The following is a 72,089-nucleotide window of genomic DNA, read 5'->3' as shown; positions in this document are numbered from 1 at the left end:
GCACTACAGTAGGCAGGAAGCCCTCATAATTCTAGTGTCCCAGACTACACTACAGTAGAGGGGAAGCCCTCATCATTCTAGTGTCCCAGACTACACTACAGTAGAGGGGAAGCCCTCCTCATCCTTCTAATGTCCCAAACTACACTACAATAGAGGGGAAGCCCTCATCATTCTAGTGTCCCAGACTGCACTACAGTAGGCAGGAAGCCCTCATAATTCTAGTGTCCCAGACTACACTACAGTAGAGGGGAAGCCCTCCTCATCCTTCTAGTGTCCCAGACTACACTACAATAGAGGGGAAGCCCTCATCATTCTAGTGTCCCAGACTACACTACAGTAGAGGGGAAGCCCTCCTCATCCTTCTAGTGTCCCAGACTACACTACAGTAGAGGGGAAGCCCTCATCCTTCTAGTGTCCCAGACTACACTACAGTAGAGGGGAAGCCCTCATCCTTCTAGTGTCCCAGACTACACTACAATAGAGGGGAAGCCCTCCTCATCCTTCTAGTGTCCCAGACTACACTACAGTAGAGGGCACTATCTACTCATCTCATTAAAAATAGTAGGCTATCTTACATAGGTGTGTAAATGTGATGACGCATACAATGCTTTATTATAAAGGTGCGATGTTACAGTGGAAATCAGCTTCCCCAAACTTGAAAGTCACGCGCTGTCTCTGATCCCATACCTTTATCACAGTCAACAACACATATTGTACAGTAAGAATAGGCATATAATGGAATGAAATCAATCAACAATCCCCGGGGGCCTATGATTTGTTCATCCTGCCCTGCAGACGGTGAATTATAAGACACTGGTGTTCATTGTGCTGAGTGTGTTTTAACTGCGTGCCTAGTGTCACGCTGTGTCATTACATGTGGCAATCTCCGTTTTTAAAATCAGCTCTGGCACAAACAGCGGTTCCACCCGCTCGGCTGTGCTCACCAATCCTCCAGGGACAACCAAGATATAGTCTTCTTTTACTCAAGAGGCAAAACGGCACATTGAAGGGAAAACACCAGTTTACTGAGAGATTTGTTGATCAAACAAAACAATACCCCAAATTCCTGAAAACTGTAAGCATAGCATACATTGGAATTTAGGCATGTAGCCTTTCAAATATCAACTAGTTATTACAGTAATGCACTCGCCCACATTGGTAGACTGATCTGTATCACTGCAAAAACAAGCTAGGAGAAACCCTGGAAAAGATAAGACAAGACAACCCTTAGTGAGCTTTCTGGGAGAGAAAAATTCTCAAACAGATTCCATCATCTTGTACCACACGCCAAACACAACCGCGTTGTTGGCAAAGACGTTCCTGAATTGTTAACATGGGTAGAATAGTGCTGATAGTATCTGATAGCCATAGTAGTGCAACACAACAGCGGTGCTTTGTCAAACAAAGATGAGATAGGATGATCCATCTAGAGCCAGCGTGCTTTGCCTCGCCTCGTCTGTGATCTCATGTTATGAGAGGTGAAGGGTAGCTGACAGGCTACAGAATATGTATTCACCATGTCAGTGCTGTCTGGCTGGAGTAGAAAATAAGAGAGAGAATGTCTGTGTGTCTCACTTTCTCGGTCTCATTCCTGCCAGTGTGCCGCGGCCTGTGTGTCAACCCAATATCTTAAAACACCACATGAGAAGCACTGCAACAGCCAATTACTCTGGTTGTTGGCACTCGACAGAAAAACATATTTTGAGGAGAACAATGAGAGAGAGAGAGAGAGAGAGAGAGAGAGACAGAGAGAGACAGAGAGAGACAGAGAGAGACAGAGAGAGACAGAGAGAGACAGAGACAGAGAGAGACAGAGAGAGACAGAGAGAGACAGAGAGAGACAGAGAGAGACAGAGAGAGACAGAGAGAGACAGAGAGAGACAGAGAGAGACAGAGAGAGACAGAGAGAGAGAGAGAAGCCTGCTTGAATTGTTGTGAGAGCATCACATGATGCCTGCCTGTCAGTAAGGGCTGACAGATGGCTCTTTTTAATGAATGTTCAGCACTTGAATGGCCCCATCAAGAGCACTTTGAGGGAACACTGAAAATTCTCTGGACAAAGGAACATTGTCCTACAAGGTAACAATGTAACCAGGCAGATAACAATTAAATAGATATCAAAACACAAGACACAGAGGGAGAAAACCCCCCCCAAAAAATAGATTATTAAGACGGATCAACCAGTCCTTAAAATATCAAGTGCAGTCTTGTGTGTAGAGGTAGTCCCCCTGAAGCACAGATAGTATATGATTGGTGATAGAAGCTGGCCATGGCTCATAAATAAGCCATCTAAGAAACCTAGCACTGAAATTTTATGCAGGCGATCCTCTGCTGCATTAACTAGGGCTGGGAATTACCAGGAACCTCGCGATACAATATTATCACGATACTTAGGTGCCAATACGAAATGTATTGCGATTCTCACGATTCTAAATGTATTGCGATTCGAATACTGTGATTTTATTGCGATTCAATGTTCCAAACATATTGCTCACTATATGTCTGCTGCGGAGGGACAAGAGAGAGAGCCATGAGAACACGTATTTTAATAAGTAATGGAAATAAAAAAGTGGCGAAAAACAAAAATTGGCTGCCTATTTAAAAAGATGGAGAACAAGCTATGAAGGAAAAATACTGGAGTACAGCAAACTAGCGCAAAAATAATATCCCGATAAGTAACTGTATTCGCCCCCCCAAATCACGAGCATTAACCTGTATCATCTTACTTCATACATTACAAGGAGAACGTTTCACTGGAGAAATAGCCCACTAATCAAATGTAACCTATTCATGCAGGCCTTGTTAAACCAGTTGTCACAAAGTGCTTTCACAGTACAGGGATTCTTCAAATCCCAAAGAAGAAAACTAAATAGGAAAAAAAAGGACTCCTTCAATTTCAAAAACATACCACCACAGATATTGGATATTAGGCGTTTGGCGATATACTGTTAATACCGTATACGAGGGTCATTCAAAATACAGACGGGATGATTTTGTTTTTTGGAAGGGTGGGGGGGGGGCATTTGGCTGTGGGGGTGCATGCTACGCCACTGCTTATAAAACTATAAGTATAAACTATAAGAAACCTAAAATGTGTCAAATAAATGGTATGCAGGTCAGGGCTCCAGCTATGAATTTGGTTTGCTAAACTCCTTGGTTGGACACCAGCATCAAGTTTCTTGGTTACAGCATTCAATCCCCTCCCGGATCAATATCCCTGTTGCCAAAAAAAATGTTTGTGTGTTTTTATTTGATAGAATTAGCGCCCCTTGTGTGCACTTTCGGTAATACAGTATACCACGGTATGGTACAGAAACGGTATGAACATCTGGATACATGCCCAACCCTAGAGGATATATGATGATATACCTCTTTCACTGCAACTCTCTGACTCACTGTTGACTTCCATCGAGACTAACATAATGCTGTATTCCCAGATAATAGGTGCTGAGGAGAAGATGTTTCTGAAGAGAGATCTAGGCAAAGAACAACACACACACACACACACACACACACAGCCTGGCTGCATACGAACGCAACATATAAACACTGACTGAATCCCCCCCCCATCCATCCTGCCTAGGCAACCTGGCACTCACAAGGGATCCTCACTTTACTCAGTCAGTCTGACACACACTTCATAGGAAAAGCCTTCCAGATGTACGCTACACATCATTCCCTGCTCTCCCAGCTCATTCCCAGCTTAAATCAAGCCTTAAACATTTCCAAATGACTCTCTTGGGTGAATGTAAAGTGTTCTTCTCTCCAGACATTGACACTCGTCAGATAACTCCTATTCTGTCAGCAGCCATCCAAGCTAAAATGCCTTGTGCAATGGTAGACAGTACATCATATGCCTATTTGATGTTGTGTGTGTGTGTGTGTGTGTGTGTGTGTGTGTGTGTGTGTGTGTGTGTGTGTGTGTGTGTGTGTGTGTGTGTGTGTACGTACTACTGAACAGAATGGTCCCAGACAGTACCCCATTATCATTCAATGCTTATGGTGAAAACTCCATCAGCCTTATATGCTATGGCAACTGAGTAGCAGTGGTTTCACAATCACTGTACTCTGAGAGCACTGGGAGACAGTGCTAAAATAAATTGGCAGGCAAGTCAATACATTGTCCTCCAGACAGTATGAAGATCCAATACTCAGTTTGGAAAAACTCATAGTACAGTAGAGTAACAGACATCCAATAGCAAAAAAAGATAATTTGATCCTTATGTTGAGAACAGTAAGCTACACATATGTAGAACAGCTTTCAAATCAAACCCATAACAATGATACTTAACTTGCCAAATTATAGCAACATTCAGGACAAACATCACAAAGCATTGAAATACAACAGGTTAAGTTTGGATTAGTCTTTGACACAACACTGGAAATCATCAGTTCAGGAAATCATCAGTTATCATTTATTAACTTATTGTTTGCACAAAAAATATGTGTTAGCTAGTTAGATACCAACTCTTATCCTGAAGCATCTATCGTATTTAAATGATGGCCCAATATCTGAATTCACAGATTTCACTAACAGTTTGCTAGTGAAAGAGACTTGTCTAGAAGCTACAACCTAGCCATCTCCTTGACAGTCCTTAACAATATCATTGTTAGCTAGCAAATTAGCCGAGTTATTCAAAGTGCAAACAACTAACGTTAGCTAGCTAACTAACGTTAATTATCCGAAGTTAGCGAGCTTATCTAACAAATTTGGCCAGCTAGTCAAACAAAACCTTTCAAATGTTGCTAGCAAGTTGCTTTGAATGACTATCTTGTTTACTAACATTAACATAATTTTTCTGGGTAGCTAGTTAGCTAGCTATGTTAGTTAGCATAACTAGCTTGCTTGCTAGCTAACAACTGGCAGGTGCAGCATATGGTTAGCTAGCTAGCTACCAGCAGTTGCTAACGTTAGCCTGTCTCTGGTGGAGTTGAATTTGCAACGTTAGCTAACTGAACTGACTAGGTTAGAGATAATATTTGTGAGCGAGGTAACGTTAGTTAATCGTCAGTGTGACAATAGCATAGGATCATCCGATAATCTCAGACAATCATTGCTTTGATTGATGGCTAGCTAACGTTATGCTTACTAGCAAACTGTTAGCTAACGTCAGCTTGATTAAACATTTCGTTGTCATCGCCACCAACGACACTCCAATCAAGCTAATTCGTGATAAAGCTCAAATTAGCTAACTAGCTAAGGTTACTTATTTTATGACATTACGCCCTTTTATTCATGGCCATCAAAGCAAGGGTATAACTTAGATAGACACAGCTATTGCAGCACTTACCTTGAAGAGCTTGTTCTACATCTGTGATTTGTTTGAGATGTGACTGCAACAACAACAAGTAACAATAATTCAGGCAGCTAGCTAGCCAGCCAAGTGCTGCTGCTGCTAATACAGGAGTAGCTAGCCTAGCTAGCCAGCCACGAGCCACTGTGGGATGTTTTTAATTAAAAACGCAACTGACCACGTTTGATATTAATTCTGTCATAAAAATGATGGCGTAGGGAGTAATCGGTGTCGGGTATTTTCTCTTCAGTTGGCTAAAGAGGCACAGTGTGAGAGTACAACTAGCAGAAGGAACCGGTATCTTTGAGAGGTGTTCTAAGCATGACACCTCCTCTTCTTCATTTTCGGATGTGGAGATAGCTATTCCATCTACTGGTAAATTACTGCCACCTACTGTAGAATAAATGAGAAACTCCAATAACGTGACCACAGAGTTTTTCACGGGTCCACCCGAGTTTTTCACGGGACTTGTCATCTGGTCTCCGGTGTCATCTTGTCATCTTGTCATACCCGACCACAGCTCTGCATAATATATTTATTCTATGCTAAATAAGGTAGCTACATGTATTGACTGGCCAACATAAAGGCTATTGACTAGCCTAGCCAACATATACAACCAATTCATTAACCAGAAGAGAAACTTGGCTGATAAACATATTTTTTGGTCACTTTGGTCTAGTCTATTTTATCTTTATTTAACTAGGCAAGTCAGTTAAGAACATATTCTTATTTTCAATGATAGCCTAGGAACAGTGGCTTAATTGCCTTGTTCAGGGGCAGAATAATATATTTATATATATTTTTTACCTTGTCAGCTCAGGGATTTGATCTTGCAACCTTTCAGTAACAAGTCCAACACTCTAACCACTAGGCTACCTGCTGTCTAGACCTAGACCTGTTAGGGTACGGGTCTGGTTCTAGTTCAGGTAGCTTACAAAAAAAACAGAATACCATCTTCGTTAGGGTGAGCGTTGTTGGGGCTGTGTTTCTGGACCTAAGAAAGGCTTTTGATACTGTTAACTATGAGATTCTCATCACAAAAGTGTCCAAGTTCAACTTTTCCCCCGATGCCTTGAGATGGATGAAATCATACCTTGAAGGCAGAACTCAGTGTGTCAGAGTGAGCAATGAGCTGTCGCCCACTCTTAGCTATGATGTGGGCGTACCCCAAGGGTCAATACTGGGGCCCCTCCTGTTCAGCCTGTACACTAATGACCTGCCTTCTGTCTGTACTGGGTCTGAAATTCAAATATATGCAGATAATACAGTGATATATGTGCATGCAAAGAGCAAACAACAAGCTGCACAAGAACTCACTACTGTAATGGTCCAGGTTACAAAGTGGCTCAGTGACTCGTGTTTGCATCTCAATGTGAAAAAAACTGTCTGCATGTTCTTCACAAAGAGGGCAACAGATGCTACTGAGCCAGATGTCTATGTGTCAGGGGAGAAGCTCCAGGTGGTATCTGATTTTAAGTACCTTGGCATCATACTTGATTCCAACCTCTCTTTTAAAAAGCAGGTGAAAAAGGTAATTCAAATAACCAAATTCAACCTAGCTCATTTCCGATTTATACGAAATTGTTTGACTACAGAGGTAGCAAAACTGTACTTCAAATCTATGATACTCCCCCACTTAACATACTGCTTGACTAGTTGGGCCCAAGGTTGCTTTACAACATTAAAACCCATTCAGTCTGTCTACAAACAGGCTCTCAAAGTGCTTGATAGGAAGCCCAATAGCTATCATCACTGTTACTGTGTAGTTCCCTTAAGGAAAAGCACCTTTAGTCAATCCGTTTTCTCTATGACAGCTTCCCATGTCTGGAATACACTGCCATCAGAAATCATGTGAGAAATTGAGAAAATTGAGAAATCATGTGACTAACCTGAGAAAAAAGAAGAAGAAACTACACTATGAAACAAAGATAAATGACATAAAGAATGATAGTAAAAAGCTTTGAAAAGAAAAAAAGCACTTGAATTAAATTTTGGGAAAAAAAGGCAAACTCACCTCCATCATTCATCGAATCAGATTGCTCATTCATCGTAAAACCAACTGATATTGCCAACTACTTTAATGATTTTGTTCATTGGCAAGATTAGCAAATTTAGGCATGACATGCCAGCGATGATCGCTGACACTACATATCCAAGTGTATCTGACCAAATTATGAAAGACAAGCATTGGAATTTTGAATTCTGTAAAGTGAGTGTGGAAGAGGTGAAAAAATGATTGTTGTCTATCAACAATGACAAGCCACCGGGGTCTGACAACTTGGATGGAAAATTACTGAGGATAAAAGCGGACGATATTGCCACTCCTATTTGCCCAATTTTTAAGCCTACTAGAAAGCATGTGCCCCCAGGCTTGGAGGGAAGCAAAAGTAATTCCGCTACCTAAGAATAGTAAAGCCCCCTAGTCGACCAATCAGCATGTTACCAACTTTCAGCATGTTTATAGGGAAGGACATTCAACATGCACAGTACAAATGATTGATGATTGGCTGAGAGAAATTGATGATGAAAAGATTGTGGGGGCTGTTTTGTTAGACTTCAGTGCGGCTTTTGACATTATCGATCATAGTCTGAGGCTGGAAAAACGTACAGTGGGGAGAACAAGTATTTGATACACTGACAATTTTGCAGGTTTTCCTACTTACAAAGCATGTAGAGGTCTGTAATTTTTATCATAGGTACACTTCAACTGTGAGAGAAGGAATCTAAAACAAAAATCCAGAAAATCACATTGTATGATTTTTAAGTAATTAATTTGCATTTTATTGCATGACATAAGTATTTGATACATCAGAAAAGCAGAACTGAATATTTGGTACAGAAACCTTAGTTTGCAATTACAGAGATCATACGTTTCCTGTAGTTCTTGACCAGGTTTGCACACACTGCAGCAGGGATTTTGGCCCACTCCTCCATACAGACCTTCTCCAGATCCTTCAGGTTTCGGGGCTGTCGCTGGGCAATACGGACTTTCGGCTCCCTCCAAAGATTTTCTATTGGGTTCAGGTCTGGAGACTGGCTAGGCCACTCCAGGACCTTGAGATGCTTCTTACGGAGCCACTCCTTAGTTGCCCTGGCTGTGTGTTTCGGGTCGTTGTCATGCTGGAAGACCCAGCCACGACCCATCTTCAATGCTCTTACTGAGGGAAGGAGGTTGTTGGTCAAGATCTCGCGATACATGGCCCCATCCATCCTCCCCTCAATACGGTGCAGTCGTCCTGTCCCCTTTGCAGAAAAGCATCCCCAAAGAATGATGTTTCCACCTCCATGCTTCACGGTTGGGATGGTGGTCTTGGGGTTGTACTCATCCTTCTATTCCTCCAAACACGGCGAGTGGAGTTTAGAGCAAAAAGCTCTATTTTTGTCTCATCAGACCACATGACCTTCTCCCATTCCTCCTCTGGATCATCCAGATGGTCATTGGCAAACTTCAGACGGGCCTGGACATGCGCTGGCTTGAGCAGGGGGACCTTGCGTGCGCTGCAGGATTTTAATCCATGACGGCGTAGTGTGTTACTAATGGTTTTCTTTGAGACTGTGGTCCCAGCTCTCTTCAGGTCATTGACCAGGTCCTGCCGTGTAGTTCTGGGCTGATCCCTCACATTCCTCATGATCATTGATGCCCCACGAGGTGAGATCTTGCATGGAGCCCCAGACCGAGGGTGATTGACCGTCATCTTGAACTTCTTCCATTTTCTAATAATTGTGCCAACAGTTGTTGCCTTCTCACCAAGCTGCTTGGCTATTGTCCTGTAGCCCATCCCAGCCTTGTACAGGTCTACAATTTATCCCTGATGTCCTTACACAGCTCTCTGGTCTTGGCCATTGTGGAGAGGTTGGAGTCTGTTTGATTGAGTGTGTGGACAGGTGTCTTTTATACAGGTAACGAGTTCAAACAGGTGCAGTTAATACAGGTAATGAGTGGAGAACAGGAGGGCTTCTTAAAGAAAAACTAACAGGTCTGTGAGAGCCGGAATTCTTACTGGTTGGTAGGTGATCAAATACTTATGTCATGCAATAAAATGCAAATTAATTACTTAAAAATCATACAATGTGATTTTCTGGATTTTTGTTTTAGATTCCGTCTCTCACAGTTGAAGTGTACCTATGATAAAAATGACAGACCTCTACATGCTTTGTAAGTAGGAAAACCTGCAAAATCGGCAGTGTATCAAATACTTGTTCTCCCCACTGTATATGTTATGGCTTTACATCCCCTGCTATATTGTGGATAAAGAGTTACCGGTCTAACAGAACACAGAGGGTGTTCTTTAATGAAAGCCTCTCCAACATAATCCTGGTAGAATCAGGAATTCCCCAGGGTAGCTGTCTAGGCCCCTTCCTTTTTTTCAATCTTTACTAATGAGAGTATGTCTATGTATGCAGATGACTCAACACTACACATGTAAGCTACCACAGCGACTGAAATGACTGCACCACTTAACAAAGAGCTGCAATTAGTTTAATAGTGGGAGGCAAGGAATAAGTTAGTCCTAAATATTTCTAAAACTAAAAGCATTGTTTTGGGACAAATCATTCACTAAACCCTAAACCTCAACTAAATCTTGTGATAAATAATGTGGAAATTGAGCAAGTTGAGGTGACTAAACTGCTTGGAGTAACCCAGGAATGTAAACTGTCATGGTCAAAACATATTGATACAACAGTAGCTAAGATGGGGAGAAGTCTGTCCATAATAAAGCGCAGCTCTACCTTCTTAACAGCACTATCAACAAGGCAGGTCCTACAGGCCCTAGTTTTGTCACACCTGTACTACTGTTCAGTCGTGTGGTCAGGTGCCACAAAAAGGGACTTAGTTCTGTGCATTGGCTCAGAACAGGGCAGCACGGCTGGCCCATGAATGTTTACAGAGAGCTAATATTAATACTATGCATGTCAATCTCTTCTGGCTCAAAGTGGAGGAGAGATTGACTTCATCACTACTTGTATTTATGAGAGGTATTGACATGTTGAATGCACTGGGCTCTCTGTCTAAACTACTGGCACACAGCTTGGACACCCATGCATACCCCACAAGACATGCCACCAGAGGTCTCTTCACAGTCCCCAAGTCCAGAACAGACTATGGGAGGCACACAGTACTACATAGAGCCATGACTACATGGAACTCTATTCCACATCAAGTAACTGATGCAAGCAGTAAAATTTGATTTAAAAAACAGATAAAAATACACCTTAGGGAACAGCAGGGACTGTGAATTAACACAAACATAGTCACAGACACATGCATACACACACACGATAACATACGCACTATACACACATGTACACATGGACTTTGTACTGTAGATATGTGGTAGTGCTGGAGTAGGGGCCTGAGGGCACACAGTGTGTTCTGCCTTGGCAGCAGCTAATGGGGATCCATGATAAATACAAATACAAATGGTCTGTGGCTGTTTTTCATTGTTCGGGCTAGTACCCTTAGTTCTAGTGAAGGGACATTTTAACGCTACAACATACAATGACATTCTAGACGATTCTGTGCTTCCAATTTCGTGGCAACAGTTTGGGGAAGGCCCTTTTCCTGTTTCAACATGACAATGCCCCCGTGCACAAAGCGAGGTCCATACAGAAAAGGTTTGTCGAGATCGATGTGGAAGAACTTGACTGGCCTGCAAAGATCCCTGACCTCAACTCCATCAAACATGTTTTGTGATGAATGGAAGCAAGTCCACGCAGCAATGTTCCAACATCTAGTGGAAAGCCTTCCCAGAAGAGTGGAGGCTGTTATATGAAGCAAAAGGGGACCAACTTTTGGTCATGTAGTGTATCTACTAAAGTAATGTTCGGTAGGCAAGCTATTTCTCTGCCAGTAATAGGCCTGCCCTGCCTTGACGGTTAGTAAAATATACATCTTCATATACTGCCATTGATAGTATTGATAGTATGCATCACCATACCACTCCTTTACATGGGTGGGAAGACCAGAAAGACATCCACAATAGTGATGTATATGACTCTGCTACTCCTTTAGGTAGATCTCACCTCCTCCACCGGTACTAGACCTATAGTAGGACTATTGTCAAATCAAAATCCATACACACGTTTAGCATATTTGATTTTGTAACGTTTTTCTCTCTTCACCTCCCATCTACTGTCTGTCATCTGGAGCCGTTAGTTGAAAAGATTGAGGCTATTTGAACGACTCCTCTGGGATGTGTGTGTGTGTGTGTGTGTGTGTGTGTGTGTGTGTGTGTGTGTGTGTGTGTGTGTGTGTGTGTGTGTGTGTGTGTGTGTGTGTGTGTGTGTGTGTGTGTGTGTTTGTGTGTACATACTCCATTTTTTTATTTTAATTTAACTAGGCAAGTCAGTTAAGAACAAATTCTTATTGACAATGACAAACCTAGGAACAGTACCTGTCAGCAACGGGTGAGGCTGAAATAGGGCACACCCCATTTGAAGGGGTGTCCACATACCGTTAGTGATGTAGTGTACTTTATAACGGTCAAGTTGTAAACCACAACACATCTAAATGAGGAAAAAGAGAGGCCTCAAAAGCATTACATCTGATGTGGATCAGTAGTATGAACATAGTAGTAACACAGCAGTAACCACCAGGTGGCGTATGATCCAAAGAGAAGAGGTGGAAGTACTCTAACAAGGCAGGGCTTGGCCAGGGCTTGGTCAGGGCTTGGTCAGGGCTTGGCCAGGGCTTGGTCAGGGCTTGGCCAGGGCTTGGCCAGGGCTTGGTCAGGGCTACAACCAAGGTCATTCTGATTTCCCCAAATTCTACCTTTTTCATATCAGTTTGGCAAAAGACATCAGTAAGACCCATTTCCTTACAGAAATGCAGTTGATTGCAATAATTCACTACGAGTCATGTATACTGGAAGTATTTAAAATATATATATATAATATTTAACCTTTATTTAACTAGGCAAGTCAGTTAAAAACAAATTCTTATTTACAATGACTGCCTACCCAGGCCAAACCCGGACGACACTGGACCAATTGTGCGCCGCCCTATTGGACTCCCAATCATGGCCGGTTGTGGCGCAGCGGTCAATGGCACTGCATCTCAGTGCTAGAGGCATCACTACAGACGCCCTGGTTTGAATCCAGGCAGTATCACAACCGGCCGTGATTGGGAGTCCCATATTGCGGCGCACAATTGGCCTAGCGTCTTCCGGGTTTGGCCAGTGTAGGCCGTGATTGTAAATAAGAATTTGTTCTTAACTGACTTGCCAAGTTAAATAAATGTTAAATAAAAAAATACAAGTATGACATACAGTGCATTTGGAAAGTATTCAGAGCCCTTGACTTTTTCCACATTTTGTTATGTTACAGCCTTATTCTAAAATTGATAAAATTGTTTTTCCCCCCTCATACATCTACACAGAATACCCCATAATGACAAAGCAAAAACACGTTTTTAGACATTTTTGAATATGTTAGCAAACTGAAATATCACTTTTACATAAGTATTCAGACCCTTTACTCAGTACTTTGTTGAAACACCAAGCTTGGCACACCTGTATTTGGGGAGTTTCTCCCATTCTTCTCTGCAGATCCTCTCAAGCTCTGTCAGGTTGGATGGGGAGCGTCGCTGCACAGCTATTTTCAGGTCTCTCCAGAGATTCAAGTCCGGGCTCTGGATGGGCCACTCAAAGACATTCAGAGACTTGTCCCGAAGCCACTTGTGTTGTCTTGTCTGTGTGCTTAGGGTCGTGTTGTCTTGGCTGTGTGCTTAGGGTCGTGGTCCTGTTGGAAGGTGAACCTTCGCCCCCAGTCTGAGGTCCTGAGCGCACTGGAGCTGGTTTTCATCAAGGATCTCTCTGTACTTTGCGCCGTTCATTTTTCCCTCGATCCTGACTAGTCTCCCAGTCCCTGTTGCTGAAAAACATCCCCACAGCATGATGCTGCCACCACCATGCTTCACCGTAGGGATGGTGCCAGGTTTCCTCCAGATGCGACGCTTGGCATTCAGGCCGAATAGTTCAATCTTGGTTTCTCATGGAATCTTGTTTCTCATGGTCTGAGAGTTCTTTCGGTGCCTATTGGCAAACTCCACACGGTCTGTCATGTGTCTTTTGCTGAGGAGTGGCTTCTGTCTGGCCACTAACATAAAGGCCTGACTGGTGGAGTGCTACATAGGAGAACCTTCCAGAAGGACAACCATCTATCTCCACAGAGGAACTCTGGAGCTCTGTCAGAGTGACCATCGGGTTCTTGGTCACCTCCCTGACCAAGGCCCTTGTCCCTCAATTGCTCAGTTCTGCCGGGCGGCCAGCTCTAGGAAGAGTCTTGGTGGTTCCAAACTTCTTCCATTAAAGAATGATGGAGGTCACTGTGTTCTTGGGGACCTTCAACGATGCAGACATTTTTTGGTACCCTTCCCCAGATCTGTGCCTCGACACAATCCTGTCTTGGATCTCTACGGACAATTCCTTCGACCTCATGGCTTGGTTTTTGCTCTGACGTGCACCGTCAACTGTGGGATCTTATATAGCCAGGTGTGTGCCTTTCCAAATCATGTCCAATCAATTGAATTTACCACAGATGGATTCCAATCAAGTTGTAGAAACATCTCAAGGATGATCAATGGAAACAGGATGCACCTGAGCTCAATTTTCAGTCCCAGAGCAAACGGTCTGAATAAGAATGTTTTAAAAAAAAACAGTTTTTGCTTTGTCGTCATGGGTTATTGTGTGTAGATTGATGAGGGAGGAAAAATAATAGAATCCATTTTAGAATAAGGCTGTAACGTAACAGAATGTGGAAAAAGTCTGTATACTTCCCGAAGGCACTGTATATATTGGAAGTGTAACACATACTAGTATCTGTATGGTAAACATGTACAGTATACTTTATGCATTTTCACAGTATTTCATTACATGCTTAATAATACAGATAAATAGCATATATTGCTGAATGTCTTCAGTTTCTAAAATAGAGAATTAACGTGTTGACTGTGTGTGCCTTGTGTTATACCCATAACCTAGAAGGATAATTAACTGTAGACAGCTAAACAATGGTGACAGGCAGTTCCATAACGTTCCCCAAAGGAATGAACCGCCAACCTCAATGGCTGATTCAGCTGGGTCAGCAGCCATGTACTGTAAAACTGCTGATTGAACATCTATCTTGGCAAGTAGGTGCAACGCTGATACAGGGAGTCAGGAAGCAGGTAGTTAGATAATAATGAACGAATCAAAAACAAGAGAAACGTCAGACAAGGAAACAGAACCAATACTGCCTGAAGAGTGATGCTAGATAAAGGGGGAGTAATCAGGGTAATGATGGAATCCAGGCGTAATGAGGGTTGCCAGGACCAGTGGTTAGAAAGACCAGCGACATCGAGCGCCGGAGAGGGGGAGTAGACATGACAGTACCCCCCCCCCCCCCGATGAGCGGCTACAGGCACAGCACGACGCTGGCCAGAGGACAGCCCCGAGGGCGAGGAGCGGGCCGGACGGTGAAGGTGGAATTCTCAGGTGAGCTTGGGATCTAGAATGTCGTCCACCAGAACCCAGTACCGCTCCTCTGGACTGTACCCCTCCCAGTCCACCAGTTACTGGAGCCGATCCCAGGAGGGATCTGACAGCATAGGCAGGGCTCCCCTCGATGTCCAAGGGAGGAGGAGGGGTGTCGTGGGGGACAGCATCAGCCAGAGGACAAGGAACCACCGGCCTGAATAGGGAAACATGAAAAGAGGGTGAGATCCGGTAGTTAGTGGGGAGCTATACTCTGCAAGTTACCTCGTTTACCCTCAAGGCCCACAAACCCGGGACTCCGCTTCTTCAATTCAGGCGGAGCGGCAGGTTCCTGGTGGAGAGCCAAACGCAGTCACCAGGATGGAACATGGGAGCTCCACTGCGGTGGCGATCCGCCTGCTCTTTCTGACAGCGGACGGCACGTTAGGTGTCTCACGTGGGCATCGTTCTATACCTCTTCTGCGCTCGCCTGAACCACTCGTTCACCGCAGGAGCTTTGGTCTGGCTTGGGGCCATGGAGCTGGCCAGCTGATAACCCAGAATACACTGGAAGGGAGTCAGCCTGGTGGAGGAGTGACGCAATAAACTCTAGGCTTATTCAGCCCAAGGAAGGAATTGGGCCCACTCCCCCGGTCGGTCCTGGCAGTGACTCCTCAGGAACCTTCCCAGCTCCTGGTTCATCCTCTCCACCTGCCCGTTTGACTGAGGCCAATACCTGGAAGTGAGGCTGACCGTGACCCCCAGCTTATCAAAGAAGGCCTTCCGTACACGTGATGTGAATTGGGGGCCACGATATCCTCCGGAAGGCCATAGTGCCAGAAGACCTGCTGGAATAGTGCCTCAGCGACCTGGAGAACGGTAGGGAGACCAGAGAGAGGGATGAAACGGCATGATTGATAATCTGTCCACAACCACCATGTCACGACTCCTACCGAAGGTGGCTCCCCTTCCTGTTCGGGTGGCGCTCGGCGGTCGTCGTCACCGGCCTACTAGCTGCCACTGACTTTTTCCTCCCCCTCCTTATTTGTTTAGTGGTTACACCTGTTTGTGGTTAGGGTGATTAGTGGGGCTTTATTACCCAGCTGGGTGTGCGGGATTGTTTTGTGTACAGGTTGTACATGCTTGTGTGTCACGGTTAGTGTACGTTGTCTTTTGGATTATTTTGTTCTCATTAATGTGTTGGAGCTATTACTTGGAGTGGCGTCGTGTTCACCTCTGTGTGATTAAATTAGTACGCTACTCTGAACTCTCTGTCTCCTGCGTCTGACTCCTTCCTCCACTACACCCCGGGCATTACACACCAAAATTGTGGTGAATCCATCAGAGGGGAGATCAGTGACGAAATCAATGGACAGATGAGACCAGGGACGCAGAGGCACAGGGAAGGAGTTTACGTGAGTACATACTGAACATGGGTTGATGGTGTGCAACGTGAAATAGAGGGAGCACTGGAGTAGGAAGCCACGGCATTTGGATGGTGACCTGTCCTATTTCTCCGGGAGGGATAAACGGGCATCGCTGACCTGGGCGGACTGTTAGATGGGCTGGGGTGCTGGCTCAACTTGTGGTAGAGAATCCTCCGCATGTTGGAGTTGACGCCCCTCTGGGAATGTCGAGAGGTTGAAGAACACGGAGGACCTCATCCGTAGCCGTCCCCAGTTCTGCCAGCTAGTCGTGGTGTTGGCGACCATCTAGGAGATGTCCTGATTAACTGCTGCTTCCATTTGTTGAGGCAGTATTCTGTAACGTTGATGCAGGGAGTCAGGTAGTTTAATAATAATGAACGTAGACCTATAAAACAACAAGCGAACAGTTAGAGAAGGAAACATAACCAATACTGCCTGAAGAGTGATGCTAGATAAAGGGGGAGTAATCAGGGTAGTGATTGAGTCCAGGTGTGCGTAATGAGGGTTGCCAGGTGTGCGTAATGAGGGTTGCCAGATGTGTGTAATGAGGGTTGCCAGGTGTGGGTAATGACGGTTGCTAGGTGTGTGAAATGAGGGTTGCCAGGTGTATTTAATGAGGGCTGCCAGGTGTACGTAATGAGGGTTGCCAGGTGTACGTAATGAGGGTTGCCAGGTGGTGTAATGAGGGTTGCAAGGTGTGCGAATGAGGGTTGACAGGTATGCGTAATGAGGGTTGCCAGGTGTGCGTAAGGAGGGTTGCCAGGTGTCCGTAAGGAGGGTTGCTAGGTGTGTGAAATGAGGGTTGCCAGGTGTGTTAAACGAGGGCTGCCAGGTGTGCGTAATGAGGGTTGCCAGATGTGCGTAATGAGGGTTGTCATGTGTGCGTAATGAGGGTTGCCAGGTGTGCGTAAGGAGGATTGCTAGGTGTGTGAAATGAGGGTTGCCAGGTGTGTTTAATGAGTGCTACCAGGTGTGCGTAATGAGGGTTGCCAGGTGTGCGTAATGAGGGTTGCCAGGTGTGCATAATGAGGGTTGCCAGGTGCGTGTAATGAGGGTTGCCAGGTGCGTGTAATGAGGGTTGCCAGGTGTGTGTAATGAGGGTTGCCATGTGTGTGTAATGAGGGTTGCCAGGTGCATGTAATGAGGGTTGTCAGGTGGTGTAATGATGGGTTGCCAGGTCCGGTGGTTAATAGTCCGGCGACGTTGAGCGCTGGAGAGGGGGAGCGGGAGTAGACGTGACAGTAGGCCTACAGCATAAAATGTCAGAGCTGGGTTCAAATAGTATTCTAAATCTTTCAAATACATTGAGCGTTTGCTTTAGCCTGTCTGGAGGGCCAGATAGGCGGGGTTGGCAATTTTTGGCACTATTTCATTGGTTCCATTGTACCAGACAAGCTCAATCAAGCACATATATAATATTAGATCTTTCAAATAATAGTTGAACCTAGGTCTGGAACTCACAGGCCCTTCAAGAGAGGCATCTCTGCCCTGCTGGATCCTTTTACGTCCAGAAATGGCGTCCCTGTCCCTCTCGGCGCCGGCTCATGTTACTGCCTCTCACTGGCAGTTCAAATTACATCACAACATAGATACCGCTAGGGCCGTTTATTAGCAGGAGTACAGTTGAAGTCGAAAAATTACATACACCTTAGCCAAATACATTTAAACTCAGTTTTTCACAATGCCTGACATTTAATCCTAGTAAAAATTCCCTGTCTTAGGTCAGTTAGGATCACCACTTTGTTTTAAGAATGTGAAATGTCAGAATAATAGTAGAGAGAATTATTTATTTCAGCTTTTATTTCTTTTATCACATTCCCAGTGGGTCAGAAGTTTACATACACTCAATTAGTATTTGGTACCATTGCCTTTAAATTGTTTAACTTGTGTCAAACGTTTCAGGTAGCCTTCCACAATCTTCCCACAATAAGGGGTGAATTTTGGCCCATTCCTCTTGACAGAGCTGGTGAAACTGAGTCAGGTTTGTAGGCCTCCTTGCTCGCACACGCCTTTTCAGTTCTGCCCACATATTTTCTATAAGATTGAGGTCAGGGCTTTGTGATGGTCACTCCAATACCTTGACTTTGTTGTCCTTAAGCCATTTTGCCACAACTTTGGAAGTATGCTTGGGGTCATTGTCCATTTGGAAGACCCATTTGTGACCAAGCTTTAACTTCCTGACTGATGTCTTGAGATGTTGCTTCAATATATCCACATAATTTTCTTACCTCATGATGCCATCTATTTTGTGAAGTGCACCAGTCCCTCCTGCATCAAAGCACCCCCACAGCATGATGCTGCCACCCCCATGCTTCACGGTTGGGATGGTGTTCTTCGGCTTGCAAGCGTCCCCTTTTTCCCTCCAAACATAACGATGGTCATTATGGCCAAACAGTTCTATATTTGTTTCATCAGATGAGAGGACATTACTCCAAAAAGTAAAATCTTTGTCCCCATGTGCAGTTGCAAACCGTAGTCTGGCTTATTTATGGTGGTTTTGGAGCAGTGACTTCTTCCTTGCTGAGCGGCCTTTCAGGTTATGTCGATATAGAACTCGTTTTACTGTGGATATAAATACTTTAGTACCTGTTTCCTCCAGCATCTTCACAAGGTCTTTTGCTGTTGTTCTGGGATTGATTTGGACTTTTCGCACCAAAGTACGTTCATCTCTCCTTCCTGAGCGGTATGACGGCTGCGTGGTCCCATGTTGTTTATACTTGGCGTACTATTGTTTGTACAGATGAACATGGTACTTGCAGGCGTTTGGAAATCAAGGATGAACCAGACTTGGCTGATTTCTTTGATTTTCTCATGATGTCAAGCAAAGAGGCACTGAATTTGAAGGTAGGCCTTGAAATACATCCACAGGTACACCTCCAATTGATTCAAATGAGGTCAATTAGCCTATCAGAAGCTTCTAAAGCCATGACATCATTTTTCTGGTATTTTCCAAGCTGTTTAAAGGCACAGTCAACTTAGTGTATGTAAACTTCTGACTCACAGTGAATTATAAGTGAAATAATCTGTCTGTAAACAACTGTTGGAAAAATTGCTTGTGTCATGCACAAAGTAGATGTCCCAACTGACTTGCCAAAACTATAGTTTGTTAACAAGAAATGTGTGGAGTGGTTGAAAAACGAGTTTTAATGACTTCAACCTAAGTGTATGTAAACTTCCGACTTCAACTGCAGGTCTCAAGACTTCATCCATGACACGTCACTAAAGTTTGTAAATAATCATTGCAAAAGGATATTAAACATGAACCTTGTACAATCATCCAGAAGTCATGCGATTCTGTTCGTCTACAACGGTAATCCGCCTGGTAATTACGAGGCTAATAAAATGTGGGTTGATGGCAATAGTGCCAGTATAAAACAGTTAGATACATTTTCTTGTGACAAGAAAGCACACAGGGACACCGAATGACATCTCTTTGTCCGTTTCAAAGGAGATTGTTTATTTCTTGTAATTCTGCCAACGTTTACAGTAGCAACACCAGGAACATCTCTTCAGAGGCAACACATTGCACATACAATACTCTGTCCTGCTCAATAACAGCACAGTGCTAAACTTAAAAGTAGCTCTCCACTAGAATAGTAGTAGTCATAGGAGACAACCAAGAATCACTACAACTCACAAGAAGCCAAACAAAAAACCTCTCGTCTTCACACGACAATGTTACACACCGACACAAACAAAGGACCGACACTATTGAGGAGCCAAATCATAGAGGATGGGTTGGTGTACTGCAGTGAGAGTTAGATGAGGGTTTACACAGCTTGGACAGACTTGGACCTTAGGTTTCATTGCAATGCCGTTCCATCTTCCCCTCCTCCGGAAAGGGCAGGGCGAGCGACCTAGCGTGGCTTTTATGTGTGTGTGTGTGTGGGGGGAGGGGGGGGGTTACTGTATGTATGCAGGATGAAATCAAGGCCCAAGGATAGAAGACCTCCTTAGATTGGGTGCCTGAAGTTTTTGCCAGCGAAAACAGCCTTGTCTCCAAGCTCCTCCTCAATCCTATGGAAGGGAAGGAAGTCAGTCAGTTTGAGGTTTCAACACTTGAACCGTTATAACAGCTAAAAGAGGAAGTCATAAAACAGCCTAGTATTATCCTTAATATTTGTACATTTAGATGACTGATATTTGGGCCAAGTCTAGCTCGTTTAAGTCATATGATATATCTAATGAAGGAACATATGACATGGTAGATATCCTAGCGACAGCATTTTATACTGCTGAGTTAAGAGTTTTTAAAAAACGGAGCTCACCTGAGCAGCTGGTTGTACTTAGCCAGACGCTCAGACCTGCACGGAGCACCAGTCTTGATCTGGAGAAGGAAACACAGCATATCAATTACTGAAGTTCACTGGAACACAGCATACCAAGTTATCAGTACACTCACTGTAGCTCAGGGCAAACTGAACAACTTTGGTGAGGGAGCGTGCAGTTGCATTGAATGTAATAACATGTAGAATATCACTAAAGGACAGAACAAATGTCTGTCTGTAGAGGTTTGAGCCAACAACGCTGTGGTTTCCAGGCCACACCAGTAGTAATGTCTACGTATTGATCTGAAAAAGAGGTGTAGCCTACCTGTCCGGTGCAGAGACCGACAACCAGGTCAGCAATGAAGGTGTCCTCTGTCTCTCCAGAGCGATGGCTGACCATCACTCCCCAGCCGTTTGTCTGGGCCATCTTGCAGCTACACAGGAAACAGGTACAGGATCAATGTCTGTCTTTGTATAAAATGCTTGTGATGAATCAAATTCCCTTCTTGGGATTAATAAACAACAACTACTGCTGCTACCACCACCACTACCACCACCACTGCTACCACTACCACCACTGCTGTTGTTTCCCTGAGCAAGTCAAAATGGATGCCAGTGGTACAGAGCCAGTTGGTGTCGCTCACTAAATATGAATTGGTTGCCTGTGTGTGGACCAGTACTCACGCCTGCAGGGACTCTGTGACGGAGCCGATCTGGTTGACCTTGAGCAGCAGGCAGTTGCAGGCCTTGTCGGCCACACCCTTGGCGATGCGCTTGGGGTTGGTGACGGTCAGATCGTCACCCACCACCTGGATGCTGGTCTCCGCCGTGAACTTGGACCACGCCGCCCAGTCATCCTGGTCGAAGGGATCCTCAATGGACACCACTGTAGAAGACAGAGGAGGATGGTTGTGAATGGGTTAAGTTGTTAGAGCACGTCGTTGAGGACACTACTGGGGAGAGAAGTGGTAAGCAACTTTAAAGCCTAATTGACTGCAATTAGACATTTGTTGTTCAACGGATTTACCTTCGGTTCGCATACATCAGGGATAACTCTAGCTAGAGAAGTATTACAGTACGTTAAAGTATTACAGTATTAACGTATTACAGTATTAAAGTATTACAGTATTAAAGTTAAAGTATTACAGTACGTTAAAGATAGAGGCTCTGGCCTCTTACAGGGGGCGAAAGTCAGTCACTCAGCCTAACAGAAATGGCACCCTATTCCCTACATAGTGCACTACTATTAACCAGAGCCCTATGGGTAGTAGTGTGCCCTATAGGGAATAGTCTGCCATTTGGGACTGTAACCGGAGTCTTAACAGTACAATGAGGATGAGTGTTTCTCTCAGTAGCAGACCTGGGTAATCCTTCATCTAGTGGTCGTGGTACTGCCGACCCCCAGGCAACCTATCCCCCTTGGTGATGGGGGCCATGGTCAAAAGTAGTGCACTATATTGGGAATAGGGTCCTGGTCTAAAGTAGTGCACTATATAGGGAATAGGGCTCTGGTTTAAAGTAGTGCACTATATAGGGAATAGGGCTCTGGTCTATAGTAGTGCACTATATAGGGAATAGGGCTCTGGTCTATAGTAGTAGTGCACTATATAGGGAATAGGGCTCTGGTCTAAAGTAGTGCACTATATAGGGAATAGGGCTCTGGTTTAAAGTAGTGCACTATATAGGGAATAGGGCTCTGGTCTAAAGTAGTGCACTATATAGGGAATAGGGCTCTGGTCTAAATTAGTGCACTATATAGGGAGTAGGGCTCTGGTCTAAAGTAGTGCACTATATAGGGAATAGGGCTCTGGTCTAAAGTAGTGCACTATATAGGGAATAGGGCTCTGGTCTAAAGTAGTGCACTATATAGGGAATAGGGCTCTGGTCTAAAGTAGTGCACTATATAGGGAGTAGGGCTCTTGTCTAAAGTAGTGCACTATATAGGGAATAGGGCTCTGGTCTAAAGTAGTGCACTATATAGGGAATAGTGTGGCATTTGGGACACATGAACACCAACCTGGGTAATCCTTGACGAAGCTCTTGTAGAGGTCTCCCAGCTGGTCTGGGGTGATGTAACGGCTGGAGTCGTCGGGTGACTTGAAGTCCAGGTCGTATTTCCCGTCCTTGTAGAACTCGGAGGCAGCCACGTCCATGCCGATCACAATCTTGTCGGTGTAGCCGGCTTTGCTAATGGCTTCCTTCAGCAGCTCCAGAGCTGAGAGGAACATAGATAAATTACAGTTAAGATTCCCTCACCATAAATAATGAGATTTGTTGGGCTTTATATATTTATTCATTCATTCTTAGGCTCCCTGTCTAACTCCTGACCTATGTAGAGAGTGTTCATATGCTGTTTAATATGACATGTAGCCTATTTGAAATGATGTCCGCTTCTTAAATTCACCTTTTCATATTTATTCAAAAACTTTTCATTCAAATCCATATGGTTTGGTTTCAATACTTTGAAAACCAATTGGTAGGTCCATTGAGTCACTAAAATAGATAGGTGTTGGTTAAACTGTGATTTTAATGAATGGAGCAAATTTGGAGCGGGAGTAAAAAAAAAAATCTGTGAGTGTGGAAACGTTTTTTTTAGCAAAGCGTTAGGAAAGACATGGAGCGGAGCTGAGCGTATGGACCGGAGCGGAGCACCGGAGCGGAGCGTATGCATCGCTCCATGAGCGACGAGCGGGATTTCCAACCGCTCCACTCACATGTCAACTCCACTCACATGTGTTGATTGAAATACACTGAGCTACACTGAGTCAAACAGAGCTACTACAGTGGCTGCCCAGTCTGTACATTATTCAGTATTGGATTGAGGCCTTCATTTAGAAAATCATCTGTCGCCTCCGGAGTAGCATTCCTAGGCAATGAATAGAAAGCGCCACACCCACATAGGGTCACGGTGGTGTGAACTCTACGGGAGGGGAAGATGGGGGAGAGGAGGCGAAGGAGTCTTAGGTGAAGTACTAGAGGGTTCTAGGAATGTTAAACTCAGTGGACATTCCCTCTCAGCTAAGGCGCAGAAGTGTAAGGAAGTAGTATCACACAGCTGATTATCCAACTGAAGTTGACGCCGCAGTGGTGCCATACTGCTGGTCATGTGACAACTGTTGCTGTAGAAAAGGACTATACATCTGACTGATTAATGGATTGATTGATTAAGTGACTGACGCTCATCCTCTCTCTCACCTTCTTTGTTCTCCAGGATGTTAGGGGCGAAGCCTCCCTCGTCTCCCACGTTAGTGGCGTCCTGGCCGTACTTCTTCTTGATGACGTTCTTCAGGTTGTGATAGACCTCGGCTCCGATCCTCATGGCCTCCTTGAAGGTGCTGGCTCCTACAGGGAGGATCATGAACTCCTGCATGGCCAGCTTGTTGCCTGCGTGAGAACCTCCGTTGATCACGTTGAAGGCCTTGGACAGAGACAACAGAGGTTTGAACTGAAGTTTCAAATCAAACTGAAGTTTCAAATCAAACAAAATGAAAAAGTGTTCAAAGACGACTGAAGAAAGAGTACAACGTACAGTTGAAGTCGGAAGTTTACATACACCTTCGCCAAATACATTTAAACTCAGTTTTCACAATTCCTGACATTTAATCCAAGTAAATATTCCCTGTCTTAGGTCAGTTAGGATCACCACTTTGTTTTAAGAATGTGAAATGTCAGAATAATAGAAGAGAGAATGATTCATTTCAGATTTAATTTCTTTCCTCACATTCCCAGTGGGTCAGAAGTTTACATACACTCAATTAGTATTTGCTACCATTGCCTTTAAATTGTTTAACTTGGGTCAAACATTTCGTGTAGCCTTCCCCAAGCTTCCCACAATAAGTTGGGTGAAATTTGTCCCATTCCTCTTGACAGAGCTGGTGAAACTGAGTCAGGTTTGTAGGCCTCCTTGCTCGCACATGCTTTTTCAGTTCTGCCTACAAATTTTCTATAAGATTGAGGTTAGGGCTTTGTGATGGTCACTCCAATACCTTGACTTTGTTGTCCTTAAGCCATTTTGCCACAACGTTGTAAGTATGCTTGGGGTCATTGTCCATTTGGAAGACCCATTTGCGACCAAGCTGTAACTTCCTGACTGATGTCTTGAGATGTTGCTTCAATATTTCCACATAATTTTCTTACCTCATGATGCCATCTATTTTGTGAAGTGCACCAGTCCCTCCTGCAGCAAAGCACCCACACAACATGATGCTGCCACCCCCGTGCTTCACGGTTGGGATGGTGTTCTTCGGCTTGCAAGGCTCCCCCCTTTTTCCTCCAAACATAACGATGGTCATTATGACCAAACAGTTCTATTTCTGTTTCATCAGACCAGAGGACATTTCTCCAAAAAGTTCGATATTTGTCCCCATGTGCAGTTGCAAACCGTAGTAAAAACAACTGTGGCTTCTTCCTTGCTGGCTTCCTTGCTGGCTTCCTTGCTGGCTTCTTCCTTTCTGAGCGGCCTTTCAGGTTATGTTGATATAGGACTCGTTTTACTGTGGATATAGATACTTTGTACCTGTTTCCTCCAGCATCTTCACAAGGTCCTTTGCTGTTGTTCTGAGATTGATTAGCACTTTCACATCAAAGTACGTTCATCTCTAGGAGACAGAACACGCCTCCTTCCTGAGCGGTATGATGGCTGCGTGGTCCCATGGTGTTTATACTTACGTACTATTGTTTGTACAGATGAACGTGGTATCTTCAGGCGTTTGGAAATTGCTCCCAAGGACGAACCAGACTTGTGGAGGTCCACAATTTTTTCCTGAGGTCTTGGCTGATTTCTTTTGATTTTCTCATTTTTTGATTTTCTCATGATGGGAAAATCAAAATAGGCTTGAAGGTAGGCCTTGAAATACCTCCACAGGTACACCTCCAATTGACTCAAATGATGTCAATTAGCCTATCAGAAGCCATGACATCATTTTCTGGTATTTTCCAAGTTGTTTGAAGGCACAGTCAACTTAGTGTATGTAAACTTCTGACCCACTGGAATTGTGATACAGCAATACACATTTCTAAGTGAAATAATCTGTCTGTAAACAATTGTTGGTTAAATTACTTGTGTCATGCACAAAGTAGATGTCCTAACCGACTTGCCAAAACTATAGTTTGTTAACAAGAAATTTGTGGAGTGGTTGAAAAACTCGTTTTAATGACTCCAACCTAAGTGTATGTAAACTTCCGACTTCAACTGTAAGTCAGCTTTAGCTCAGCAGGATAACACAGTCTTGGTCACATAAAGATGACTCACACATTAGTAAACGCAGACTTAAAATGGGACTGGGAGGATGCCATTAAACTTAATGGGGACTGGGAGGATGCCATTAAACTTAATGGGGACTGGGAGGATGACGATAAACTTAATGGGGACTGGGAGGATGACGATTAATGGGACTGGGAGGATGACGATTAATGGGACTGGGAGGATGACGATTAATGGGACTGGGAGGATGACGATAAACTTAATGGGACTGGGAGGATGACGATAAACTTAATGGGACTGGGAGGATGACGATTAATGGGGACTGGAAGGATGACGATAAACTTAATGGGGACTGGTAGGATGATGATAAACTTACGGGGACGGGGAGGATGACATTGGGATTGCCAGCGAGGTCAGCGATGTGACGGTAAAGGGGGACGCCTTTCTCAGCAGCACCGGCCTTGCACACAGCCAGGGACACGCCCAGGATGGCGTTGGCACCAAACTTAGCTGAGGGGGGGGAACAGAAAACGAAGAGCCCATAAAACAAACAATTTCTGCCTTTTTTCCCTCATTTTCCTAACTTGTTGATTCGTACTGTATTCAAGTTGACTGCTGTTCTTTTTGTTTGCCTAGGGACTACAGAAGGTAACATGACATGTCTGTACCTGCATTGAAGCCTAGTACACTGGAATGCACTGCCTTCACTGTACACTCTCAACTCTATGCTAAAATTCCATTTTCCTAACAAAAGGAAAGTAACCTACACTTGTTCTCTGTGCCGTCCATGTCCAGCATCAGCTGGTCAACCTTCTCCTGCTCCAGGACGTTGACATTCTGAACGACAGGACAGACACAGAACAACACACTGGTCATTAGAGAGATGGGAGGGAACTGACAACAAACAGACAAAAAAGGTTAGTTCAAAGTTCAAACAGGTTAGCTCAAAACACCTGTCTCGAAGGACGTTTAGGTTCACTAGTACACACAGCATCTTGAGGTGCTACTAGCCAGGTTAGGTAAATTACCTGAGACCTCTGTAACTCTGGTCACTGAGGCGAGTACAGTGGTGTATACATACCAATAATAACATCTTACAGATAAGTTCAACAGACCAAGAGGATGTATTGTATCTAGCAAACTCCATGGGGTAAAGAAAAACGCTAAACGGAACTTGAAGTGATGTCTCTTCTCTTACACTCTGACTTCATTGTACTCAGTCAGGATTGTTCATAGCTGCTCTATGCCATACTGTACATTCTATGCAACACTGACTTGACACTAGCACAACATGCAGAATGTTAGTCAAACAGTAAATGTTCCTACCTGCCGTACAAGTGCAGGTGCAATAGTTTTATTGATATGATCAACAGCTTTTGAGACACCTGCAGAGGGACAAGCAGAGCGTCACGACCCAGGGAGAAGTAGACCATGCAAGAGCAGCGGGCATTACTAGACGATCACAGAGCAAGATCTCGCTAATATTATCTGCTGTGGTGGCAGCAACTAGGCTGCTTAAACAAACATCACGTGGAATGATCTACTATCGGGATCATGGGGTAATCACAGAAATAGAATGACAATATGGCCGCCGGCCGGTCCACCCATCCCCGGAACGTTGACTTGGAGGAATGTCCCTTCTAGTCATTATATTTGTATGGCCGTAATAACGATTTAGAAAATCTGTGATCGTCTGTGAATGCCTGCCACAGAGGTTAGTTAGTTGTCAAATCACGGCAAACCCACTCGAAAGTCATGCTTTCATCATCAACCAGTTCATTTCAGTGTTATCTCTGTCTTACTCCTGTTGCTCCTCCACACTGTGTATTTACCTGGTTACACAGAGCCGGGGCCAAGAACTCATTAATATGTTTAACAGCCCTTTTCACCCCTGACAGGAGGAGGAGAGAAGGATGAAGTGTCAGAGAAAGAAATTATGAAGAACGAAGGAAAGAAAGAAAAATGTAATGGAAAAATGGTATAGAGTGAGCTGTCTACTAGCCTGGTCCCAGATCTGTCTGTGCTGTCTTGCCCAACTCCTATGGTTATTACCACGGCAACCACACGAGCTGGCCATACAACACAACGAGATCTAGGACCAGGCTAGAGTACGTGGACATTGGAAATGAAAGCAAACATTGGAAACTAGCTATGATACATTCTAAGATTAGTATGTTGCTAAAGTCCCCTTAAAATACAGTGCCTATAGCCTAGTGAAAAGTCTACACATACCTAGCACAGTCTTCACATTTTATTGCCTTAAAATTCTAATCTAAAAAGGGATTACATTTGAAAGTGAAAGAAAGTTATAGAAACATTTCCAAATTAATAAAAAAATAACATGTCTTGATTTGCGTATGTCATCACACCCCTGTGTTAATACTTGATGGAGGCACCTTTGGCAGCTATTACAGCTGTAAACCATTTTGAATAACATTCTACCAACTTTGCACAACTCTTACAACCCCATAATGACAAAGCGAAAACAGGTTTATAGACTTTCTTTATAAAAAAGAAAAAGCAGAAATACCTTATTTACATAAGTATTCAGACCCTTTGCTATGAGACTCAAAATTAAGCTCATAATTATTCTTGAGATGTTTCTACAACTTGATTGGAGTCCACCTGTGGTAAATTCAATTGATTGGACATGATTTGGAAAGGGACACATGTCTATATAAGGTCCCACAGTTGTCAGAGCAAAAAACAAGCCATGAGGTAAAATTAATTGTCTGTAGGATTGTGTGGAGGCACAGATTTGGGGAAGGGTACCAAAAAATGTCTGCAGCATTGAAGGTCCCCAAGAACACAGTGGCCTCCATCATTCTTAATTGGAAGAAGTTTGGAACCACCAATACTCTTCCTAGAGCTGGCCGCCCGGCCAAACTGAGCAATCGGGGGAGAAGGGCCTGCTCTAAGAGGTGACCAAGAACCCGATGGTCACTCTGACAGAACTCCAGAGTTCCTCTGTGGAGATGGGAAAACCTTCCAGGACAACCATCTCTGCAGCACTCCACCAATCTGGCCTTTAATGGTAAAGTGGCCAGATGGAAGCCATTCCTCAGTAAAAGGCACATGACAGCCCACTTGGAGTTTGCCAAACGGCACCTAAAGGACTCTCAGACCATGAGAAACAAGATTCTCTGGTCTGATTAAACCAAGATTGAACTCTTTGGCATGAATGCCAAACGTCACGTCTGGAGGAAACCTGGCACCATCCCTAGGGTGAATCATGGTGGTGGCAGCATCATGCTGTGGGGATGTTTTTCAGTGGCAGGGACTGGGAGACCAGTTATCTTCGGGGGGAAAGATGAACGGAGCAAAGTACAGAGAGATCCTTGATGAAAACCTGCTCCAGAGAACTCAGGACATCTGACTGGGGTGAAGGTTCACCTTCCAACAGGACCACGACCCTAAGCACACAGCCAAGACAACACAAGAGTGGCTTCAGGACAAGTCTCTGAAGGTCCTTGAGTGGCCCAGCCAGAGCCAAGACTTGAACCCGATCGAACATCTCTGGAGAGACCTGAAAATAGCTGTGCAGCGACGCTCCCCATCCAACATGAGCTTGAGAGGATCTGCAGAGAAACTCCCCAAATACAGGTGTGCCAAGCTTGTAGCGTCATACCCAAGAAGGCTCTAGGCTGTAATCGCTGCCAAAGGTGCTTCAACAAAGTACTGAGTAAAGAGTCTGAATACTTATGTAAATTTGATATTTCCGTTTTTCATTTTTATACATTTGCAAAAATGTCTAAAAACGTGTTTTTGCTTTGGCATTGGGTATTGTGTGTAGATTGATGAGGGAAAAAACGATTTTTAAAAACTATGTAACGTAACAAAATGTGGAAAAAGTCAAGGGGTCTGAATACTTTCCAAATCAATTGTTTTAATTTTAAGGAAGCAAAATGTGAAGACTGTGCAAGGGGTGTGTAGACGTTCACTATGCACTGTAAATGACTGGTAACTAGCTAGTCCAATCAGAAGAGGGAGTTGTGCGTACCTTTGCCCAGGTAGCGTGTCTTATCGTTGTCACGGAGCTCCAGAGCTTCATAGATACCAGTAGAGGCACCGCTGGGGACTGCAGCCCTGAACAGACCTGGAGAACACAGAATAAGAGAGGATGTAATGAGTCTAATCAATTTCATCTGAGGAAGAAAGATGTAAATGATTCTATTTCATCTCTATTTACTGACATACTGCAGGATGAAACCTGAAGAAGACAGAAGTGAACCATGTGGACTATGTAGTTCTGTCCTTGACCTGTTCTTGTCAATTGATGTTTTGTATTATGTAATTCTGTATTAAGTTTCATGTTTTGTGTGGAACCCCAGGAAGAGTAGCTGCTGCTTTTGCAACAGCTGATGGGGATCCTAAATACCAAATACCAAATCAGGGCCGGTATTCACAAACTGATCTGAAACCAGGGCCGGTATCCACAAACTGATCTGAAACCAGGTCCGGTATCCACAAACTCATCTGAAACCAGGGCCGGTATTCACAAACTGATCTGAAACCAGGGCCGGTATTCACAAACTGATCTGAAACCAGGGCCGGTATCCACAAACTGATCTGAAACCAGGGCCGGTATCCACAAACTGATCTGAAACGAGGTCCGGTATTCACAAACTGATCTGAAACCATGTCCGGTATCCACAAACTGATCTGAAACCAGGGTCGGTATCCACAAACTGATCTGAAACCAGGGCCGGTATTCACAAACTGATCTGAAACCAGGTCCGGTATCCACAAACTGATCTGAAACTAGGTCCGGTAATCACAAAGTGTTGCAGAGTAATAGTGCTGACCTAGGATCCGTTTTGTCTTTTAAACCATAATGAATGAGAGGGGGGACCTGATCCTAGATCAGCACTCTAATTCTGAGACACTTTGTAAATATGGGCCTAGACTACATTACCGATCCAGTTCCTAACACATTGACTGACTACATTACCGATCCAGTTCCTAACACATTGACTGATCCAGACTACATTACCGATCCAGTTCCTAACACATTGACTGATCCAGACTACATTACCGATCCAGTTCCTAACACATTGACTGATCCAGACTACATTACCGATCCAGTTCCTAACACATTGACTGATACAGACTACATTACCGATCCAGTTCCTAACACATTGACTGATACAGACGATGTCTCCAGGATGCGACTGCGGTCTCAGCCTCAGGCAAACACCAAGGGCAGACATTTTGGATTCAGCCATGTGAAGAAAGATAATGGATATGCACATTTGATTCTAACTGCTCATAGGAGACACACAGAGAGATTCAGGCCATAAATTCAGGATTACCAAATCATCTGGAAATCAGATATGGGATGCTTGATATAGCCTAGCACTAAATCCCAATAAACCTACTCAGATTGATTGAGTCTTAGTGACTTGTTTTCAAGTCAACTTCAATCAAAACAGAAATACAAAGCATGCAACATATTGCATTTGTCACATGCAATCTCCACAGACAAACATTGGCAGTAGAATGGCCTTACTGAAGAGCTCAATGACTTTCAACGTGGCACCGTCATAGGATGCCACCCTTCCAACAAGTCAGTTTGCTAAATTTATGCCCTGCTAGAGCTGCCCTGGTCAACAGTAAGTGCTGTTGTGAAGTGTGAATGTCTAAGAGCAACAACGGCTCAGTCGCAAAGTGGTAGGGCACACAAGCTCACAGGACAGGACCATTGGGTGCTGAAGCGCGATACGCGTAAAGAATATCTGTCCTCGGTTGCAACACTCACTACCGAGTTCCAAACTGCCTCTGGAAGAAACGTCAGCACAAGAACTGTTCGTTGGGAGCTTCATGAAATGGGTTTCCATGGCCGAGCAGCCGCACACAAGCCTAACATCACCATGCGCACTGCCAAGCGTCAGCTGGAGTGGTGTAAAGCTTCCAACATTTACTCTGGAGCAGTGGAAACGTGTTCTCTGGAGTGATGAATCACACTTCACTATCTGGCAGATGGACTTGACGAACGAATCTGGGTTTAGCGGATGCCAGGAGAACGCTACCTGCCCCAATGCATAGTGCCAACTGTAAAGTTTGGTGGAGGAGGAATAATGGTCTGGGGTTGTTTTTCATGGTTCGGGCCCCTTTGTTCCAGTGAAGGGAAATCTTAACGCTGCAGCATACAATGACATTCTAGAACATTCTGTGCTTTCAACTTTGTGGCAACAGTTTGGGGAAGGCCCTTTCCTGTTCCAGCATAACAATACCCCCGTGCACAAAGCATACAGAAACGGTTTGTTGAGATCGGTGTGGAAGAACTTGAATGGCCTACACAGAACCCTGACCCCAACCCCATCGAACACATTTTGGGATGAATTGGGGAATGCCGAATTCACCCTTTAACCGAGAATAATACGTAACAGTAAGTTCATCTTTTGAACTTGTAGGTATCTTTTTATATCATAGGCCTACATTCTGTTAGATACCTTTGTCTACCTACTAATAGCCTAATATGGCTTTTTTGTTGTTGTTGTTGTTAGAAAACCCATCAATCAGAGGATGTGAAAGTCACTTTCACCCCAGAGGATTCCTACTGGATCTGAAAATAGAAACGGAAACAAAAGACGATATAGAGAATGTAATTCAAGCCCCTTTATGTTATATATCAGAGACACGTTACATCTGGCTGCCCTTCTGCTCCAACAATACCCTTTTTATACAGCAGCAGACAACACAAATTGTGCATCCCAGGTTCCCTATTCCCTAGATCAGTGTTTCCCAACTCTGATCTAGGCACTCGAGTACCACCAATAGTACATCTTTATTTTTGTGGCCATGGACAAGTACACCTGATTCTACTTGTCAACGAAATCATCAAGTCCTTGACAAGTAGAATCAGGTGTTTTTGTCTGGGGGCTACAACAAAAATGTGTACAGTTAGGGGTACTGGAGGACTGGAGTTGGACTGTTAGGGGTACTGGAGTTGGACTGTTAGGGGTACTGGAGGACTGGAGTTGGACTGTTAGGGGTACTGGAGGACTGGAGTTGGACTGTTAGGGGTACTGGAGGACTGGAGTTGGACTGTTAGGGGTACTGGAGGACTGGAGTTGGACTGTTAGGGGTACTGGAGTTGGACTGTTAGGGGTACTGGAGGACTGGAGTTGGACTGTTAGGGGTACTGGAGGACTGGAGTTGGACTGTTAGGGGTACTGGAGTTGGACTGTTAGGGGTACTGGAGTTGGACTGTTAGGGGTACTGGAGTTGGACTGTTAGGGGTACTGGAGTAGGACTGTTAGGGGTACTGGAGTTGGACTGTTAGGGGTACTGGAGTTGGACTGTTAGGGGTACTGGAGTTGGACTGTTAGGGGTACTGGAGTTGGACTGTTAGGGGTACTGGAGTTGGACTGTTAGTGGTACTGGAGTTGGACTGTTAGGGGTACTGGAGGACTGGAGTTGGACTGTTAGGGGTACTGGAGTTGGACTGTTAGGGGTACTGGAGGACTGGAGTTGGACTGTTAGGGGTACTGGAGGACTGGAGTTGGACTGTTAGGGGTACTGGAGTTGGACTGTTAGGGGTACTGGAGTTGGACTGTTAGGGGTACTGGAGTTGGACTGTTAGGGGTACTGGAGTAGGACTGTTAGGGGTACTGGAGTTGGACTGTTAGGGGTACTGGAGTTGGACTGTTAGGGGTACTGGAGTTGGACTGTTAGGGGTACTGGAGTTGGACTGTTAGGGGTACTGGAGTTGGACTGTTAGTGGTACTGGAGTTGGACTGTTAGGGGTACTGGAGGACTGGAGTTGGACTGTTAGGGGTACTGGAGGACTGGAGTTGGACTGTTAGGGGTACTGGAGTACTGGAGTTGGACTGTTAGGGGTACTGGAGGACTGGAGTTGGACTGTTAGGGGTACTGGAGGACTGGAGTTGGACTGTTAGGGGTACTGGAGGACTGGAGTTGGACTGTTAGGGGTACTGGAGGACTGGAGTTGGACTGTTAGGGGTACTGGAGGACTGGAGTTGGACTGTTACGGGTACTGGAGGACTGGAGTTGGACTGTTAGGGGTACTGGAGGACTGGAGTTGGACTGTTAGGGGTACTGGAGGACTGGAGTTGGACTGTTAGGGGTACTGGAGGACTGGAGTTGGACTGTTAGGGGTACTGGAGGACTGGAGTTGGACTGTTAGGGGTACTGGAGGACTGGAGTTGGACTGTTAGGGGTACTGGAGGACTGGAGTTGGACTGTTAGGGGTACTGGAGGACTGGAGTTGGACTGTTACAGATACTGGAGGACTGGAGTTGGACTGTTACAGATACTGGAGGACTGGAGTTGGACTGTTAGGGGTACTGGAGGATTGGAGTTGGACTGTTACGGGTACTGGAGGACTGGAGTTGGACTGTTACAGATACTGGAGGACTGGAGTTGGACTGTTACGGATACTGGAGGACTGGAGTTGGACTCAGGGTGATGATGTCTCATAGTGATTTTCTAGAAGCTCTATGTCCCTAGTTGTAAAATGTGTGATAGCACTGCAGCAATGGCAGCTTCCTCTGTGTTATTACTTATTTCATTCATCCCTCCATCCCATTCACTTCTCCCCCATGGATTTGACCCTATCACAAAACATGTCAGTATACAGGTGTTGACCTTTCCATCACTTATAATGTGGAATGTTCCGGAATGAATGTTACTTATTGCTCACGTATACCCTTTAAATCATACAGTATATAATTGGAAAGCTTGGGTTCACAGCTATCCATCAAGCACATCTTCAGGACTGTTCAGATAAAACAGAACTTTGACCTTCGACCTCTAGGATACATATCGTAATTACCTGTATAAATTGCTTTAAAAAAAGGAAACCCTGATAGATTTTAAACGTTGTTTTACCAGTGGTTCTGAAAGGTCATGACATCACCTTTCAAATAATATAAATCAACTTTGAAAGCACCAGCTATAACTATTGTTTATAGATAGCCCAACTGACATTACCCCGTTGGAAGTTTAGTCATAGAATTCAACTTTACAGTATTGTGTGTGTGTCAAATGGTTCCCCTTTTCACTACATAGTACACTACTTTTGACCAGGGATCATAGGGGTAACACTTAAAGTAATCGTGCTAAAGTAGTGGCATTTGGGAAACAGCCTGGTTTGGGTTTTCAGTTTTCCAGCGGTGACAGATTGGAAATGGAGGGATAGAACTTGATGATAGTCTCCTAAATGACTTCCTCACAATGAAGAACGTAATAAAATACTTGACATTACAGGATTTAATTCAGCTTCTTGCCTTCACCTGATTTTATATCTTTGGGTATGATAAGAAGTATTTTGCTGTGTGTACTCCCTAGTTTAATGATTAACTCTTAACAGATAGTAAATGAAACTATTTATTTAAATATTTATCTGAGTAAACGTGCACTATGTCTATTCCATTGTCGATGTGCAAATGGAAACATAGCAGCATTGATTTCTCAACATCTCTGAAAGAGAACCACAAAATAACCACCGTTGGCTACATTGTTTCAGCAACAGATTGCTACATTCTGTAGCTACACCCTCCCACATCTAGTACTAACTTGGCCACACTGCATACCAGTGAACGGGAAGCAAACAGTAGTGAACTGTCTTCACCTATTAAAAATGGTACAGAAAGGTGTGGCAGAGTATTTCAGTAGTGAGAAAACACTGTTATCTAGCTGTACCTTGACTTCCTTTCCTCTCCCCCAGACTCACTCACTGCCATTTCTAAATTTCACTCTGTGTGTTGTTGAAACGTGTCACTCTGATCTTAAAGGGATAGCGCGAGATTTTGACAATCAAGCTATTTTTCTACTCACCTCGAGTCAAAATGAACCATTTGTATGTCTCTGCGTATAGTTTGAAGAAGTGGAAGGTCGTTTTGAGAGCCATTGCTAACTAGCGTTAGCACAATGACTGAAAGTATATGGGAACAGCTAGCAGTCATTGCGCTAACGCTAGTTAACAACTTCCTTCAAACTGCACCACAGAGACATTAAAATAGTATCCATGAATTCATCTGACTCTGGGTAAGTAGAAAAAGGGCTTAATTGCTCAAATCTCGGCACTATCCCTTTCAAATGTTCTGCTGCTAAACGACTACAGGGGAAACACTGAATCTACTGTATGTGTCTCAGTATGACCAACATTTACCAGTAGGAACCATTACAGTAACATAGTAGAGCTGTCCAAGCAGTGTACCATTACAGTAACATAGTAGAGCTGTCCAAGCAGTGAACAATTACAGTAACATAGTAGAGCTGGCCAAGCAGTGAACCATTACAGTAACATAGTAGAGCTGTCCAAGCAGTCTACCATTACAGTAACATAGTAGAGCTGTCCAAGCAGTGAACCATTACAGTAACATAGTAGAGCTGTCCAAGCAGTGAACCATTACAGTAACATAGTAGAGCTGTCCAAGCAGTGTACCATTACAGTAACATAGTAGAGCTGTCCAAACAGTGAACTATTACAGTAACATAGTAGTGCTGTCCAAGCAGTGAACCATTACAGTAACATAGTAGAGCTGTCCAAGCAGTGAACTATTACAGTAACATAGTAGAGCTGTCCAAACAGTGAACTATTACAGTAACATAGTAGTGCTGTCCAAGCAGTGAACCATTACAGTAACATAGTAGAGCTGTCCAAACAGTGAACCATTACAGTAACATAGTAGAGCTGTCCAAACAGTGAACCATTACAGTAACATAGTAGAGCTGGCCAAGCAGTGTACCATTACAGTAACATAGTAGAGCTGTCCAAGCAGTGAACCATTACAGTAACATAGTAGAGCTGTCCAAGCAGTGTACCATTACAGTAACATAGTAGAGCTGTCCAAACAGTGAACCATTACAGTAACATAGTAGAGCTGTCCAAGCAGTGAACCATTACAGTAACATAGTAGAGCTGTCCAAGCAGTGTACCATTACAGTAACATAGTAGAGCTGTCCAAGCAGTGTACCATTACAGTAACATAGTAGAGCTGTCCAAGCAGTGAACCATTACAGTAACATAGTAGAGCTGTCCAAGCAGTGTACCATTACAGTAACATAGTAGAGCTGTCCAAGCAGTGTACCATTACAGTAACATAGTAGAGCTGTCCAAGCAGTGAACCATTACAGTAACATAGTAGAGCTGGCCAAGCAGTGTACCATTACAGTAACATAGTAGAGCTGTCCAAACAGTGTACCATTACAGTAACATAGTAGAGCTGGCCAAGCAGTGTACCATTACAGTAACATAGTAGAGCTGTCCAAGCAGTGTACCATTACAGTAACATAGTAGAGCTGGCCAAGCAGTGTACCATTACAGTAACATAGTAGAGCTGTCCAAGCAGTGTACCATTACAGTAACATAGTAGAGCTGTCCAAGCAGTGTACCATTACAGTAACATAGTAGAGCTGGCCAAGCAGTGTACCATTACAGTAACATAGTAGAGCTGGCCAAGCAGTGTACCATTACAGTAACATAGTAGAGCTGTCCAAGCAGTGTACCATTACAGTAACATAGTAGAGCTGGCCAAGCAGTGTACCATTACAGTAACATAGTAGAGCTGTCCAAGCAGTGAACCATTACAGTAACATAGTAGAGCTGTCCAAGCAGTGTACCATTACAGACAGTAGCTATTTTCACTCCCCCAAAACGATCTGATCTGCTAGCTCTCTCTAGTAGGTTGTAGGATGTACAGTAGGCTACCCTTACCATGGAGCTAACTCACTCTGCCAGTTGGAGAGGGACTAGCCTGGAGCTAACTCACTCTGCCAGTTGGAGAGGGACTAGCCTGGAGCTAACTCACTCTGCCAGTTGGAGAGGGACTAGCCTGGAGCTAACTCACTCTGCCAGTCGGAGAGGGACTAGCCTGGAGCTAACTCACTCTGCCAGTCGGAGAGGGACTAGCCTGGAGCTAACTCACTCTGCCAGTCGGAGAGGGACTAGCCTGGAGCTAACTCACTCTGCCAGTCGGAGAGGGACTAGCCTGGAGCTAACTCACTCTGCCAGTCGGAGAGGGACTAGCCTGGAGCTAACTCACTCTGCCAGTCGGAGAGGGACTAGCCTGGAGCTAACTCACTCTGCCAGTCGGAGAGGGACTAGCCTGGAGCTAACTCACTCTGCCAGTTGGAGAGGGACTAGCCTGGAGCTAACTCACTCTGCCAGTTGGAGAGGGACTAGCCTGGAGCTAACTCACTCTGCCAGTAGGAGAGGGACTAGCCTGGAGCTAACTCACTCTGCCAGTTGGAGAGGGACTAGCCTGGAGCTAACTCACTCTGCCAGTAGGAGAGGGACTAGCCTGGAGCTAACTCACTCTGCCAGTAGGAGAGGGACTAGCCTGGAGCTAACTCACTCTGCCAGTTGGAGAGGGACTAGCCTGGAGCTAACTCACTCTGCCAGTTGGAGAGGGACTAGCCTGGAGCTAACTCACTCTGCCAGTTGGAGAGGGACTAGCCTGGAGCTAACTCACTCTGCCAGTTGGAGAGGGACTAGCCTGGAGCTAACTCACTCTGCCAGTAGGAGAGGGACTAGCCTGGAGCTAACTCACTCTGCCAGTTGGAGAGGGACTAGCCTAGAGCTAAAACTATTGGTGTATTGTCATGTCTTGTTACTTGTTGTATTTTGAATTGAATTGATTTGAATTAGCATGTGGGAACACAGAGAAACAGACAGGTCAAGTGCTGGAATACCTAAAATACCTATTGATTAACACTATTGATTAACACTATTGATTAACATAGCAGAGCTATTATGAACATATGTTTCCACATTGCAATGATATTTATGATTGGAACCTCTGCATTGCAGTCCACTTTATTCCAATAAGGCAGTACATGTCTTGTCAACAACAAGCTATTGTTAACCAAAGCAGTTGTTGACCTTTCCATCACTTATAAATGTGGAATGTTCCGGAATGAATGTTACTTCTTCCAATTCCAAGATCTAATAAGTATTTTTATACTTTAAATTCATGGAGATACAGTACATTTAGAAAGTACTACAACCTTATTACGTTACAACCTTATTCTAAAATGGATCAAATAAAATAATTGTCCTCATCAATCTACACACAATACCCCATAATGACAAAGCTGAAATATCATATTTACATAAGTATTCAGACCCTTTACTCAGTACTTTGATGAAGCACCTTTGGCAGCAATCGGTGGGAGAAGGGCCTTGGCCAGGGAGGTCCCTCTGACAGAGTTCCAGAGTTCCTCTGTGGAGATGGGAGAACCTTCCAGAAGGACCACCATCTCTGCAGCACTCCACCAATCAGGCCTTTATGGTAGAGTGGCCAGATGGAAGACACTCCTCAGTATAAGGCACATGACAGCGCGCTTGGAGTTTTCCAAAAGGCACCTAAAGGACTCTCAGACCATGAGAAACAATATTCTCTGGTCTGATGAAACCAAGATTGAACTCTTTGGCCTGAATGCCAAGTGTCACATCTGGAGGAAACCTGGCACCATCCCTACGGTCAAACATGGTGGTGGCATCATCATGGTGTGGGGATGATTTTCATTGGCAGGGACTGGGAGACTTGTCAGGATCGAGGAAAAGATAAACAGAGCAAAGTACAGAGAGATCCTTGATGACAACCTGCTCCAGAGCGCTCAGAACCAGGAGTGGCTTCGGGACAAGTCTCTGAATGTCCTTGAGTGGCCCTGCCAGAGCCCGGACTTGAACCCGATCGAACATCTCTGGAGAGACCTGAAAATAGCTGTGCAGCGATGCTCCCCATCCAACCTGACAGAGCTTGAGAGGATCTGCAGAGAAGAATGGGAGAAACTCCCCAAATACAGGTGTGCCAAGCTTGTAGCGTCATACCCAAGAAGACTCGAGACTGTAATCGCTTTTTGCAAACATTTCAAAAAATCTGTTTTTGCTTTGTCATTATGGGCTATTGTGTGTAGATTGTTGAGGGGGAAAAAACAATTGAATCAATTTTAGAATAAGGCTGTAACGTAACAAACTGTGGAAAAAGTCAAGGGGTCTGAATACTTTCAGAATGCACTGTATAAACAACATGAACATTAAAGGAGTGGGCCAAGGAAACAATCCTCCTCCTCCTCCTCCTCCTCCTCCCCCTCCTCCTCCTCCTCCTCCACTTCCGCCCTCCCCTGCACGACACAATGAGCAGTATCACAGTGAGTTGGCACTTTATCAGAACACTTTATCAGAGCACTAAATCAGAGCACTTTATCAGAACACTTTATCAGAGCACTAAATCAGAGCACTAAATCAGAGCACTAAATCAGAACACTAAATCAGAACACTTTATCAGAACACTTTATCAGAACACTTTATCAGAGTACCAAATCAGAGCACTTTATCAGAGCACTTTATCAGAACACTAAATCAGAACACTAAATCAGAACACTAAATCAGAACACTAAATCAGAACACTAAATCAGAACACTAAATCAGAGCACTTTATCAGAGCACTTTATCAGAGCACTTTATCAGAGCCAGACCAGTGCTGCCTGCAAGGGACATTACATGTTTGATTCATTAGCTCATGGGGCACTTAGCTCTGCTAGGTGTTATTCACCGTAAGCTGACGGACTGTTGCCCCACTTTAAAATGTATTCATCACTCTAAAGTGATCAATTCATGAAACCATTAAACAAAACAAAAGAATTAGCAAATCTGACACAGTAGAGATAGTAGTGTTGCTAAATATATCCTAGATAAGGTGCTCAAACTGTTCAAACTGCCCCATTAGAGAGAACTGTGGTATGGACACTCACGCCACATGACTTAATAATGTAAAGTAAAAGTCCCAAAAATTATTCGGGCAAAGGCAGCGTCTGCAAGGCAGGCACCCAAAGTCGAACACAAACCCTTGAGAGAACAACATGTACAGATAGCCCTGCTCCAGTATAATCTCTTACCTTTCTTGGTGTACAGGTCGACCTCCACGGTGGGGTTTCCACGGGAGTCGAAAATCTCACGAGCGTGAATCTTCAGGATCGACATGGTTCTGGAACTACACAGGAGAGAGAGAGAGGAGAGAAAGAGGGTGGGAGAGAGAGGAGAGAAAGAGGGTGGGAGAGAGAGGAGAGAAAGAGGGTGGAGAGAGAGAGGAGAGAAAGAGGGTGGAGAGAGAGAGGAGAGAAAGAGGGTGGGAGAGAGAGGAAAGAAAGAGGGTGGAGAGAGAGAGGAGAGAAAGAGGGTGGAGAGAGAGGAGAGAAAGAGAGTGGAGAGAGAGGAGAGAAAGAGGGTGGAGAGAGAGGAGAGAAAGAGAGTGGAGAGAGAGGAGAGAAAGAGGGTGGAGAGAGAGGAGAGAAAGAGCGTGGAGAGAGAGGGGAGAGAAAGAGGGTGGAGAGAGAGAGGAGAGAAAGAGGGTGGAGAGAGAGGAGAGAAAGAGGGTGGAGAGAGAGGAGGAGAGAAAGTAAGAAAGAGGATGTTAGTTCTAAGATGGCCGCCACCTCACTCTCTCCCCATTTAACCAGTGGATAAAGTTACTATTAGAAGTTCTAACATCAGAATTATCAACAGTGAAAATGAATGGTGCTAGTCAACGAACAATTGAGGCCTGGATAAATATACTTGACTCTGTAAAGAACAATCTCAGCTGAAGCCCCACATATACAAACCAGTTATACTGTATATATATTTATCTATATGTTTTCTTTCCTTTCAGTCCCACAGGGAAGGGGTGTGGTTCTCTGGTCGTCGTGGGGAGAGCGGGGGAGGATGTAAGGGGAGACACAGGGGATTGATGGGTGGGGGGGGGGGGGGGCTGATAATCAGTGTGTGTGCATCTATCAGTTCCACATACATGTCAGTAAATACACACAACAAGCAGGTCACATGGGGGGAGAGGTGTTGTGCCATGAGGTGTTGCTTTATTTGTTTTTTAAAAAACAACAGTTTTGCTGTTCACTTGCGCTAATTGAAATGAAAGGTAGTTGATTGTCTGGTGGGGTAAGTGTGTATGTGTGTGTGTGTGTGTGTGTGTGTGTGTGTATGTATGTGTATGTGTATGTGTATGTGTATGTGTGTGTGTGTGTGTGTGTGTGTGTGTGTGTGTGTCCTGCTTTGTTAAAACACATTGTTTCTTATAAAGAGAAGAAGTGATGCAGTCAGTCTCTCCTCAACTCTTAGCCAAGAGGGGCTGACTTGCATAGTATTGATATCAGCCCTCTGATTACAATGAAGAGCAAAACGTGGCGCCCTGTTCTGGGACAGCTGCAGCTTAACTAGGTCCTTATTTGTAGTACCTGACCATATGACTGGACAATAATCAAGATAAGATTAAAAAAACTAAAGCCTGCAGGACTTGCTTTGTGGAATGTGGTGTCAAAAAAGCAGAGCATCTCTTTATTACGGACAGACCTCCCCATCAACCATTGAATCTATATGTTTTGACCATGACAGTTTACAATCTAAGGTAACACCACGTAATTTAGTGTCCTCAACTTGTTCAACAGCCACACCATTCATTACCAGATTCAGCTGAGGTCTAGAACTTTGGGAATGATTTGTACCAAATACAATGCTCTTAGTTTTAGAGATGTTCAGGACCCGTTTATTACTGGCCACCCATTCCAAAACAGACTGCAACTCTTTGTTAAGGGTTTCAGTGACTTCATTAGCTGTGGTTGCTGATGCGTATATAGTTGAATCATCAGTATACATGAACACACATGCTTTGTTTAATGCCAGTGGCAGGTCATTGGAAAAAATAGAAAAGAGTAGAGGGCCTAGAGAGCTGCCCTACGCTACACCACACTTTACATGTTTTACATTAGAGACGCAACCATTAAAGAAAACCCTCTGAGTTCTATTAGATAGATAGCTCTGAATCCACGATATGGCAGAGGTTGAAAAGCCATGACACACACGTTTATGTTCAACAGGTTATGTTCAATAATATCAAAGGATGCACAGAAAACTAACTTAAACTAGCTTCCACAATCTTGTTATCAATTTCTCAGAGATAGAAAATATGGAAAAGAACAAACAACGCAAGAGGAAAAACGAATAATTCAGCAGTCCATTAATCAGTCGGTGTGTGTACGTGTGTGTGTGTTGTGGGGTTCAGAAGTATTGACACCTCACACACTAGCCCTCAGTGAAGCAACGCACTAGGTCTGAAGTCAGGACTTGATATGACAGAATCCAACAGTATAAAAGCATAAAGGTTAACATTGTAAAAAATAAAAGCATAAAACGCAAAAACAAAAAAGTCAACATAAAAGTCCACCGACTATACCTATGTATCAAATGCAAAAAGGGGAAATTAGTTGAGAGACCTGTGAATATAGACAGGGAACATACAGTATGACACCTGACAGGGAACATACAGTATGAGGCCTGACAGGGAACACACAGTATGACACCTGACAGGGAACACACAGTATGACACCTGACAGGGAACACACAGTATGACACCTGACAGGGAACATACAGTATAACACCTGACAGGGAACATACAGTATAACACCTGACAGGGAACATACAGTATGACACCTGACAGGGAACACACAGTATGACACCTGACAGGGAACATACAGTATGACACCTGACAGGGAACATACAGTATGACACCTGACAGGGAACATACAGTATGACACCTGACAGGGAACATACAGTATGACACCTTACAGGGAACACACAGTATGAGGCCTCACAGGGAACATACAGCCTCACAGTACAACGTTTTGGTTCAAAGTAATTTCTCTCTACAGTATACATTTACTGCATTGCTAAGATGTGAGAACCTTCCAGAAGGACATCTCTGCAGCACTCCACCAATCAGGCCTTTATGGTAGAGTGGCCTGGCAGAAGCCACTCCTCAGTAAAATGCACATGACAGCCCGCTTGGAGTTTGCCAAAAGGCACCTAAAGGACTCCTAGACCATGAGGAACAAGATTCTCTGGTCTGATGAAACCAAGATTGAACTCTTCGGCCTGAATGCCAAGCATCAAGTCTGGTGGAAACCTGGCACCATCCCTACGGTGAAGCATGGTGGTGGCAGCATCATGCTGTGGGGATGTTTTTCAGCAGCAGGTACTGGGAGACTAGTCAAGATCAAGGGAAAGATGAACGGAGCAATGTACAGAGAGATCCTTGATGAAAACCTGCTCCAGAGCGCTCAGGACCAGACTAGGGCGAAGTTTCACCTTCCAACAGGACAACAACCCTAAGCAACCAGACAAGACAATGCAGGAGTGGCTTCAGGACAAGTCTTTGAATGTCCTTGAGTGGCCCAGCCAGAGCCCGATTGAACATCTCTGGAGAGACCTGAAAATAGCTGTGCAGTTTGGCCCAGCAGCCAGGTCTAGGAGGAGTCTTGGTGGTTTCCATCCAACCTGACAGAGCTTGAAAGGATCTGCAGAGAAGAATGGGAGAAACTCCCCAAATACAGGTGTACCAAGCTTGTAGCATCATAACCCAAGAAGACTCGAGGCTGTAATTGCTGCCATAGGTGCTTCAACAAAGTACTGAGTAAAGAGTCTGAATACTTATGTAAAATGTAACAAAAACAAAAAGTCAAGGGGTCTAAATACTTTCCGAATGCGCTGTACACGTACCTCAGTGGTTGTGTCTTCTTAACCCTGGCTTGTGAGCTTACTTACTTTACCTTATACATTCACTGTGATGTAGCCTAGTCCTGAGCATTTCTCTTGTCTATTAAGCAGCCCAGCTATCTCTTCACATTCCAAGTCTCAAGTGTGAGGAAAGAGAGATTTTAGACCAGACAGAGGCTCTATATTCAGCTTCCCAAATGCCAACTCTATAAAAACGAATGCCCTATATAGGGAATGGGGCACCATTTTGGAACACAGACAAGGCCCTGGTTGCCCCTAGAGCAGGGTTCCCCAACCTAGCGGACCGAGCGACGAATTTGGCCTGCGATGTGGTTTTATTTGGCCGCCGAATTTTCATTCTTGGACACGAAAAGACTATAAAAACACCAGGAAATCAGCTCCAAGTGATATTCATTTTGTTCCCAAGTATTCCCACGCATAACAGAGAGACACGTGATAGTATACAAATGTAAGCAAGGTTTGAAATGATCAAATATTATATCTGTTTAGGCTTCTTGCGGTCAATTTTTACTGTCTACAAATTATTTGTAATTATGTTCCGGCCTCCCTGACCATCCGCTCAAGAAAAATCGGCCCGCGGCTGAATTTAGTTGATGAACCCTGCACTAGAGTGACCGGACTATGTCCCCCAATACAGAACACAGCGTATAGATCTGTTTTTATCTGTATTTGCCTGGACTTTCAGTTCATCTACCCCCACTGTTATTAAATGCATGAATGAACCCCATGTTCCAGCCCCAGCCACTAAAGCCCGACAGACAGACACTCCACCAACCAACCCCTGCTGGACCAATGGAAAATACTCTGGCCTTAAATGTCCATAGTGTGGAAACTTGCCACTGGCTACAAATGACAGAAAGGGAGGGCAGAGGGGCAACTGTCAGCCCGCATTAACAGACGCATGCATACAGAGACACGACTCTGCTCTCCATAGCACAGTAATGTTTAGCCTACAGTCGGACCACACAGCACCTAAAGTCACCTGACATTTAAGGGAAACAAAACATAATCCCGTGGTAGTAATAACAGCTATAACACATTGGTTATAACATGTAGCTATAACACGTTATGGTTTTTCCGTCTGCCTTGTCTGATAGGCTCCTAAATGGCTTTCTCACAATGAAATAAATTATAAAAGGGACTTGACATTCCAGGATTAAATTCAGCTTCTTGCCTTCACCTGTTTTTCATTATCTCTGAGTGGGTATGACAAGGAGGTTTTAAATTATCTCTAACAGGTGGGGCTCCCGAGGCGCTCCCGAGTGGCGCAGCGGTCGAAGGCACTGCATCTCTGTGATACAGGCGTCACTACAGACCCTGGTTTGATTCCGGGCTGTATCACAACCGGCTGTGATTGGGAGTCCCATAGGGGCAGCGTACAATTGGCCCAGCGTCGTCCGGGGTTTGGCCGGGGTAGGACGTCATTGTAAAACATAATTTGACTTGCCCAGTTAAATAAAATCAATAAAGATAGTAAATGAAACTATTTATCTGAGTAAACGTGCACTATGTCTATTCCATTGTCGATGTGCAAATGGAAACATAGCAGCATTGATTTCTCAACATCTCTGAAAGAAAACCACAAAATAACCACAGTTGGCTACATTGTTTCAGCAACAGATTGCTACATTCTGTAGCTACACCCTCCCACATCTAGTACTAACTTGGCCACACTGCATACCAGTGAACGGCAAGCAAACAGTAGTGAACTGTCAACATCTATCAAAATGGTACAGAAAGGTGTGGCAGAGTATTTCAGTCGTGAGAATACACTGTTATCTAGCTATGTGATCGCAACTTGACTCCCTTTCCTCTCCCCCAGACACACACACTGCTGTATCTAAATGAGTAACATGTCGCCAGCTGACGGGAGAGTTTAAAATAGACGAGCTACCAAGCTTCAAGACATGGCCAGGCAACATCATGTCATGAATAGCATTCCAAAAAACTGAAAGCTCTAAAATGAAAATACAAAAGACCAAAGATATAGACCACTGAGAGAACTCGGCATTTTCGGTGATGATGATGATGATTATGATGAAGAGGATATGTCATCAGATGTCATCTACAATGTCATCAGACAAATAGTCTAAAAGTAGCGGATATTTTATCAAATTTGAGACAAGAAGCAATTATAGTCATTACTAAGTAAACTAATTCCGCAAAATAATAAATACAATATACGTTTTCATCTTACCTTTATCAGGCCTAACCGTGTGCAAGGGTAGTGTTCTCTCTCGTTCAGTCGACAGAGAAGGCGCTCGTGACAGTCCACGGTGCTGATAAGTGGACAGAATCCAGGAAGTGATTTCCACCTCGCTATCTGATTGGCTAGGAGGGACTCACGCGGCATGAGAGTGCGAGACATACTGCACGTTCTCCAGCGGAATCACGACTACGACTACGCCTAGAAAAAAAAACATGTGGTGTCTTTTAAACCGTCACCCCCCAAAACGTAAGGGATATCACGCCTAAAAAACCTAACTGCAGCAGAAATGTAATAGGCTACAAATTGTTGAAATGATCCAACATGAGTGGGCACGGAGAGGGTGACGTAACGATGCAGGAAACTGACGCAGAGTTGAGTACGTGCAGAATATCAGCTGCACGTACTCATATCTCCTCTGCGACAACACAGATTTTCAAGAGACACATCAGCTTTTTTTTGTCACATCCCCCAGCTTGCATCTCATGTTTCAGTGTCTTTATGTCTCAAACTCTGTAGGGGATGCACATTTGTTTCACCGGGTTGAAATCCAGGCCTGCTATATGTCATTTCTCATTTATCCTCCCCGATGTAATGTTTTTTTTTATTTATGTATTATGTAACAGGATATTGAATCTAGTACCACTTTGCTTATTACACACCAGGCTCTACCGTGTATTGCCATCTACCGTGTAAAGCCATCTACCATGTATTGCCATCTACAGTGTAAAGCCATCTACCATGTATTGCCATCTACAGTGTAAAGCCATCTACCGTGTGTGTATTGCCATCTACCATGTATTGCCATCTACCTTGTATTGCCATTCCTTCCAAAGGTGTGTACTCCAGTCCCATAAAGACCACTGTTGAAAATGTTCCAGAATAGCCTACATTTTTAAATTATACTTTCACTTTAAGAAAAAAATTCCCATGCAAAGTATTATCTGGTCTTGTCCATGCATGATGTACCAATTCAATTATCATCCAACAAGAGGCCTATAGTAATAATTTAGAGATTGGCCCTCCATTTCTAAAAAGGAATATCCTGGAGAATGAATAATCTTGTGCTAAATGAATCACATACTAAATCAAACCAACTCTGAGTAAATTGCTCTCTGGTGCATGGAGTGGGCGTTTCACTGGCAGTGTTTCATCTTGACTGATGTTAGAGGAAGGGCCATTTTAGAGAGAAGGGGTCATGTTAGAGAGGAGGGGCCATGTTAGAGAGAAGGGCCATGTTAGAGAGGAGGGGCCATGTTAGAGAGGAGGGGCCATGTTAGAGAGGAGGGGCTATGTTAGAAAGAAGGGCTATGTTAAAGAGGAAGGGCCATGTTAGAGAGGAAGGGCCATGTTAGAGGAGGGGCCATGTTAGAGAGGAGGGGCCATGTTAGAGAGGAAGGGCCATTTTAGAAAGGAGGGGCCATGTTAGAGAGGAAGGGCCATGTTAGAGAGGAGGGGCCATGTTAGAGAGGAGGGGCCATGTTAGAGGAAGGGCTATGTTAGAGAGGAGGGGCCATGTTAGAGAGGAGGGGCCATGTTAGAGAGGAAGGGGCCATGTTAGAGAGGAAGGGCCATGTTAGAGAGGAGGGGCCATGTTAGAGAGGAAGGGCCATGTTAGAGAGGAAGGGGCCATGTTAGAGAGGAGGGGTCATGTTAGAGAGGAGAGGCCATGTTAGAGAGAAGGGGCCATGTTAGAGAGGAAGGGCCATGTTAGAGAGGAGGGGCCATGTTAGAGAGGAAGGGCCATGTTAGAGAGGAAGGGGCCATGTTAGAGAGGAGGGGTCATGTTAGAGAGGAGGGGCCATGTTAGAGAGGAGGGGCCATTTTAGAGAGAAGGGGTCATGTTAGAAAGGAGGGGCCATGTTAGAGAGAAGGGGTCATGTTAGAGAGAAGGGCCATGTTATAAAGGAGGGGCCATGTTAGAAAGGAGGGGCCATTTTAGAGAGGAAGGGGCCATGTTAGAGAGGAGGGGCCATGTTAGAGAGGAGGGGCCATGTTAGAGAGGAGAGGCCATGTTAGAAAGGAGGGGCCATGTTAGAGAGGAGGGGCCATGTTAGAGAGGAGGGGTCATGTTAGAAAGGAGGGGCCATGTTAGAGAGGAGGGGCCATGTTAGAGAGGAGGGGTCATGTTAGAAAGGAGGGGCCATGTTAGAGAGAAGGGGCCATGTTAGAGAGGAAGGGGCCATGTTAGAGAGGAGGGCTATGTTAGAGAGAAGGGGTCATGTTAGAGAGGAGGGGCCATGTTAGAGAGAAGGGCTATGTTAGAGAGGAAGGGCCATGTTAGAGAGGAAGGAGCCATGTTAGAGAGGAGGGGCCATGTTTGAGAGAAGGGGCCATGTTAGAGAGGAGGGGCCATGTTAGAGAGGAAGGGCCATGTTAGAGAGGAAGGGCCATGTTAGAGAGGAAGGGCCATGTTAGAGAGGATGGGCCATGTTAGAGAGGAGGGGCCATGTTAGAGAGGAGGGGCCATGTTAGAGAGAAGGGGCCATGTTAGAGAGGAGGGGCTATGTTAGAGAGGAAGGGCCATGTTATAAAGGAGGGGCCATGTTAGAGAGGAGGGGCCATGTTAGAGAGGAGAGGCCATGTTAGAGAGGAGAGGCCATGTTAGAGAGGAGGGGCCATGTTAGAGAGGAGGGGCCATGTTTGAGAGAAGGGGCCATGTTAGAGAGGAAGGGCCATGTTATAAAGGAGGGGCCATGTTAGAGAGGAAGGGCCATGTTAGAGAGGAAGGGCCATGTTAGAGAGGAGGGGCCATGTTAGAGAGGAGGGGCCATGTTTGAGAGAAGGGGCCATGTTAGAGAGAAGGGGCCATGTTAGAGAGGAAGGGCCATGTTATAAAGGAGGGGCCATGTTAGAGAGGAAGGGCCATGTTAGAGAGGAAGGGCCATGTTAGAGAGGATGGGCCATGTTATAAAGGAGGGGCCATGTTAGAGAGGAAGGGCCATGTTAGAGAGGAAGGGCCATGTTAGAGAGGAGGGGCCATGTTAGAGAGGAAGGGGCCATGTTAGAGAGGAGGGGCCATGTTAGAGAGGAGGGACTATGTTAGAGAGGAGGGGCCATGTTAGAGAGGAGGGGCCATGTTAGAGAGGAAGGGGCCATGTTAGAGAGGAGGGGCCATGTTAGAGAGGAGGGGCCATGTTAGAGAGGAGGGGCCATGTTAGAGAGGAAGGGGCCATGTTAGAGAGGAGGGGCCATGTTAGAGAGAAGGGCCATGTTAGAGAGGAGGGGCCATGTTAGAGAGGAGGGGCCATGTTAGAGGAAGGGCCATTTTAGAGAGAAGGGGCCATGTTAGAGAGGAGGGGCTATGTTAGAGAGGAGGGGCCATGTTAGAGAGGAGGGGCTATGTTAGAGAGGAGGGGCCATGTTAGAGAGGAGGGGCCATGTTAGAGAGGAAGGGCCATGTTAGAGAGGAAGGGCCATGTTAGAGAGGAGGGGCCATGTTAGAGAGGAAGGGCGTATTTTTTTAATTTTATTTTACCTTTATTTAACCAGGTAGGCCAGTTGAGAACAAGTTCTCATTTACAACTGCGAGTAGTACAACGAAATGTAGTAAGATTAGGGAGGTAAGGCAATAAATAGGCCATAGTGGCGAAATAATTACAATTTAGCAATTTAACACTGGAGTGATAGATGCGCAGAAGATGAATGTGCAAGTAGAGATACTGGGGTGCAAAGAAGCAAAAAATAAATAACAATATGGGGAGGAGGAATTTGGTTGGGCTATTTACAGAGGGTGTCAGATTTTCCCTAGGAGAGGTGGGTGTGGAGTCAGGCGCAGGAGAGTGTTTTATTACAAGTCCATCAACAGAACAGGCACTGGACCACAACAGGACCACAACAGGACCACAACAACACCACAACAGGACCACAACAGGACCACAACAGGACCACAACAGGACCACAACAGGACCACAACAGCAGCCACTAATAAACAGGAACGCAGTCCAGTAGAACACGGAGGAACACACTCCTCTGACTAAACTAACGTGCGGGAATGCAGTCCCGTTAAAACACCTGTTTAACAGACCAAAACAAAACGCAACCCAAACCAACGACAGATACACAAACAATCCCGCACAAAACCTAGCGGGTAGGGCGAGATTAAATACCCCACTGATTAACCTTAACTAGACACAGGTGAACACAAGACAGACAAAACCAAACGAAAAAGAAAAGGGATCGGTGGAAGCTAGTAGACCGGCGACGACGACCGCCGAGCGCCGCCCGAACAGGAAGGGGAGCCACCTTCGGTGGAGTCGTGACAGATGGGCTGTATAAAGGTGCAATGATCGGTAAGCTGCTCTGACAGCTGATGCTTAAAGTTAGTGAGGGACGTATAAGGAAAGGCGGCCAAAGGACGAATTGCCTTTGGGGGTGACCAGTGAAATATACCTGTTTTACGAGGGTATGTTTGGCAGCATGAGTGAAGGAGGCTTAGTTGCGAAATAGGAAGCTGATTCTAGATTTAATTTTGTATTGGAGATGCTTAATGTGAGTCTGGAAGGAGAGTTTACAGTCTAACCAGACACCCAGGTATTTGTAATTGTCCACATATTCTAAGTCAGAACCGTCCAGAGTAGTGATGCTAGACGGGCGGGCGGGTGCGGGCAGCCATCGATTGAAGAGCATGCATTTAGTTTTACTTGCATTTAAGAGAAGTTGGAGGCCGCGGAAGGAGCGTTTTATGGCATTGAAGCTCGTCTGGAGGTTAGTTAACACAGTGTCCAAAGAAGGGCCAGAAGTATACAGAATGGTGTCGTCTCCGTAGAGGTGGATCAGAGAATCACCAGCAGCAAGAGCGGCATCATTGATGTATACAGAGAAAGAATCAGCCCGAGAATTGAACCATGTGGCACCCCCATAGAGACTGCCAGAGGTCCGGACAACAGGCCCTCCGATTTGACACACTGAACTCTATTTGAGAAGTAGTTGGTGAACCAGGCGAGGCAGTCATTTGAGAAACCAAGGTTGTTGAGTCTGCAGATAAGAATGCGGTGATTGCCAGAGTCGAAAGCCTTGGCCAGGTCGATGAATACGGCTGCACAGTAATGTCTTTTATCGATGGCGGTTATGATATCATTTAGGACCTTGAGCGTGGCTGAGGTGCACCCGTGACCAGCTCAGAAACCAGATTGCATAGCGGAGAAGGTAAGGTGGGATTCGAAATGGTCAGTGATCTGTTTGTTAACTTGGCTTTCAAAGACTTTAGAAAGGCAGGGTAGGATAGATATAGGTCTGTAACAGTTTGGGTCTAGAGTGTCTCCCCCTTTGAAGAGGGGGATGACCGCGGCAGCTTTCCAATCTTTAGGGATCTCAGACGATCTCAGACAAAAGAGAGGTTTAACAGGTTAGTAATAGGGGTTGCAACAAGAGGAAGGGCCAACGCGCAGCGGTCTAAGGCACTGCCTCTCTGTGCTAGAGGCATCACTACAGACACCCTGGTTCGAATCCAGGCTGTATCACAACTGGCAGTGATTGAGAGTCCCATAGGGCGGCGCACAATTGGCCCAGCGTCGTCTGGGTTTGGCCGGTGTAGGCCGTCATTGTAAATAAGAATTTGTTCTTAACTGACTTGCCTAGTTAAATAAAATAAAAAGGTTAGAGAGGAGGGGCCATGTTATAGAGATTGGTGTCATGTTAAAGAGATTGGGGTCATGTTAAAGAGATTGGGGTCATGTTATAGAGATTGGGGTCATGTTAAAGAGATTGGGGCCATGTTATAGAGATTGGGGTCATGTTAAAGAGATTGGGGTCATGTTAGAGAGATTGGGGTCATGTTAAAGAGATTGGAGCCATGTTAAAGAGATTGGGGTCATGTTAAAGAGATTGGGGTCATGTTAAAGAGATTGGGGTCATGTTAAAGAGATTGGGGTCATGTTAAAGAGATTGGGGTCATGTTAAAGAGATTGGGTGTTTGGGTCCAGGGTGTTAAAGAGACACCCTGGACCCAAACTGTTACAGACCTATATCCATCCTGCCCTGCCTATCTAAGGTCTTCGAAAGCCAAGTCAACAAACAGATCACTGACCATCTCGAATCCCACCGTACCTTCTCCGCTGTGCAATCCGGTTTCCGAGCCGGTCACGGGTGCACCTCAGCCACGCTCAAGGTACTAAACGATATCATAACCGGCATCGATAAAAGACAGTACTGTGCAGCCGTCTTCATCGACCTGGCCAAGGCTTTCGACTCTGTCAATCACCATATTCTTATCGGCAGACTCAGTAGCCTCGGTTTTTCTAATGACTGCCTTGCCTGGTTCACCAACTACTTTGCAGACAGAGTTCAGTGTGTCAAATCGGAGGGCATGTTGTCCGGTCCTCTGGCAGTCTCTATGGGGGTACCACAGGGTTCAATTCTCGGGCCGACTCTTTTCTCTGTATATATCAATGATGTTGCTCTTGCTGCGGGCGATTCCCTGATCCACCTCTACGCAGACGACACCATTCTGTATATTTCTGGCCCTTCCTTGGACACTGTGCTATCTAACCTCCAAACGAGCTTCAATGCCATACAACACTCCTTCCGTGGCCTCCAACTGCTCTTAAACGCTAGTAAAACCAAATGCATGCTCTTCAACCGTTTGCTGCCTGCACCCGCACGCCCGTCTAGCATCACCACCCTGGACGGTTCCGACCTAGAATATGTGGACATCTATAAGTACCTAGGTGTCTGGCTAGACTGCAAACTCTCCTTCCAGACTCATATCAAACATCTCCAATCCAAAATCAAATCTAGAGTCGGCTTTCTATTTCGCAACAAAGCCTCCTTCACTCACGCCGCCAAACTTACCCTAGTAAAACTGACTATCCTACCGATCCTCGACTTCGGCGATGTCATCTACAAAATAGCTTCCAATACTCTACTCAGCAAACTGGATGCAGTTTATCACAGTGCCATCCGTTTTGTTACTAAAGCACCTTATACGACCCACCACTGCGACCTGTATGCCCTAGTCGGCTGGCCCTCGCTACATGTTCGTCGTCAGACCCACTGGCTCCAGGTCATCTACAAGGCTATGCTAGGTAAAGTGCCGCCTTATCTCAGTTCACTGGTCACGATGGCTACACCCACCCGTAGCACGCGCTCCAGCAGGTGTATCTCACTGATCATCCCTAAAGCCAAAACCTCATTTGGACGCCTTTCCTTCCAGTTCTCTGCTGCCTGCGACTGGAACGAATTGCAAAAATCTCTGAAGTTGGAGACTTTTATCTCCCTCAACAACTTTAAACATCTGCTATCCGAGCAGCTAACCGATCGCTGCAGCTGTACATAGTCCATCGGTATATAGCCCACCCAATTTACCTACCTCACCCCCCATACTGCTTTTATTTATTTACTTTTCTGCTCTTTTGCACACCAGTATCTCTACTTGCACATGATCATCTGATGATTTATCACTCCAGTGTTAATCTGCTAAATTGTAATTATTCGATTTATTGCCTACCTCCTCATGCCTTTTGCACACATTGTATATAGATTCTCTTCTTTTCTACCATGTTATTGACTTGTTTATTGTTTACGCCATGTGTAACTCTGTATTGTTGTCTGTTCACACTGCTATGCTTTATCTTGGCCAGGTCGCAGTTGCAAATGAGAACTTGTTCTCAACTAGCCTACCTGGTTAAATAAAGGTGAAAAAAAATAAAAAATAAAAAAATAATTTTGGGGCCATGTTAAAGAGATTGGGGTCATGTTAAAGAGATTGGGGTCATGTTAAAGAGATTGGGGTCATGTTAAAGAGATTGGGGTCATGTTAAAGAGATTGGGGTCATGTTAAAGAGATTGGGGTCATGTTAAAGAGATTGGGGTCATGTTAAAGAGATTGGGGTCATGTTAAAGAGATTGGGGTCATGTTAAAGAGATTGGGGCCATGTTAAAGAGATTGGGGCCATGTTAAAGAGATTGGAGCCATGTTAAAGAGATTGGGGTCATTTTAAAGAGATTGGGGTCATGTTAAAGAGATTGGGGTCATGTTAAAGAGATTGGGGCCATGTTAAAGAGATTGTGGTCATGTTAAAGAGATTGGGGTCATGTTAAAGAGATTGGGGTCATGCTAAAGAGATTGGGGTCATGTTAAAGAGATTGGGGTCATGTTAAAGAGATTGGGGTCATGTTAAAGAGATTGGGGTCATGCTAAAGAGATTGGGGTCATGTTAAAGAGATTGGGGTCATGTTAAAGAGATTGGGGTCATGTTAAAGAGATTGGGGCCATGTTAAAGAGATTGGGGTCATGTTAAAGAGATTGGGGTCATGTTAAAGAGATTGGGGCCATGTTAAAGAGATTGGAGCCATGTTAAAGAGATTGGGGTCATGTTAAAGAGATTGGGGTCATGTTAAAGAGATTGGAGCCATGTTAAAGAGATTGGGGTCATGTTAAAGAGATTGGGGCCATGTTAAAGAGATTGGGGTCATGTTAAAGAGATTGGGGTCATGTTAAAGAGATTGGGGTCATGTTAAAGAGATTGGGGTCATGTTAAAGAGATTGGGGTCATGTTAAAGAGATTGGGGTCATGTTAAAGAGATTGGGGCCATGTTAAAGAGATTGGGGCCATGTTAAAGAGATTGGGGTCATGTTAAAGAGATTGGAGCCATGTTAAAGAGATTGGGGTCATTTTAAAGAGATTGGGGTCATGGTAGAGAGATTGGGGTCATGATAAAGAGATTGGGGTCATGTTAAAGAGATTGGGGTCATGTTAAAGAGATTGCGGCCATGCTAGAGAGGAAGGGCCATGTTAAAGAGATTGGGGTCATGTTAAAGAGATTGGGGTCATGTTAAAGAGATTGGGGTCATGTTAAAGAGATTGGGGCCATGTTAAAGAGATTGGGGTCATGTTAAAGAGATTGGGGTCATGTTAAAGAGATTGGGGTCATGTTAAAGAGATTGGGGCCATGTTAAAGAGATTGGGGTCATGTTAAAGAGATTGGGGTCATGTTAAAGAGATTGGGGCCATGTTAAAGAGATTGGAGCCATGTTAAAGAGATTGGGGTCATTTTAAAGAGATTGGGGTCATGGTAGAGAGATTGGGGTCATGTTAAAGAGATTGGGGTCATGTTAAAGAGATTGGGGTCATGTTAAAGAGATTGCGGCCATGCTAGAGAGGAAGGGCCATGTTAATGAGATTGGGGTCATGTTAAAGAGATTGGGGTCATGTTAAAGAGATTGGGGCCATGTTAAAGAGATTGGGGTCATGTTAAAGAGATTGGGGTCATGTTAAAGAGATTGGGGTCATGTTAAAGAGATTGGGGTCATGTTAAAGAGATTGGGGTCATGTTATAGAGATTGGGGCCATGTTAAAGAGATTGGGGTCATGTTAAAGAGATTGGGGTCATGTTAAAGAGATTGGGGCCATGTTAAATAGATTGGGGTCATGCTAGAGGAAGGGCCTTGTTAAAGAGATTGTAGCCTTGCTAAAGCATTCCTTTCATCGTATCTCTTCGCCTCCTTCTCAACTGTATTGGAGGACAAGGTCCAAGGTCCCGACCATCAGGACCTTCTTCTCCAATGGGGTTTTGTGAACGAGGCGAGGAGAGAAGGTGCAAGGAATTGAGAAAGATGAATTGAGATAGAGCTAGTGCTGTGATGTAGCCTACTACTGTCATGCAGCTAGGCAGACCTGAGCCAAAGGGCCATTCTAGAGTATGATGAACATCCATCCTCCACGAGGAGGCTTGATTACCAACGATGACGAGACGGCCTACAAGGAGGAGGTGAGGGCTCTGGGAGTGTGTTGCTTTGAAAACAACCTCTCACTAAATGTGAGGAGAAAGGAGATGATCGTGGACTTCAGGAAACAGCAGAGGGTGCGACCCCCTATCTACATAGACGGGACCGCAGTGGAGAAGGCGGAAAGCTTCAAGTTCCTTGGCGTACACATCACTGACAAACTGAAATGGACCACCCACACAGACAGTGTGGTGAAGAAGGCGCAACAGAGCCTCTTCAACCTCAGGAGGCTAAAGAAATTTGGCTTGTCACCTAAAACCATCACAAACTTTTACAGATGCACAATTGAAAGCATCCTGTCGGGCTGTATCACCGCCTGGTACGGCAACTGCACCGCCCACAACCGCAAGGCTCTCTAGTGGGTGATGCGGTCTGCCCAACGCGTCACCAGGGTCAAACTACCTGCCCTCCAGGACACCTACAGCACCCGATGTCACAGGAAGGCCAAAAAGATCATCAAGGACATCAACCACCTGAGCCACTGCCTGTTCACCCCGCTATCATCCAGAAGGCGAGGTCAGTACAGGTGCAGCAAAGCTGGGACCAAGAGACTGAACAAACAGCTTCTATCTCAAGGCCATCAGACTGTTAAACAGCCATCACTAGGCACATTAGAGGCTGCTACCTTGAGGCATAGATTAGAAATCACTGGCCACTTTAAGGAATGGAACACTAGTCACTTAATGTTTACATATCTGGCATTACTCATCTCATATGTATATCCAGTATTCTATACTATTCTATGGTCTCTTAGTCACTTAATAATGTTTACATATCTGGCATTACTCTTCTCATATGTATATCCAGTATTCTATACTATTCTATGGTCTCTTAGTCACTTAATAATGTTTACATATCTGGCATTACTCTTCTCATATGTATATCCTGTATTCTATACTATTCTATGGTCTCTTAGTCACTTAATAATGTTTACATATCTGGCATTACTCTTCTCATATGTATATCCTGTATTCTATACTATTCTACTGTATCTTAGTCACTTAATAATGTTTACATATCTGGCATTACTCATCTCATATGTATATACAGTATTCTATACTATTCTATGGTCTCTTAGTCACTTAATAATGTTTACATATCTGGCATTACTCATCTCATATGTATATACAGTATTCTATACTATTCTATGGTCTCTTAGTCACTTAATAATGTTTACATATCTGGCATTACTCATCTCATATGTATATACAGTATTCTATACTATTCTATGGTCTCTTAGTCACTTAATAATGTTTACATATCTGGCATTACTCATCTCATATGTATATCCTGTATTCTATACTATTCTACGGTATCTTAGTCACTTAATAATGTTTACATATCTGGCATTACTCATCTCATATGTATATCCTGTATTCTATACTATTCTACTGTATCTTAGTCACTTAATAATGTTTACATATCTGGCATTACTCATCTCATATGTATATCCTGTATTCTATACTATTCTACGGTATCTTAGTCACTTAATAATGTTTACATATCTGGCATTACTCATCTCATATGTATATCCTGTATTCTATATTATTCTACTGTATCTTAGTCCGTTCCGCTCTGACGTCGCTCGTCCATATGTATACAGTCTTAATTCATTCCTACTTAGATTTGTGTGTATTGGGTATATGTTGTGTAATTTGTTAGATATTACTTGTTAGATATTACTGCACTGTCGGAGCTAGAAGCACAAGCATTTCGCTACACCCGCAATAACATCTGCTAATCACGTGTATGTGAACCAATAACATTTGATTTGATTTGATTTGACGACTTGACTGTTTGCTGCAGTGACTTTGAGACCAATAGAGCCACAACGGCGCCATCTGCTGTCAGCTCCCTGCTATTGAAAATAGCCAAGTCATAAAGTGAAAGTGAGGGGAAGTGTTGCTGTTGAACATAGTAGCAGCAGGATCTCAAATCAAGTGGGCACCACCGTGGGGTTAAAGATTTAAAGTTCTCGCTATGGCAACACGTACACTAAAGCTTTAGGTCCCACTGGTCCTGCCTGGCCAGCTATAGACAGAATACAACGTCCGTTTCTCACAGATGTTGACAATGAAGAATTTATTATATTCTATTTCTATTTTATTGTCCGCTGGTTTTGGTTGGCTACAGTCAGGTAAGCCTGGCTAGGACACGTCCATGGTCTTCCTAAATAGTTACAGCGCCTTACCTCATCTTTAAACCAGTGTCTCTCCACTTCCTGTTTCTACAGTTTATAAACAAAAAGGCTGTTATGTAATCTATAGCTACCCTGTCAGAGTGTGGATGAGCCATAAAGTCCATGCCTCTCATGTCTATAGTGTTTTAGATAGACAGCATGATAAAGAACATGTGTTTTATGTCGTGATCTCAATACTTATCAACCCCATTTCAAGACTTCCTGGTCTAGATAAGATTATTTAATCCTGGGTAAATGTACAACTTTTCTTTTTTTTTTGTATATGAGAAATGTATTTAGAATGTATACCAGTCAGGGTTTAGGACACAGGGTTTAGGACACGGCACTATTACAACAACCACTACAGTCAGGGTTTGGTACACAGGGTTTAGGACACAGGGTTTAGGACACAGCACTATTACAACAACCACTACAGTCAGGGTTTAGGACACAGGGTCTAGGACACATGGTTTCGGACACAGAGCTATTACAACAACCACTACAGTCAGGTTTTAGGACAGAGGGTTTAGGACACATGGTTTCGGACACAGAGCTATTACAACAACCACTACAGTCAGGTTTTAGGACAGAGGGTTTAGGACACATGGTTTCGGACACAGAGCTATTACAACAACCACTACAGTCAGGTTTTAGGACACAGGGTTTAGGACACAGGGTTTAGGACACAGGGTTTAGGACACAGCACTATTACAACAACCACTACAGTCAGGGTTTAGGACACAGGGTTTAGGACACAGGGCTTAGGACACAGGGTTTAGGACATAGCACTATTACAACAACCACTACAGTCAGGGTTTAGGACACAGGGTTTAGGACAGGGTTTAGAACACAGGGTTTAGAACACAGGGTTTAGAATACAGGGTTTAGGACACAGGGTTTAGGACACAGTTGTCACGAACGTCGTCAGGGAAATGACCGGACCAAGGTGCAGCGTGGTGAGCGTACATATCCTTTATTAAGAATGTCGCCAACAAAACAAGAAACAACAAAAACTAACGTGAAGCTGACTAGGGCTATACAGGCCACTAATAAAGACAACTACCCACAACTAAGGTGGAAAACAGGCTGCCTAGGTATGATTCCCAATCAGAGACAACGATAGACAGCTGTCCCTGATTGAGAACCATACCCGGCCAAAACATAGAAACAGAAAACATAGAAATAAAGAAACTAGAATGCCCACCCTAGTCACACCCTGGCCTAACCAAAATAGAGAATAAAAGCCTCTCTATGGCTAGGGCGTGACAACAGTACTATTACAACAACCACTACAGTCAGGGTTTAGGACACTGAGTTTAGGACACAGAGTTTAGAACACAGGGTCTAGGACACAACACTATTACAACATCCACTACAGTCAGGGTTTAGGACACAGGGTTTAGGACACAGAGTTTAGGACACAGAGTTTAGGACACAGGGTTTAGGACACAGGGTTTAGGACACAGAGTTTAGGACACAGAGTTTAGGACACAGAGTTTAGGACACAGAGTTTAGGACACAGGGTTTAGGACATGATTCCATATGTGTTATTTCATAGTTTTGATGTCTCCACTATTATTCTACAATGTAGAAAATAGTAAAAATACAGAAAAACCCTTTAATGAGTAGGTGTGTCCAAACTTGTGACTGGTACTGTATATAAAGTGTAATATTGGGATTCAAACTCAAAATTGAATACATTTCAACTCTGTATCTGACATGGTACAGGTGTCTTGTTTTTTTAAGCCCATAAACATGTGTGTGTGTTTCAAAGTAGATTTGTTTAAGAAATGCTATGTGTGACCCTGATTTAGCCCACTGCAGTAAAAGGTTGGGGAGCCATTAGGTCTCAACTTGGTGCTCCGGTATCGCTTGCCATGCAGTAGCAGAAAGAACAGTCTATGACTTGAGTTTTTGACAATTTTTAGGTCCCTCCTTTGACACCGCCTGGCATAGAGATCCTGGATGGCATGAAGCTCGGCCCCAGTGACGTACGCACTACCCTTTGTAGCACCTTGCGATCAGAATGCCGAGCATTTGCCATACCAGTCAAGATGCTCTCGATGGTGCAGCTGTAGAACTTTCTGAGGATTTGAGGTCCTATGCCAAATCTTGTTGTGCCCTCTTCATGACTGTCTTGGTGTGTTTGGACCATGATAGGTCCTTAGTTATGTGGACACCAATGCATTTGATGCGCTCGACTCGCTCCAGCCCCTTCGATGTGAATGAGGGCGTACTCAGCCCTCCTTTTCCTGTAGTCCACGATCAACTCCCTTTTTTGTCTCCCAATGTTTGTTGGAAAGCAGACTGAGGCAGGTTTTCTTCTAGGATTTTGCCTCTGCTTAGCTCTATTCTGTTACTTTTTATCCTAAAAAACTCCATAGACCTTGCCAATGACAAGTATACCCATAACATGATGCAGCCACCACCATGCTTGAAAATATAAATGTGTTGGATTTGCCCCAAACATAAGACTTTGTATTCAGGACATACAGTTCATTTCTTTGTCACATTTTACTTTAGTGCCTTATTGCAAACAGGATGCATGTTTTGGAATATTTTTATTCTGTACAGGCTTCAGGTTAGTATTGTGGAGCAACTACAATGTTGTTGATCCATCCTCAGTTTTCTCACAGCCATTCAACTGTAACTGTTTGATTTTGTCCCCAATTTGGTGGTTTCCAATTGGTAGTTACAGTCTTGTCTCATCGCTGCAACTCCCGTACGGACTCCGAAACACAACCCAGCCGAGCCGCACTGCTTCTTGACACAATGCCCACTTAACCCGGAAGCCAGCTGCACCAATGTGTCGGAGGAAACACTGTGCACCTGGCGAGATCCTGGGTTCGAGTCCAGGCTTTGTCGCAGACGGCCGTGACCGGGAGACCCATGGGGCGGTGCACAATTGGCCCAGCGTCGTCCGGATTAGGGGAGGGTTTGGCCGGCAGGGATGTCCTTGTCCCATCGCACACTAGCGACTCCTGTGGCGGGCCGGGCGCAGTGCACAAAGGGGTTTAATACTTGACTCAAGACATTTCAGCTTTTCATTTGTAATTCATTTGTAAAGTTCATTCCACTTTGACATTATAGGTATTGTGTGTAGACCAATAACACAACATCTCAATTTAATCCATTTAACACGCAGGCTGTAACAGCAACATAATGTGAAACAAAGTAAAGCGGTGTGAACCCTTTTCTGAAGACACTGTAACATGCCATAAAGGCAACAATAACAAAATAGTGCGTTTGAAGTATTAGCACAAGGGGGGTAGTAAACTCTAATCTACCGTCTGATCCAATGTCCAAAGTACATCTGAATCCCGTGGAGCAGCTATCTGTGGCTGAGAGAGGTGACAATAGAAACCTCAAGTCCAGAGCCATGGAAGAAGAAAAGGATTTGGGGAAACCTTTGGAAGAGAGGAGAGGGGTAAGCCAATGACGTTATATTGTGATGAATATCCCAAAATGATGTTATGTTGTATACTTTGATGTTGGATTTTTTTATAATAAAAAAAAAAATGTTTTATTATGCTTAGCATGTTACTAAATAGGAAACATAACTACTGCATGAAAAGTGTTAGCAATAAGGTAGGAAATGTGTGTTTATTTGCAGATTGTGATAATTCCCACAGTATCACATTTTAAGGTATGACCCAGGTGCAGACAGTGTTGAAGAAACTAAAGCTTATTATTTTAACAGGGACAGGCAAACAACAGGTCAAAGGCAGGCAGGGGTCAATAATTCAGAGAGGGTGTAAGTCACCGGAACAGCAGGTAGGCTCAGGGTCAGGTCAGGCAGAGGTCAGTAATACAGAGTAGTGGGGCGAAGGTACAGAACAGCAGGCAGGCTCAGGGTCAGGGCAGGCAGGGGTCAATAATTCAGAGTAGTGGGGCGAAGGTACAGAACAGCAGGTAGGCTCAGGGTCAGGTCAGGCAGAGGTCAGTAATACAGAGTAGTGGGGCGAAGGTACAGAACAGCAGGCAGGCTCAGGGTCAGGGCAGGCAGAGGTCAATAATTCAGAGAGGGTGTAAGTCACCGGAACAGCAGGCAGGCTCAGGGTCAGGTCAGGCAGAGGTCAGTAATCCAGAATAGAGGCAAAGGTACAGAATGGCAGGCAGGCTCAGGGTCAGGGCAGGCAGGGGTCAATAATCCAGAGAGGGTGTAAGTCACCGGAACAGCAGGCAGGCTCAGGGTCAGGGCAGGTCAAAACCAGGAAACTAGAAAACAGGGACTTTACTGTAGCAAAGACAGCAGCAAGGAAAACCGCTGGTAGGTTTGAACGAACAAAACGAACTAGCACAGACAGACAGAAAACACAGGTATAAGTACCCAGGGGGTAAATGGGGGAAGATGGGCGACACCTGGGGGTGGGGTGGAGACAAGCACAAGGACAGGTGAAACAGATCAGGGCGTGACACTACAGTACGTTCTCCTTTTTCACGTGACAGAAGCTGACCGTTGTCCTGACGTTGGCTACCCTCGTATCTGCCTTTGGATCATCCTTCCAGTATGGATACAATGTGGCTGTGATCAACTCTCCATCTGTGGTAATTTATACCACACTGAATTTATCTGAAGTTTAAAAAAATGAAGTAATACATTCATTTCAATATAATCTATTTCCCTGATTAAACTGCACTGAAACTTCACATTTCTAACTATTGTATTTGGGCTAAATTTAATTTAATTGTTGTGTTCACACGTAATCTATTTTTTTGTAAAAAAATAGCTATTTTGACCTCACTGGGACTTCCTGTATAAATACAAGTTAAATACAATAAAAATCTGTCTTTGTCCAGTTCATACGGCAGTTCTACAACAGTACCTACGTGGGTCGTTACGGCCGACCCATGGAGGACAGCTTCCTCACCCTCCTGTGGTCCCTGTCCGTTTCCATGTATCCCCTGGGAGGGTTCTTTGGCTCACTGATGGTGGCCCCGCTCGTCAACAAACTAGGAAGGTAATGACTGGTTATTAAAGATGTATTAACTGTCTATACACCCAAATAAGTATCCGTTTTTTAAACTGAAATACAACTGGAATAGGCTTGCAAATGATCTACATTTATATACATACATACATACATACATACTATAGCTAGCTTTGATCGTCATGAAATACTATTTTTGTTTATCTCTAATGAAAAAAATTATTGTCTGACAGGAAAGGCACCCTCCTCTTCAACAACATCTTCTCCATTGTTCCTGCTGTGATGATGGGAGTGAGCGAGATCGCTAAGTCATATGAGATCATCATCGTGGCTAGGGTTATAGTGGGGATCTGCGCAGGTCAGCAAAAAAAAACAACCTCTATCACACTAATTTTGATCACATTTAATGGACAGAAAAGTTTGTATATCTTATCTCCTTTAATATTTTCTTATCTTTACAAACTTTTATTCAAGAACAACATATACTTTGAATTCGTAGCTATATGTATGTGAACTGTGGCAGTTTCTAATTAAACTTCATTAATAACGAAATAAATAAATAAAGCAATCTCCCAAGGCGAGTGGCGCAGAGGTCTAAGGCACTGCATGTCAGTGCTAGATGTGTCACTCCAGACCCTGGTTTGATCTCGGGCTGTATCACAACTGGCAGTGATTGGGAGTCCCGTAGGGTGGTGCACAATTGTCTGGGTTCGGGGAGGGTTTGGCCAGGGGGGCTTTACTAGTAGGCCGTCATTGTAAAATAAGAATTTGTTCTTATTAACTGACTTTCCTAGTTAAATAAAGGTTAAATAAAGGTTAAATAAAGGTTACATTTTTTTTAAATGACCTTATTTATTGATCAATCAGATGCTAATTGAAATGCTAACATGCATTCTCTGTCGTCACCCTTCCTCTAGGTCTTTCGTCCAACGTGGTGCCTATGTACCTGGGTGAACTCTCTCCTAAGAACCTGAGAGGAGCGATCGGCGTCGTACCTCAGCTCTTCATCACCATCGGAATCCTCAGTGCACAGGTGTTAGGCATCAGGAGCATTCTGGGAAACAGCACAGGTAGGGCAGCCTCGAGCGGAGGTTCCACAAAATATTCTGGTACACAACGCCACATTGATATCAGGGAATTCTGGGGGATCGCGACTAATTGAAAAAGTCACGTTTTTAATGTCACACCACCCAACCCAACCCGAAGTTTGGGAACCACCGGCCCCGAGGTTAGAGAGGTTGACCTGTAGCTGGAGAGTTTGTAGCTCAATAAGGTGTGTGTGTGTCCTGTCCTCTCCCCAGGCTGGCCTCTCATGCTGGGTCTAACAGGTATCCCTGCCCTGATAGAGCTGTTTCTGCTGCCGTTCTTCCCAGAGAGCCCCAGGTACATGCTGATCCAGAAAGGAGACGACAAGACCGCCCGGAGAGGTAACACACCTGACATTTCATTTCAAGACCTGTGCCATTTTCATGTTAAATGAATGTTAAATCCAGGAGAGAGAAGAAAAACTTTACAGAAAGATAACATGACAAACCTTTACAGATTAAATGAGGTATTGCACAGATTAATAATAAAAAATAAAAAAAGAGCATAAAGGCAACAAAAATATACAGCAAATTGATAAAACATTTACATTATCATTTGAATAAGATTTAGAAAGACAATTTAGGAACAATGTAGTGTTGTCAACAGACAGACAGACAGACAGACAGACAGACAGACAGACAGACAGACAGACAGACAGACAGACAGACAGACAGACAGACAGACAGACAGACAGACAGACAGACAGACAGACAGACAGACAGACAGACAGACGCACGCGACAGGTAGCGTTGGGCCAGTTACCAAAATGTCGCTGATTGGAATCCCCAAGTTGACTAGGTGAAAGATCTGCCAATTTGTCCTTGAGCAAGGCACTTGAGGGGGGATAGATAAATAATGCTTGGTTGGTTGGTTGATTGACTGACTGATTGATTGATGAGGAGGTTGTGCGTTCCTCTCCCTCAGCGCTGCAGCGTCTACGAGGCTGGGAGGATGTGGACGGAGAGATGGATGAGATGAGACTGGAGCACCAGTCAGAACAAGCCGAGGGCCGCCTGTCCGTCCTCAACCTCCTGTCCCTCCGCTCCCTGCGCTGGCAGCTCATCTCCATCGTAGCCATGAACATGGGTCAACAGCTGTCTGGGATCAACGCGGTAAAACATGCGTATGAGACCAGAAGACCTGAGCGAATGGCTTTAGATCAGCGGGCTAACACAGTCAAATGTGTATGAACATGAGTAGCTGTCTGGGGATCAATGAGGTAAGGTGTAACCATAGAGATGTACAGAGAACTCTAGTGGCCGAAAGCCTGTTTTAGCATGGGCAGCGCCATTCAGGACTTTCACCATTTTGAAGTAGTCAATTGGGTGGGACTTCCTTTGGGTTAAGGATCACATAATTCCATCCAGAGCATCAGGAGGGATCAGCCAATTAATTATACTTGTGGGAAAACATTTCATAACTGCAGGTGGCAGTAAATCACCAACTTTGTCTTTATACCTGTTCAAACACCCTCCAGATGACAGTATGCACCCTTTCAGTTTGTTTACCAACTCATAGAAATAGTAGAAGAAGAAAATGGACTACTTCAAAATGGAGATGGCCTCAATGGCGCTACCTGCGCTCTCACAGACGCCCTAATGGGACAGATACAACGATGCAATCTCTATACGTCTCTATGTGTGTAACCAACCGGGATTCAAACCCAGGTTTCCTGAGTACCACAAGACAGTGTTATCCCGCTGAGCTAATGCTAAGGTAAGCTACCGCAAGGGAGCTAACGCAAGTCTTCAGGTCTGGGACAAGTTTATTCCTCACACAAGCTTGGTCCCCTGAACCATCTGCATTACAGATCCACTAATGTTGATTCTGAATATTATATGGATCGGATGACCCTCTAGTGGGAGAAATCATTATTTTGGCTAGGGTTGCAAAATTCCGGTTACTTTCCCAAAAGTCACAGGTTTTCCATAAATCCTGGATGGAAGATTCCCTGAATTGGGAGGGAATAAGCCAGGAATCCGGGAATCCTCCAACCAGGATTTTTGGAAAACCTGGGAATCTTGGTAAAGTTCCCAGAACCCTAATTTTGTCATTAAATTATCTGAAGCTAGAATCCTGTCTCTCCTCTCCTCAGATATACTACTATGCTGACAGTATCTACAGCTCAGCGGGAGTCAAGGAGAGTCACATCCAGTACGTCACAGTTGGAACTGGGGCTGTCAACGTCTTCATGACCATCACCGCGGTATGAAATACCCTCTCTCCCGTCTCCAACACTGTACTAAAGGGCTCAGTTCACCGCGGTACGAAATACACTCTCTCCAGTCTCCAACACTGTACCGAAGGACTCAGTTCACCGCGGTACGAAATACCCTCTCTCCAGTCCATACCCTCTCTCCCGTCTCCAACACTGTACCGAAGGACTCAGTTCACAGCGGTACGAAATACCCTCTCTCCAGTCTCCAACACTGTACCGAAGGACTCAGTTCACCGCGGTACGAAATACCCTCTCTCCCGTCTCCAACACTGTACCGAAGGACTCAGTTCACCGCGGTACGAAATACCCTCTCTCCCGTCTCCAACACTGTACCGAAGGACTCAGTTCACCGCGGTACGAAATACCCTCTCTAACACGGTACCGAAGGACTCAGTTCACCGCGGTACGAAATACCCTCTCTCCCGTCTCCAACACTGTACCGAAGGGCTCAGTTCACCGCGGTACGAAATACCCTCTCTCCCGTATCCAACACTGTACCGAAGGGCTCAGTTCTCCGCGGTACGAAATACCCTCTCTCCCGTCTTCAACACTGTACCGAAGGACTCAGTTCAATTGAACACACATTTGAAGTACTGTAAAACACATAAGGCTGGGTTTACACAGGCAGCCCAATTCTGATCTTTTGCCCAAATATTGACAAAAGAGCTGATCTGATTGGCCAAAAGACTAATTAGTGGGAAAAGATCAGAATTGGGCTGCCTGTGTAATGCAGCCATAGACTCACAAGTAAATGCTTCCAGTTTTCAGGAGTCACCTCTGACCTTTCCTTCATGTTTGGAGGAATGTGGCTCAGTTGGTAGAGCATGGCGCTTGCAACGCCAGGGTTGTGGGTTCATTCCCCACGGGGGGACCAGGATGAATATGTATGAACTTTCCAATTTGTAAGTCGCTCTGGATAAGAGCGTCTGCTAAATGACTTAAATGTAAATGTAAAATGTTTGTGACTGTGGTTCAACAGGTGTTCATTGTGGAGGCCGCAGGCAGGAGGCTGCTCCTCCTCATTGGGTTTGGGATCTGCTGTGTGTCCTGTGCTCTCCTCACTGTGGCACTCACCTTCCAGGTAAGCTACACTGCACCCTTCATAGTGCCCTACTTTGGACCAAAGCCATTGGGTCTGGTCCAAATTAGTGCACACTATGATCAATAGTAGTGCACTAGGCATATATAGTAAATCTGGTGTCGTTAGAGACATACTACAACAGCTGCAACTACCATAACACCAGCCAAACACTACAAGCTATAACTACAACTCCCATAACACCAGCCAAACACTACAACCTAAAACTCCAACTCGCATACCACTAGCCAAACACTACAACCTAAAACTCCAACTACCATAACACCAGCCAAACACTACAAGCTATAACTACAACTCCCATAACACCAGCCAAACACTACAACCTAAAACTCCAACTCCCATAACACCAGCCAAACACTACAAGCTATAACTACAACTCCCATAACACCAGCCAAACACTACAACCTAAAACTCCAACTACCATAACACCAGCCAAACACTACAAGCTATAACTACAACTCCCATAACACCAGCCAAACACTACAACCTAAAACTCCAACTCCCATAACACCAGCCAAACACTACAAGCTATAACTACAACTCCCATAACACCAGCCAAACACTACAAGCTATAACTACAACTCCCATAACACCAGCCAAACACTACAACCTAAAACTCCAACTCGCATACCACCAGCCAAACACTACAACCTAAAACTCCAACTCCCATAACACCAGCCAAACACTACAAGCTATAACTACAACTCCCATAACACCAGCCAAACACTACACCAGCCAAACACTACAAGCTAAAACTCCAACTCCCATAACACCAGCCAAACACTACAACCTAAAACTCCAACTCGCATACCACTAGCCAAACACTACAACCTAAAACTCCAACTACCATAACACCAGCCAAACACTACAAGCTAGAACTCCAACTCCAACTCCCATAACACCAGCCAAACACCACAAGCAAAACTCAAACTCCCATAACACCAGCCAAACACTACAAGCTAAAACTCCAACTCCCAAAACACCAGCCAAACACTACAAGCTAAAACTACAACTCCCATAACACCAGCCAAACACTACAACAGCCAAACACCACAAGCAAAACTCCAACTCCCATAACACCAGCCAAACGCTACAAGCTAAAACTACAACTCCCATAACACCAGCCAAACACTACAACAGCCAAACACTACAAGCTATAACTACAACTCCCATAACACCAGCCAAACACTACAAGCTAGAACTCCAACTCCCATAACACCAGCCAAACACTACAAGCTATAACTACAACTCCCATAACACCAGCCAAACACTACAAGCTATAACTACAACTACTATAACACCAGCCAAACACTACAAGCTAGAACTCCAACTCCAACTCCTATAACACCAGCCAAACACTACAAGCTAGAACTCCAACTCCAACTCCCATAACACCAGCCAAACAACACAAGCAAAACTCAAACTCCCATAACACCAGCCAAACACTACAACAGCCAAACACCACAAGCAAAACTCCAACTCCCATAACACCAGCCAAACGCTACAAGCTAAAACTACAACTCCCATAACACCAGCCAAACACTACAACAGCCAAACATTACAAGCTATAACTACAACTCCCATAACACCAGCCAAACACTACAAGCTAAATCTCCAACTCCCAAAACACCAGCCAAACACTACAAGCTAAATCTCCAACTCTCATAACACCAGCCAAACACTACATCAGCCAAACACTACAAGCTAAAACTCCAACTTAATATCCCCTAAAGCCTTTAGTGTGAATGCTTTATTGCACCTGCAGTGAATACCGGTAACGTGATACTTAGTTTACAGAATTATAGTCCCATAAATCAGGTATCCACCAGTTGGCACAGGACCAGACTGAGCTGAGGGCCTAAGAGTTCAACCCTGGGAGCAGTGGTGGAGGGGATCTACTTGGGTTGGGAGCAGTGGTGGATGGGATCTACTGGGGATGGGATCAGTGGTGGAGGGAATCTACTGGGGCTGGGATCAGTGGTGGAAGGGATCTACTGGGGCTGGGATCAGTGGTGGAGGGAATCTACTGGGGCTGGGATCAGTGGTGGAGGGGATCTACTGGGGTTGGGATCAGTGGTGGAGGGGATCTACTGGGTATGGGATCAGTGGTGGAGGGGATCTACTGGGGCTGGGATCAGTGGTGGAGGGGATCTACTGGGGTTGGGATCAGTGGTGGAAGGGATCTACTGGGGCTGGGATCAGTGGTGGAGGGGATCTACTGGGGATGGGATCAGTGGTGGAGGGGATCTACTGGGGATGGGATCAGTGGTGGAGGGGATCTACTGGGGTTGGGATCAGTGGGGGAGGGGATCTACTGGGGCTGGGATCAGTGGTGGAGGGGATCTACTGGGGATGGGATCAGTGGGGGAGGGGATCTACTGGGGCTGGGATCAGTGGTGGAGGGGATCTACTGGGGCTGGGATCAGTGGTGGAGGGGATCTACTGGGGATGGGATCAGTGGTGGAGGGGATCTACTGGGGATGGGATCAGTGGGGGAGGGGATCTACTGGGGATGGGATCAGTGGGGGAGGGGATCTACTGGGGTTGGGATTTAGAGAGAAATAAAGAGAGATATAGAGAGATACAGAGAGATATAGAGAGTTATAGAGATAAAGAGAGATATAGAGAGTTATAGAGAGATATATAGAGATTTAGAGAGATATATAGAGATATATAGAGAGATATAGAGAGTTATATAGAGCTGTAGAGAGAACGAGGAAGTGAACAGCTGTAAATACAGCTGGTTTATAATAACAGCCCCAGTTTTGTTGACACACAGGAGAGTACGGAGTGGATGCCCTACGTTAGCATCGCCTGTGTCATCGTCTATGTTGTTGGACACGCCGTCGGACCTAGTAAGTCACCCTCATCTGTGGTCAGACACTGTAATGGTTTGAATATTCAATTGCCTTTCAAACATGCGATATGCAGTATAATAACATGTCAAAAACATGTAATTACATAATGTCAGGTTCTGGTGCATATAGAATACATACCATCTATACTGTAGCATTCGCTGTTGCATATAGAATACATACCATCTATACTGTAGCATTAGCTGTTGCATATAGAATACATACCATCTATACTGTAGCATTAGCTGGTGCATATAGAATATATACTATCTATACTGTAGCATTAGCTGGTGCATATAGAATACATACCATCTATACTGTAGCATTAGCTGGTGCATATAGAATACATACCATCTATACAGTAGCATTAGCTGGTGCATATAGAATACATACCATCTATACTGTAGCATTAGCTGGTGCATATAGAATATATACTATCTATACTGTAGCATTAGCTGGTGCATATAGAATACATACCATCTATACTGTAGCATTAGCTGGTGCATATAGAATACATACCATCTATACTGTAGCATTAGCTGGTGCATATAGAATACATACCATCTATACTGTAGCATTAGCTGGTGCATATAGAATATATACCATCTATACTGTAGCATTAGCTGGTGCATATAGAATACATACCATCTATACAGTAGCATTAGCTGGTGCATATAGAATACATACCATCTATACTGTAGCATTAGCTGGTGCATATAGAATACATACCATCTATACTGTAGCATTAGCTGGTGCATATAGAATACATACCATCTATACTGTAGCATTAGCTGGTGCATATAGAATACATACCATCTATACAGTAGCATTAGCTGGTGCATATAGAATACATACCATCTATACAGTAGCATTAGCTGGTGCATATAGAATATATACTATCTATACTGTAGCATTAGTCACAGACCAAATCAAATCAAATGTATTTATATAGCCCTTCTTACATCAGCTGATATCTCAAAGTGCTGTACAGAAACCCAGCCTAAAACCCCAAACAGCAAGCAATGCAGGTGTAGAAGCACGGTGGCTAGGAAAAACTCCCATGAAAGGCCAAAACCTAGGAAGAAACCTAGAGAGGAACCAGGCTATGAGGGGTGGCCAGTCCTCTTCTGGCTGTGCCGGGTGGAGATTATAACAGAACATGGCCAAGATGTTCAAATGTTCATAAATGACCAGCATGGTCAAATAACAATAGTTACAGTAGTTGTCGAGGGTGCAACAAGTCAGCACCTCAGGAGTAAGTGTCAGTTGGCTTTTCATCGCCGATCACATAGACCACGTGTCTGTTCCCATAAGTCCTATTCCCAGTGAGTACAGAGATGATGTTGCTCTAACGTAGACCTGTCACTAGTCTCTAACGTAGACCTGTCACTAGTCTCTAACATAGACCTGTCACTAGTCTCTAACATAGACCTGTCACTAGTCTCTAACGTAGACCTGTCACTAGTCTCTAGCATAGACCTGTCACTAGTCTCTAACGTAGACCTGTCACTAGTCTCTAACATAGACCTGTTACTAGTCTCTAACGTAGACCTGTCACTAGTCTCTAACGTAGACCTGTCACTAGTCTCTAACATAGACCTGTCACTAG

At 44.5% G+C, this 72,089-nt stretch overlaps 3 protein-coding genes across 6 annotated transcripts in view; 1 reads left to right on the top strand and 2 right to left on the bottom strand.

Annotated features, from left to right (window-relative positions):
• The window catches only part of rerea (arginine-glutamic acid dipeptide (RE) repeats a), a 346,416-nt gene extending 340,796 nt beyond the window's left edge, over positions 1–5,620 (bottom strand). For all 3 annotated transcript variants that reach the window (XM_071373178.1, XM_071373177.1, XM_071373179.1), the window contains exon 1: positions 5,292–5,620. The gene's annotated coding sequence lies outside the window, so the exon portion shown is untranslated. The remainder of the gene's footprint in view (positions 1–5,291) is intronic.
• A 13,976-nt stretch (positions 5,621–19,596) lies between these two features.
• On the bottom strand, positions 19,597–46,515 carry eno1a (enolase 1a, (alpha)). Of its 2 annotated transcripts, none has more exons than XM_071373175.1 (12): positions 46,377–46,515; positions 40,513–40,607; positions 29,645–29,740; positions 27,477–27,535; positions 26,412–26,481; positions 26,021–26,154; positions 23,637–23,859; positions 22,459–22,656; positions 21,126–21,327; positions 20,767–20,875; positions 20,442–20,500; positions 19,597–20,190 (listed from the first exon to the last, which is right to left on the bottom strand). In XM_071373175.1, exons 2-12 carry the CDS (start codon positions 40,595–40,597, stop codon positions 20,127–20,129), a joined length of 1,299 nt encoding a protein of 432 aa, XP_071229276.1. In that variant the 5' UTR covers positions 40,598–40,607; positions 46,377–46,515; the 3' UTR covers positions 19,597–20,126. The 2 variants fall into 2 exon arrangements, with proteins under 2 accessions (XP_071229276.1, XP_071229275.1); XM_071373174.1 differs by lacking the exon at positions 27,477–27,535 and adding an exon at positions 26,971–27,029.
• Positions 46,516–61,670: 15,155 nt separating this feature from the next.
• The window catches only part of slc2a5 (solute carrier family 2 member 5), a 20,453-nt gene continuing 10,034 nt past the window's right edge, over positions 61,671–72,089 (top strand). Inside the window, exons 1-10 of the mRNA XM_071373173.1 lie at positions 61,671–61,718; positions 62,741–62,839; positions 63,092–63,252; positions 63,456–63,580; positions 64,140–64,292; positions 64,524–64,649; positions 65,233–65,420; positions 66,404–66,514; positions 67,506–67,607; positions 70,405–70,480. Of these exons, the coding sequence (XP_071229274.1) occupies positions 61,671–61,718; positions 62,741–62,839; positions 63,092–63,252; positions 63,456–63,580; positions 64,140–64,292; positions 64,524–64,649; positions 65,233–65,420; positions 66,404–66,514; positions 67,506–67,607; positions 70,405–70,480 (1,189 nt within the window). The remainder of the gene's footprint in view (positions 61,719–62,740; positions 62,840–63,091; positions 63,253–63,455; positions 63,581–64,139; positions 64,293–64,523; positions 64,650–65,232; positions 65,421–66,403; positions 66,515–67,505; positions 67,608–70,404; positions 70,481–72,089) is intronic.

This window comes from Salvelinus alpinus, chromosome 28 (assembly GCF_045679555.1).
Source record: "Salvelinus alpinus chromosome 28, SLU_Salpinus.1, whole genome shotgun sequence".
In the NCBI taxonomy this organism is placed as follows: domain Eukaryota; kingdom Metazoa; phylum Chordata; class Actinopteri; order Salmoniformes; family Salmonidae; genus Salvelinus; species Salvelinus alpinus.
Note: the sequence above shows the minus strand (reverse complement) of the source record. Positions and strands in the feature narration are given on the sequence as shown.

Bases quoted from the DNA above. Each gene is read 5' to 3' on its own strand.
- eno1a (XM_071373175.1), bottom strand. From the start codon at position 40,597: ATGTCGATCCTGAAGATTCACGCTCGTGAGATTTTCGACTCCCGTGGA. The intron at 26,482-27,476 runs GTAAATACACAG...CCTGTCGTTCAG, and splicing joins CCCCGGCTCTGTGTAACCAG to AATGTCAACGTCCTGGAGCA. The intron at 22,657-23,636 runs GTGAGAGAGAGG...TGTTCCTCTCAG, and splicing joins CATCCTGGAGAACAAAGAAG to CTCTGGAGCTGCTGAAGGAA.